Source organism: Amia ocellicauda, chromosome 3 (assembly GCF_036373705.1).
Source record: "Amia ocellicauda isolate fAmiCal2 chromosome 3, fAmiCal2.hap1, whole genome shotgun sequence".
In the NCBI taxonomy this organism is placed as follows: Eukaryota; Metazoa; Chordata; class Actinopteri; order Amiiformes; family Amiidae; genus Amia; species Amia ocellicauda.
Genome location: NC_089852.1, coordinates 57,264,711 through 57,334,736, shown reverse-complemented (window position 1 = coordinate 57,334,736; position 70,026 = coordinate 57,264,711). Strand labels below are relative to the sequence as shown.

The following is a 70,026-nucleotide window of genomic DNA, read 5'->3' as shown; positions in this document are numbered from 1 at the left end:
AATGAGATGCTGTAGAGTGAGTTAGTTATATTGCTTTCAGGAGCTCTAATCGTATTGATGAGTTCATGCAGCATTTGTAATTGAATTTCAAAAAGAAATCCTTGCTGTCTGGCCTGTGTGTATGAGATGTACTCTGTCAATCTTTGGCTAACAACTGAAACATTGGTAGAACAGAAATGGCAACATAAAAAAGAAAAGTACATTTTAAAAGAGCACATTAAATAGGATGAATATACAGTTTTTTACAATCACTTTGTCACTCATTTCAGAACCTTGATGTCATTTTTCAAAACTCTAGACACAAAACTCAAAACGGTCATCACTTGTAACACAGGCTGTCCAATGTTCAAAACATTGCATTGTGCATTCATATCTTTAAAGAAACCTAGCACTTGCAGACTTGTTGGTTCAAATAACTCATTTATCATGAAATACCATAGTAACATAGTAACACAGAAGATACCGATAGTTTCACTGTGTAGTTGTTCGTACAATCATTAAATATTGTAGTACAAAATATGTGATACATGTTTCATTATGGTACTACACATAAATACATCACTGTAAAAGGACTAGTAGAGAGAATACTACAGACACAGTGGAATCATTGAACAAAATCTGAAATGTATTGATGCAATACAATCAAATCACACCATAGGTTTCTTTGAATCCATGCAAAAATAATTAGCTACAAAAAAGAACAAAACTACAGTAAAATGTCAACTGCAGTGTTCCTCACCTGGCTTAGTGTAAAAAGCAAAACAAAGGATTGATTACTGTACTTCTAAATTTCCATCAGCCCTGTGTTCAGGTTCAGGTTCTCACAACCATTTTTCACAAGAGGCATCTTGAAACTGAACATACCTGAACATACTCAGTCATCAGCTGCTTCACTCTGTCTGCATTTCTTTCAAAAGGCACACTATACTCTGTGCTACACATTGGTATGCAGTATACAGTCATTTGACAATTGAGAGTAGCCTAATGTTTAGTGCATGCTGAAGACTTGCCGCTTCTCAGTACGGACATTTCTGATGATTGAGGCCACAGTTGATCCTGAGTTGATTCTGAGGTTTGATTGAATCATTGTAGCTGCCTCAGTCATGGTCATGCCATGATTTACAACATGTTCTACAACTATTTCTCGGATTTCACTGGACACTATTTGCTGTTGCTGCCGCTGTCTGGTCCGTGGCCTTGTCCTCTACCACGTTCCCCCAACACCTCTCAAATGAGGCCCATGGCTGCCTCTCTGGTGAGGCCTAAGCCCTCCTCTATGACGAGGCCCACGACCACCTCTCAGAAGGGGTGCATGTCCCCTTCCATTCCTTTGACCACCACGTCTTCCTCCTCCCACTGCTTGACCTCTATTGTGACCTGGATGACTTGCCGGCTCCATGTTATCACTGTGTTGCTGGGGTGGATAGCACTCATTTCACTCGATACTCGTACCACAATGTGAAATCAATCATCAATAACCAGTTGGCAGTATTGGAAAAGCAATTACAAGGGCCTGCATACATACAGTAATGTCAAATCTGATGTGGAAGAACAATCATCTTCAACCAGGTTGGAGCGTTAGTTGCAATGCCTTTAATACACGCAGCGTGGAGAGGAACAGTGACTCAAGAAGATCCCAAAGTCGCTCTGCCTTCATTTTAACAGTCAGAGCTTTTATACACAAAAATCAAAGAGCTGGTTATAATCAGAAAGTCATTACTATGTTATCTTAAAAGTTAGCTAAGCAGAATTTATATCATTATAGGACAGAGTTCATAGATCAACACATGGATTAGGGAGCAGGCACTTCAATCATACTGTTTGACATTGTCTCCAAGATTCTCATCGTAAATAACAAGCAGAAATCAAACTACCTTCTGGCCTGACCTTCTAGCTTGACCTTATCTTTCTTAAGTATACAAGAGAGAAAAACAGGTATTAGAGAAAGAATTTCTAACTTTCCTTCCACACTGAAAACATGGTGTGGAAAAGTGCTACATGATGATGAATGATGATGAAATATTACATCCATAGATAATGTAGTCCAACTGGTTCATGCTCCTCGGTTATTGGTGTCAATGGATCTCATTATCCTGAAACTTTCATGATCGAAACATGGAATACTGTTCGTCAGTTTCCATAAAACTATGAATTAAGAGTAATGCAACAGTCACTTATCATTTTGAGCAGCTGTATCAATTGATAGTTAGATCTTTGTAATGAAATGAATAGACAGTGATCTCAGATGTAATGTGTGAATTGCATTTTGAAATGGTAATACTTTGACGTTAAGTTGTATCATTTTAGTTCAATGAACAAATGATCTGAGGTTGATGTGTATTGTATCCAAGCAATTGAAAAATGTGCATTTTGATCATCGGGTGTGAGTTTTGTGTCTAGAGTTTTGAAAAATGACATCAAGGTTCTGAAATGAGTGCCAAAGTGATTGTAAAAAAGTGTAATATCAGGGGACAGTGGCTATTACTGATCTGGCCTTCCGTGGCCTCTGTATTAATGTAACAGGTCACATTGTATGTGTACACTGATACTTGATAGTATAATATAGTACAAGTAAAAAACATACATAGGTATCATAGAAGTATTTTGCAGAAATGATTATGGATACTTATCAAAATGGAGAGGAAATGCTAAATCCAGTCTCCCCAGGCTGAGCTTCTATTGCTACACCTGCTAAGTGGCTGCTGGCCCCACTATATGGATAGAGCCACACCAAGTACAAGAGTCTCCCCATTGCTATTTATATCTCCCTATCCAGTCTTCTATACGTGTCAGGTATACAAGTGTGTGTGTGTGTGTGTCTGTCTGTCTGTGAAAGTGTGTGTGTGTGTGTGTGTGTGAAAGTGTGTGTGAGTGTCTGTCTGTCTGTCTGTCATGTAACTTGCACATCTGTTAGGGCACCATTAATGCAGAGATGTACACATATTGTTTATTTTCCATATATATGTATGTATGTATGTATGCATGTCCAATTGCTTTGACAATACAAATGCACTGAATTGAGACAGAGAGAGAGAGAGAGAGAGAGAGAGAGAGGTGCTAAGGCACATTTGTAACATAAATTAGGGAACATTTGAAACATGCTTAGGGAACATTCATAAGAACATAAGAACATAAGAACATAAGAAAGTTTACAAACGAGAGGAGGCCATTCGACCCATCATGCTCGTTTGGTGTCCATTAATATCTAAGTGATCCATGGATCCTATCCAGTCTATTTTTAAATGTTCCCAAACTTTCAGCTTCTACCACTTTCCATCTTGAATGCCTTGAAGCCCAATTTCCATTTGTTGTCCCCTGGTGCGTGTGTCCCTGCTGATCTGGAAAAGCTCCTCTGGTTTGAGGAACCTTTCATGATTTTGAAGACTTGGATCAAGTCCCCACGTAATCTCCTCTGTTCCAGGGTGAAAAGGTTCAGTTCCCTCAGTCTCTCCGAGTAGGACTTTCCCTTCAGACCTGGAATAAGTCTGGTTGCTCTCCTCTGAACTGCCTCTAAAGCAGCAATATCCTTCTTGAAGTGTGGTGCCCAGAACTGTACACAGTATTCCAGATGAGGTCTAGCGCATTGTACAGTCTTAACATTACTTCCCTTGTTTTAAATTCTACACTTTTGACGATATACCCTAGCATTCTGTATGCCTTTTGTATTGCTTCCTCACATTGTTTGGATGGAGAAAGTGAATCCACATAGATTCCTAGGTCTTTCTCATGCATTACTTCATCTAGATCTGTACCTCCCATAGTGTAATTATAGTGGACATTTTTGTTTTACTGCATGTATCACCTTGCACTTGTCCACATTGAATTTCATTTGCCAGGTGTCAGCCCACAACTGAATTTATCTAAGTTCCTCTGAATAGCATGTGCTGCCAAGATTGTATCTGCTAAGCCACCTATTTTAGTATCATCTGCAAATTTGACAAGGTTGCTAAGTATCCCAGAGTCCAGATCATTAATATAGATTAGAAAAAGCAAAGGCCCTAGTACTGATCCCTGTGGAACTCCACTAACAACCTCACTCCAGTTAGAAGTGACTCCTCTAATCTGTTTCCTATACATCAACCAGTTCATAATCCATCTACTTACATGACCCTGAATGCCTACAGCTTCCAATTTGAGGATCAGTCTTTGGTGTGGAACCTTATCAAAAGCTTTTTGGAAATCTAAGTATATCATATCATATGCTTTCACGTGATCTACAGCTGCAGTTCCATGTTCAAAAAAATGTATTAAGTTAGTAAGACATGATCTGCCTCGTCTAAACCCATGTTGACTATCTCCAAGAATATGGTTTTCATTGAGATGCTCCTCTATTTTCTGTCTAATCATTTTTTCCAACATTTTACTGGTGATGCAGGTGAGACTGATTGGTCTGTAATTTCCTGGCTCAGTTTTGTCCCCTTTCTTGTGGATTGGTATGAAATTTGCTGTCTTCCAGTCAGTGGGAACATCCCCTGTTCTAAGTGTCATTTGGAATAATCGAGTTAGCGGCCTATACATAATTTCCCTCATTTCTTTAAGAACTGTTGGAAATATCCCATCTGGCCCAGGTGATTTGTTTGATTTTAATTCTGCTAGTCCCTTTAGTACCTCCTCCTTATTTATCCTCATCTCTCTTAGGGTTTGACTGGATTGATTGTCAACCTGTGGCATGTCATCTGTTTTTTCTTTTGTAAAAACCTCTGTGAAATACTCATTTAGAATATTTGCCACATCTTGTTCGTTTTCCAAGATACCTCAATTTTTGCCCTTTATCTGTTTCACCTCCTCCTTAATTGACCGCTTGCTGTTGTAATTTTGAAAAAAGCTCATTGCATTGGTTGTAGCTCCAAGAGCTATGTTTCTTTCTATTTCCCTCTTTGCTTTCCTGATCCCTTTCTTAAGATCTCTTTGCAGCTCAACATATTCTATGTATTTTGTTTCATCACCATCCCTTTTGTATGTGCTATACAACATTTTCTTCCTCTTTATATTTTTTTGCATGCCTCTGGTTTGTATGTATGTATGTATGTGTGGAAGGAAAGTTAGAAATTCTTTTCTCACAACTGTTTTTCTCTCTTGTATACTTAAGAAAGATAAGGTCAAGCTAGAAGGTCAGGAGGCCATAAGGTAGTTTGATTTCTCTTTGTTATTTACAATGAGAACCTTGGAGACAATGTCAAACAGAATGACCTACGTGCCTGTTCCCTAATACCATGTATAGACCTATGAACTCTGTTCGATAATGATATATGTTCTGCTTAGTTAGCCTTTAAGATAACATAGTAATGACTTTCTAGCATGTATGTATGTATGTATATATATATATATATATATATATATATATATATATATATATGTATGAATGTATGTATGTCCAATTGCTTTTGACAATACAAATGAATTGAGAGGGAGAGAGAGAGAGAGATAGACAGACAGACAGACTGACAAACAGAAAAACACACACACACAGAGCCAGCCAGCCCGCCAGCCAGCCAGCCAGCTCAGCGATGACATCACGAGCCTCTCTCAGCTGACTGCTATGACATCACAGAGCACGTACATTCCGTTGCTTGCCGTCTGTCAACCACTCAGTCACTGCCAGCCAGACTGGCTGGCTGGCTGGATGTGGGGGCTGCTTGCTGCTGCTGCGTACCTTAGCAAGCTTATTTGCTTGACCGGCCTTCCTACTCCTCTGCCCACATGCCCACCTATGCCTCTACTCCAAGATACTTATACAATAGAAAAACTATGGTAATAATAATATAGCCCAAGACAAAAAATATTAATCTTTCTAGACTGTATTAAAGTTCAGCACTTCGGAAAAATAGAATTATTTTGTATTTCAATAAAACACACACCCAACCAATGTAAATGTCACGGACGGTGTTAATTAGCTCCTTAATCACCATTACTTATTATATTTATATTTCACTTCACTTTATGCAATATGGCTTGTGTATTTTGTTTGGTTCTATATTGCCATTATTTTGTGTGTTGATTATCTTTCACTTTATTGTTTAATTTGTTATTCACTTAGTATTATTTTGATTGTTTGCACGCGTGCCTTATTATTTTTGTTTCTTCTTTCTTTCACAACTCACCTGGGTCCACCTGCACTCTTCACACGCATCCCCACTTAATCACCCTGCCCTGGGAGAGGAGAGGATTATCTGCTGTAGTCCACTTTCCAATGTGGGAGGTCTCTGCGGCTCATATCTCATTCAATTATTTATTCATTTATCCTACATCAAGTTTATTTATTTTCCCACGTTTCATTCAATCACCATCAGAAGCTCTCTGTGCTAAAAGTGGCAGCACATTTGTCTCACACACATCAAACTCACCTTTTCCTGCTTCCCAAGCCTTATCAACTTACTCAGACCCTCGTCAACTTACTCAAACCCTCTTCAACTTTGGTTAACATTGCTCTGCATTCTAACAGCTATTCTTTCTCCTATTCTTAATTTCTTACAAGAAATGTATTCAGGTTTTTTTATCAATATGTTTTATTTATATTTATACAGATGTCACTCCATTATTCGTTTATTGAAGTCATATATGTACCTAACAAAATATTAGCCAATAGGCCATTGATCTCAATAATGATTCCCATAATCCTAGGACACCTTCTCTTTTACTCTTCCTTTCCATTCTTACTTTTCTCCTGTAAAGCATTTTATATTACTTGAGCTTACTTATTCTATAGTTGTAATCTTATACTTCTGCGGTATCTTACCCTTTTCCTACATCACTCATCTTAAAACCATGGTCTACTTTGACTTTCATTTCAGGTATTATATGCTAGGCACCAATAACCAAACATTTTCTGAAAGACTGTAACATGTCACCAGACTGTTTACATTCTCCTGCTTTCACAGGCTGTCAGGGCTGCACCAGGCTCTCTTCTAGCCTTTCGTTTCCTTGAATTTGACTTTTGACAGAGCTTGTCCATAACATGATGTTTAACAAACAAATTCTGGTTCTTCTTGTGGAGACACCATGACTATTTATGTATTACTATTATTATCCATCTGTTTATTCAATGTATATTTTGGATTACTTTTCTTATAATAGTCTTTCTTTCTGATTTCTGATGCTTGAGACACTCTGTATAGAGCCAAAGATCCTCATGAATATGATAAATCTGTTGTTACATTTTTAAATATAATTCTAAAATGATTGCCAAAACATAGACATTTACCTTATATCACCTTCAAACTATACATATTCATAAACACACAAAGCACATACACATTGATATCTAAAGATAATTCAGATATCCGATCTGTGGCATGTTTTATTGACCCTGCAGTGTCTCAAACAGCCCTTATAACTTATTATTTAAGCTTATGATTATTTAGAATAAAATGTCAAATAATCCCACTCGATTATTTCATTATTTCACTATCTCAGTTTTCTTGATCCATTGTGAAAAAGTTCTGTTATTTCCTCCTCATCTGTAGAGGCTACATTAGCCCACTCCCCGGTCTGATATTCTCGTAGTAACTGTATCCAAATGTTGGGCGGACATTTAGCCTTCACGATGATGTGTACATCGTGCGGGTGAAGGAGGTGAATAACCATCTTTTCATCTAGAATATCCCAAAAAGTTGTGTTACCCTGGTTTGGTTTTAATTTTGGGAGGGACGCCCATATCATTTCTTTTTCTCCTGGGGAGAAGGGGACATGGGTTTTAGTCGTATAGACTATTGATTGACCTTCCTCTTTACTCTGTCTAGTTTTGACTTGCATGGGTGCAGCTGGGACCGTTTTCAGAGCGGTCATATCTGGATACAATGTATTATTATAACCAAAATCAGTGATTGATTTATATTCCGGATTATATGGGGGAGGAGCGCTAGCAAAACCTCCTTTTTCATATTCCCATGCTTTGCGATCTAAATCATCCCAATCGGGCCTGTCGTCCTCGGAGTGATCTGTGTCGCGACGCGCTCCTAACACGGCAGCACATCGCGCACCTACACCTTCACCTTTTCTGACCACTTTTCTTGCCCTTCTAATTTGCCTTGTAGTTCTATTAATTCTATCGTATTTTTCACAACTTCTTCTCTCAATTCACATTACTGTTTATGATGATCTTCCATTTCTGTTATTTTCTTTTCTTGATTCTCACCAACCTGACACAATATCACAATTCCTTTCTCTGTCTTATCTGGTTGTTGTTGCTTCCACCAGTCCCGGTGCTCCTTCGAAGACCAGTCTTTCTCCCAACTTCCTTCCAACATTTTCTTCTCTACATTCTGTTTTTTTATTTCTCAAAAAACCAATAATGCTGGTGTCACTCACTGTGACGATTTATCTGAAATATTACATTATTATATATTATATTATGTATATATATTATAATAAAAACAAACACTCCAGTAAGGTACGGACACCCGTACATGACACTGGCTAAGGTAAGGGAACCCATAAACAACCATAAGCACCCCCGGACCTAGGACAGACTGTAACTTGCTAACTTGCTAACTGTTTTGTTTGCTTCACATCGTTTGCTGCTAGTTGCATGCCAAACGAGTTCGTTCTGTCCAAAATATAAGCTTTTTTCTTCTAATAAACTCAATAAAAATACAGTGCACTAGCAACTATTTCCTTTCAAAAGTTGTAGTCCCGTTTCAGTTAAAACAAAATGTGTTCTTCAAACAAAGAAAATACTTGTGTTTCTTTTCCCTCTTTACCTGCTCTTATCACAAAGCTTCTCAACACAATCTCAGGTGCAGGTGCACTCTGCGCTATCCTTTGCCCGAGCTTTGTCCAGGAAAACTCACTGTAGCCATCTTAGTTCAACACGGGCTCTCCTTACCTGCGAGTCACACGGGTCCAGTTCACTTTGCAAGTGAACAGTCTCTTCTCAGAAACAATAAGGAAACTTGGAAAGAAACACAATCCCAGGTCGGTGTTAAAAAAAAGTTCTTTGTTTTCATATTAAAAGAAAACATTTGTATTTTCTCTGCACACTTCACAGCTCCAATTAGCACACTCAACTAATCCCTGCCCCTTTCAGAACCGTCACTAAAGAAAGGTACTCACAGTCATTTTAAAAATGACATCCTGTAGTGTTTGTTTTCAAAATATGATCTTATTATCACTTGAACCAAATAAATCCTTTGACCCACTAATACCAAATTACAGTTATGGGGGCCACAGATGTGATTTGAAAATACGATCTTCCATGTCTTTCTGTTGTGTTTTGACCTGGGGATCTGTAATTGTCCAAGTGGCTACTGCACATGTACTTATTTAATATTAAATGTGTTATTTAATTAGGCTTGGTTCTGGTGAGCATGTACAAGACGTCAGCTTTTTAAATAACTGTGTGTATTGGATCATACACATTTTAGAAATACTCTCTCAAACTTCCCGCATTGGTACCTCACCAGGGAGGTAGAAAACAGCAATAGCATTGAAAAAGTGTGATTGTAGTTCTGCTCTTCTGCAATATATTTCTACAATATCTTTAACATCTTCTTTAACATTGTTTTAAAGGCTGGGACCAATATGGTGGAATATCTCCAACACACGGACATTGAGAGACTCGACCCCTTTGTGCTGCTGCTCAGAGACCAACTCTCAGTTGTCTCTGAGTAGGCTATGGATCAACTTCCTTTCCTAATATGAAGGAGACCATGGATACAAAACCTATGAAAAACAGGTGATTATTGTTATTCTTCTCATTATAAACTACTTAATACATCTCTCCCATAAAGTACAACAGGATAGTGGTGACGTCATTCAGGATTGGATTGCCATTGGTCAAAAGCCCTCTGAGAGAAATTGTGTGGCGACACTCCACACTCTTAGAAGAAATTGTTCTGCACAGAACCATAAAGGGTTCCTCGAGTAATCGCTCTGGTGGATCCCTTTATGGTTCTATGTAGAACCCCTTCAAAGGGGTTACATGAAGAACCCCCAAACATAGCGTTCTACACAGAACCATTCGTTTTAAAATGTTATATATAGAACCCATTCAAAAGGGGGACACGTGCTATACCTGAATTTGTTTTCCAAATACAATCTTTAAAAAATGTATGAGTTCATATATACAAACACACATACACAACGAAAAAATCGCACTACTAGTGAAGTAACTTCATTTACATTATATGCCACAACTCCTCAATTTGGAAAGCAAAAACAAGACATCTGATGTAAAAGTGTAAACTAATTACGAACAGCACTTTTGATTTTTATCTTCAATTCAGGGGCTACTTATTCGAACAGTAAACTGTATTCTCTCTTCAGAGTGACTGGAATGTTTTTGCCTACATTCAACTTAAATATGAAAGTTTCCAAAAACGGCATAGTTTTCTTTAAGGCTATTCAATGCCAAACACAAAATTCTCTCTGCTTTCAGTGCTTGTCCTTCAGCACAATTACACAGGTTCATGATGTTCTCATTTCAATACATTGTTTTCTTATTTAAACTATTTGACTTTGAGCTTACATTGAGAATAAAATCACTTTTGCAAGTAAAACCTGGCCAAGAAAGGAAGCAGCACTACAATAAAACAATACACAGAATACAAAGCAGTTCCTTCAAAAGTGAAAGTGATAAAGAGTGATGTCTGTCAGTAAATTACGTTGAGATACATATTGGTTATTTTGAATTAGGAGTCCAACTTCAATAACTTCTATTAACAAGCCAAAATATAGATCAGAATTACGGGTAATTGAAAATAATATGTAGCGCCTAGGTAAGCTTGGATGTGTTCAGAGAAACACTAAAAACGGACCTTCCTCACACCCGTCTTGTTGAGGTGGACGTGGTCATACAGGTGATGTGGCTGGATGTCTCAGTGGTGTGCCAGGTGGACGTTGGGGAGGAGGGCACATCTTCGGGATACTTCTGCGTTGATGGCCTGGATGATGTGCAGGGGCACGTCTGTGCGGGGCAGCAGTGTGGAGATGGTGATTTTGGCAGTTTGGAATTCCTCTGTGGCTTTCTTTGCCACCTGTCTCAGGGCTGAGGCCACATCGCCCCTGCGGGCACTCAGGTCGTTAGTGCCGGTGTGGATGAGGATGTGTTTGACCTGGCACAGCCTCCTCTTGGAGAGCAGCTCCAGGGCTCTCTGTGCTGTCGGGCACCAAAGCTTTTTCACTTTTCGCCCAGGGAAGAGGCGCCTCTCATCCAGGAACTTCCCATTGGAGTCGCTCAGAATGACCACCTCTGTGTTGACCTGCCACTCCGGGTTTTGCGTCGGGAGTGGTGGGGGCAGCGGGTGTGTTTTAGGGGAGTGGCGTTTCAGGGGTTTGTGTATTAGTGGCAGGTCTGGTGATAGTGGGTGTGTCAGGAGTGGTGGGGAGTGTGGGTGCGTCAGTGGGTGCGTCAGGGGTTGTAGGTGTTGTGGGGTCAGTGCAGTGCAGTCTCTGTGCTCCTCTCTTAGCTTCTCCAGCTGGCTCTGCAGGCTCCTCAGCTGGCTGTGCTGGGGTGTCCTGGTCAGCTCCTCCCTCGCTCTGTGCAGCTCCGTCCTCAGGGTTTGGCTCTGCTCCTCCTGGTCTCTCACTGCTGCTCTCAGCTTATGGATCTCAGCCTTGTGGTGCATCTTTAGTCCCTGAACTCCGCAAACTTCAGCTCCAGCACTGATAGGCATTCCTTTAGTGTTTTAATGTTGCTGGAGAGTTTTGGGGAGACAGGGGGGCAGTCTGTGGGAGATGGGGCACTGTCTGGCTCCGTGTGGCTGGGGGCAGACTGCAGGGTGGCCGGCTATGGCTCGTGTTTCTCTACCTCAGTCTGCTGCTTTGAGGTGTGGAAGCCGAGAGATAATTGGTCCAGGCTGCTCTCGCTGTCCTGCACCATGATGGTCCCGTTGTGGTATACATTAAAAGTGAGCATCACACTGTCTGTGTCTTTCTCTACCAGCACTGAGATCTGCCTGCCTCTGCTAATGCCCCTCTTGTTGTTATTGGGGTATGTCTGGCACAGGGTTTTGTGAAAGGCGGTGGGGTACTGAGTGTAGAACAGTAGATTGTTCTTGACCCTGTTTTCTCCTTTACCGGTGTAGTCTAGGATGAGGGTCTCAGGAGATGCTCTCATCACAGCTTGTTTGTAGTCCTTATAGCCTGTGCAGAGCGAATGTCTTCAGGGTATCGGATTTCAAAAGGCAGCTCTGCAGTCAGACTGCTGTTCGATAGATTTGTATCAGTCTCAGTGGCAGTTGGGCTCTCTCCTACTGTCACTCTATTCAAATTGGAGCTCTGCATTTTCATTGGCTGAGTCAACTACTGAGAATGCTTATTTATTTTATTAATACATATTTTTTTGTTTAATTATTTGTCTCTATAGGTGAAAGGTCTTACCTCCAATTCTTGTCTTCAGCTTTTCTTTTCTGACTTTTCTTCCTGAACTGTCTCTCTGCTTTCTTCTTTTTGTGTTTCTCTTAAAATTATTATTTTTTGAATACTTTTTCTTCTGAATTTCTATTCCATGTCTTCTGTGTATGTTTATAGTGCTATATATTCATTTGTAAATGACAAATTAAATCCGCTTATGTATAAAAACAAATGTTTTTTAGGAGCTCATATTCCTCTCTCTCTCTCTCTCTCTCTCTCTCTCTTTCTCTCTCTCCCTCTCAATTCAATTCATTTGTATTGTCAAAGCAATTGGACATACATACATATACATACATACATACATACATACATACATACATCTACACGGAAAATAAATAATAGAATTATGAATCACAATAAGATGTAATGAAGTACAGAAAATGAAAATGTAAAAAAATGTGATCTTTAATACATACAAATAAAGAAAATAGGTTTACTATTTCCAGATTCCTTTTTTGAAATACAATGACATGCATAACAAACAAGTATTTACATTATATTTACAGCCGGTGCTCGTGTGTCACTGTGTCCCTCAGGCTGTGGTAGGCGCTGACATATTGGGCAGCCAGGGTGGCTGTGTGTCCCTCCCCCAGGAGGACTGGCGTTTTTCTTTTTTCTCAGTTTTGTCACAGGTTGGGTGGGCATCCATTATGTTGTTACAGAATTTGTCCCTTATTTTGGGCTAAAGCTTTCCGTGGAGGGGAACGTGGATCAGTTTGTACCATTTTTGGGAGAATCTGCCTTGTTGGGGCGGAGCTGTGACCAGGTGAACAGCAGATCGGGCATAGGTGGGCATGTGGGCAGAGGAGTTGGAAGGCCGGTCAAGCAAATAAGCTTGCTAAGGTACGCAGCAGCAGCAAGCATCCCCCACATCCAGCCAGCCAGCCAGTCTGCAACGGCAAGCAACGGAATGTACGTGCTCTGTGATGTCATAGCAGTCAGCTGAGAGAGGCTCGTGATGTCATCGCTGAGCTGGCTGGCTGGCTGGCTCTGTGTGTGTGTGTGTATGTCTGTGTGTGTGTGTGTGTGTCTGTTTGTCTGTTTTTCAGTCTGTCTGTCTCTCTCTCTCTCTCTCTCTCTCTCTCTCCATCTCAATTCAATTCATTTGTATTGTCAAAGCAATTGGACATACATACATGCATACATGCTAGAAAGTCATTACTATGTTATCTTAAAGGCTAACTAAGCAGAACATATATCATTATAGAACAGAGTCCATAGGTCTACACATGGTTTTAGGGAACAGGCACGTAGGTCATACCGTTTGACATTGTTTCCAAGGTTCTCATCGTAAATAACAAACAGAAATCAAACTAGCTTCTGGCCTGACCTTCTAGCTTGACTCTATCTTTCCGCCTTATATACTTGGTGAATAATTGAGGAAGTAGCACCAAGTGACCACATTAGGCTGCCTGAGGGTTTCTGGGGAGTGTAGTTGTCTAGGGTCGGTTTTCTTCCCTAGAGTGCAGACCTTGCAGCAGACCTGGCCTGACATGTCTGCCATGTATGACCCTGCCCCTTGGTTTGTCCCACATCCTCCCCCCCAGCTGCGACCCCATAGGTCGAGCGACAGCCGCAAAAAAGCATGCACCCGGGACAGCCCATCAACATTCCCCATGGCCTTCCCTGGCCTGTGCTGCAGGGTGAAATGAAAATGTTGGAGACTCAAAAACCACCTCATCACACGGGCATTCCTGTCTTTCGAACGATGCATCCAAGTGAGGGGGGCATGGTCAGTGATCAGGGTGAAGTGCCTGCCCAACAAATAGTATCGAAGACTGTCCAAAGCCCACTTCACTGCCAAACATTCTTCTTCAACTACCAAATAATTTATTTCATTGGATTCCAACTTTCTGCTAAGGAACAACACCGGGTGTTCGTGATCACCCATTCTTTGGGACAAAACCACTCCGATCCCCACCTCAGAGGCGTCCGTCCGGACTATAAATTCTTTCTGAAAGTCAGGTACCATTAAAACGGGGTTGCGGCAGAGCGCCTCCTGTAGGCTCCGGAAAGCCCGGTTTGCTGTATCACCCCATCTAACCATATTGGGTTCTGTAGCCTTAGTCATATCAGTCAGAGGGGCCGCTAAGGTAGCATAGTTGGGAATAAACCTCCGGTAATACCCAGTTAACCCTAAAAATGCCCTAACCTGCTTTTTATTGACAGGCCTAGGCCAAGAGTTTATGGCTTCAACCTTGGATATTTGGGGTTTCACCATACCCCTCCCTACTGTATAGCCCAAGTATTTGGCCTCTTCCAACCCCAAATTGCATTTGGTTGGATTAGCCATCAGGCCTGCTGCATGTATTGAATCCAATACCGCTTGGAGCTGAGACAAATGTGATTCCCAATCTGGACTGTGAATGACCACATCATCTAAATATGCTGCCGCATACGTCCTGTGTGGTCTAAGTATGTGGTCCATCAACCTTTGAAAGGTGGCAGGAGCACCATGCAGGCCAAAGGGCATCACTGTGTAGTGAAACAGACCATCTGGGGTTGCAAAGGCTGTTTTTTCTTTGGCACCCGGGGTCAAGGGAATCTGCCAGTAGCCCTTGGCTAAGTCAATAGTTGAAATATAGCGAGAATTCCCAATATTCTCTAACAATTCATCTACTCGGGGCATTGGGTATGCATCAAACTTTGAAATTTCATTAACCTTTCTAAAATCATTACAGAATCTCCAGGAGCCATCAGGTTTGGAAACCATGACTATAGGGCTGGACCACTCACTGTGGGATTCTTCAATAACCCCTGCCTCCAGCATTTCCTTAACCTCATTTCTAATAGTGTTCCTGCGAGCTTCTGGTACCCTGTAAGGCCTCATATTTACCTTCTTTCCTGGGAGAGACACAATGTTGTGAGAGACTAAATGGGTACGCCCCGGTATGCCTGAGAAAACTTCCCTATTATGTATTATCAAGTCGTTCACCTCCTTCAACTGGTCAGGTGACAAGGCAGCTGCAATATTCACCTTCGGTGTCCCTAGTGGCTGAGGGGGGTAAGTCAACATCAACACTTCCCTGTCCTTCCAGGCTTTTATTAAGTTGACATGATATATTTGTTCTGGGGGTCGGCGGCCGGGTTGCTGAACCTTATAGTTCACTTCCCGTATTCGCTCTATAATCTCATAAGGTCCAATCCACGTAGCCAGAAATTTACATTCTACAGTGGGAACCAACACCAACACCCTATCACCAGGCTGGAACACCCTCAGTGTAGCCTGACGATTATAGGCGAATTGTTGGTGTTCCTGTGCCTGCCTTAGGTGCTCTCTCACAATGGGAGTGGCTATTCTCTCTTGCATAGCATTGATGTGCTCGACTACACTCCGGAAAGGAGTGGACTCGTGTTCCCACGTTTCACGGGCTATGTCTAATATCCCCCTGGGGTGCCTCCCATATAACAGTTCAAAAGGCGAAAAGCCCAGGGAAGCCTGTGGGACTTCCCTAATGGCAGACATCAAGTAGGGCAGCATGAATTCCCAATTTTTCCCATCCTTATCGATTACCTTTCTTAGCATGGACTTCAGGGTCCTATTAAATCTCTCAACCAACCCATCTGTTTGTGGGTGGTAGACTGATGTTCTCAACTGCTTAACCTGCAACAATTTACACAGATCGGTCATAACCTTAGACATAAAGGGTGTGCCCTGATCTGTTAATATCTCCCTCGGTATCCCCACCCTACTACACATCAACATTAGCTCTTTTGCAATACCTTTTGAAGCCATGGTCCGCAGTGGAATGGCTTCTGGGTACCTGGTGGCATAATCCAAAATAACCAGTATATACTGATGCCCTCTGGCTGATTTCGGGAGAGGTCCCACCACATCCATAGCTATCCTAGCAAAGGGGGTCTCTATGATGGGCAAAGGGACCAGTGGGCTTCTGAAGGCTGGTTTAGGAGCATGTAGTTGACATTCAGGACATGAGCTACAATGTTCTGTCACGTCTGCATGTACGCCTGGCCAGTAAAACCTCCTCAGGAGTCTATCCTTGGTTTTGTCCATCCCCAGATGTCCCCCCAGGATATGCCCATGTGCCAGATTGAGAACTGTTCGTCTGAATGGGGTGGGAACTAGCAATTGCTCCACAATGTCCACCCCTATCTTATTTACACGGTACAATAGGTAATTTTTTACCATAAAATAAGGATAAGCTGTTGGCGGGTCTGCAGTAGTCATAGGGGTCCCATTTACTACCTTCACATTTTCTTTAGCATAGTGTAGAGTGAGATCTCGCACCTGTGCGCTGCCAAAATCAGTGGGGAGTCCCTCTAACACTGACACTTCTACATTGTCAGCTTCAGGGGTCTCTATGAATGGATTCTCACCCACCCTGCTAGTGCTGGGTTCCTCACCCTCCATAGGGTCATCTACGTCACTACATTCCACCCCTATGTTTTCAGTTTAATTTTCCCCAACCAAAACCTTCACTGTCGACTCAACTGGAACCAGGTCTACTTTTAGCTCTAGTTGTGGGATCGAGGCAACTTCTGGCTTACAGTTTTCAGTGTGCATTTCCAATTTACTATGTTTTCTATCTAGTTTTCCAAAATTAGGAAAATATCGTCCCAGTATCACATCATATGGCATGTTGGGTACCACACCGACTTCGTAATCTAGTTTCCCGGCCTCTGTCTGTATGTTTACAAGGGCTGTGGGATAGGGGCGTGTGTCACCATGTGTGCATGTGATACTGAGCTCCTGATGTCTATCCAGCTTGTTGGTCGCTACTAATTTTTCTGTGACCAGTGTAACCATACTGCCAGAGTCGAGTAGAGCAGCCACTTCTTTCTCATCGACTATCACTGTACACATGTGTTTTGGATTAGGTACTCCGCCTATGAAAACATCCGTCCCAACAGGGCAGGCATAAAATACCGGTTTCTCTTTCCCCATATCACACACATTACATTGCATTGGTTCCTCTCTACCTGGGCAGTGGGCCGCAATATGTCCTACTTTGTCACAATTGTAGCAGACAATTGGTTGTGATGGTGACCCCCTATAACCCTTAGTCTCGGCTTTAGGCCCCACCTTTGCCCCCCCCAGTCTTGCTCTTTTCTTCCAACCCAGCGCGTCATGTTTCCCAGAGTACTTTGGAACCATCTTACCCGGTCCGCTGGTTCGTCATGGCCTGGGGAACGAGTTTTTAACCTCCGGTACATGCTCTGCTGCTCCGGCTGTATAGAACCGCTCTACAATGGCCACCAAGGTGTCAGCGGACAGCACCTCATTCTGGCCAACCCAGCGTCGAACGTCCTTGGGCAAACAGCGTTGGTAGTTGTCAAGGACTATGGCCTCCACCACCTCGGCTGATGAATGGACCTCTGGCTGTAGCCATTTCCTGGCCAGATGGATCAGATCAAACATCTGCGTTCGGATTGGTTGTCCTGGTTGGTAGGCCCACTGCTGAAACCGATGTGCCCTCACTGCGGTGGTCACGCCCAATCGGGTCATTATCTCCGCTTTCAATTTATCATAGACCTGGGCGTCCTTCAGCTCCAGATCAAAGTACGCTTTCTGTGCATCCCCTGCCAGATAAGGTGCCACAAGCCCTGCCCAGGAATCTTTTGGCCATCTCTCTCTCTGCTGTCCTCTCAAAGGTCATAAGGAAGGCCTCAACATCGTCCTGTTTTGTCATTTTCTGCAGAAAGTGATTGGTGCGGGGAGTGGAATGGGTTGCAGCCCCCTGTGGCCCAATCCTGGTTGCAAGTGCTTCAACACTCTCTTTCAGCTCTTTAGTCACCTTTTCCTGCTCTTCTCTAAACATTTTATTTGTATCATGCTGGACCTGCAGTGCTTCCTGATGCATCCGCATAGCATCCTGGTGAGCCACCTGCTGCACCCTGGTCGCTTCCTGTTGGGCTATTACAGCCTGTAGTTTTTTTTTTTTTGGATAAAAAAATTCACTTAGCCAGTCTGGGTTTCATGAGGTGCTGCCCGCATTCTACACCAAATGTGACAAAACGCCTTGGCTGTACACATGTGCGGGTCTTCTCTGTGATCTTCTTAGGAGTAAAAACCAGTCATGACCCAGGGAGGAGGTTGCAAATACAGGGCTGTGCCTGTATGTTTACTTCAAACAAAACAAATCTGAAAACAAAACCTAACTCACACTGGAGTTGTAACTAATCTTACATAATCATTCTATTTTAAACAAAGTCTGGAATAAATAAGTCTTGGCTTTCTCCTTATGAGCTACCTCTGTTTTCCAGATAACTCACCCTATTGTCTCTCACTTCTCTCTCTCTCAGGCCCGCCTTATATACCTGGTGAATAATTGAGGAAGTAACACCAAGTGACCACATTAGGTGCTAGAATGGCTGCCTGAGGGTTTCTGGGGAGTGTAGTTGCCTAGGGTCGGTATTCTACCCTAGAGTACACACCTTGCAGCAGACCTGGCCTGACATATCTGCCATGTATGACCCTGCCCCTTGGTTTGTCACAATACATACATACATACATATACACGGAAAATAAATAATAGAATTATGAATCACAATAAGATGTAATGAAGTACAGAAAAAGAAAATGTAATAAAATGTGATCTTTAATACATACAAATAAAGAAAATAGGTATACCATTTCCAGATTCCTTTTTTGAAATACAATGACATGCATTACAAACGAGTATTTACATTATATTTACAGCCGGTGCTCGTGTGTCACTGTGTCCCTCAGGCTGTGGTTGGCGCTGACATATTGGGCAGAATGTGTCCCTTATTTTGGGCTAAAGCTTTCTGTGGAGGGGAACGTGGGTGAGTTTGTACCATTCTTGGGGGGCTCTGCCTTGTTGGGGCGGAGCTGTGATCCAGGTGAACAGCAGATCGGGCATAGGTGGGCATGTGGGCAGAGGAGTAGGAAGGCCGGTCAAGCAAATAAGCTTGCTAAGGTACGCAGCAGCAGCAAGCAGCCCCCCCATCCAGCCAGCCAGCCAGTCTGGCTGGCAGTGACTGAGTGGTTGACAGACGGCAAGCAACGGAATGTACGTGCTCTGTGATGTCATAGCAGTCAGCTGAGAGAGGCTCGTGATGTCATGGCTGAGCTGGCTGGCTGTCTGGCTGGCTGGCTCTGTGTGTGTGTGTGTGTGTGTGTGTGTGTGTGTGTGTGCGTGTGTCTGTCTGTCTGTCAATTCATTTCAATTCAATTCAAAGGTGCTTTATTGGCATGATCTATCACAATATTGCCAAAGCAGATACAAATGTTCTATCAATCAAGACAAAACATTGCAATACAAGATTCAGTGGAACAAATATAGTACACATTGAAATAAAATTAAGTAGGATATAAACCATATTTGTTGTTTGTATCAAAATTTGTGTCATGACATCAGAAAAATCACTGTTTTTATTTTGTTTTGCAAATGGAGTGCCACAGGCTGGTGTCTACACACTGTCTCGCAGGCTGTGGCAGGTGGATACATATTGCGCTGCTAAGAAGGCAGTGCGCTCCTCCTCTCCCAGCAGGACGGGGAGTTTGCAGCAATCGGGGATCATGCTGAACTCAGGGATATGCATTTTTAATATTTTAAAGTATGTCTCCCTGATTTTTGTGTATTTAGGGCAGGACAGCAGGAAATGCGCCTGTGTTTCGACCTCCCCTAGGTCACACTGGCTGCACAGCCGCTCTTCTCTGGCAACCCAGAATTTTCTGTAGCGGCCTTTTTCAATGGCGAGGCTGTGGTCACTGAGCCTGTATTTAGTTAGATTTTGTCTCTCTTTTATATTTTGGATTTTTAAGTATTCAGCCAATGTAATGTTTCTATTCAGGGCCTGGTAGCATTCCAATTTGTTTTGTAATTCTAATTCGTGTCTCTAATCTTTTGTGTATTTGCTTTTCAGGTACATGTCAATTTTCCCAATTGTTGTTGTTTTGGTCATTGTGTGTTCGGGCTCTGTGAGCCTCAGAGCCGTGGGGGCGTTTCTGTGTACGTGTAAGATGTTTTTATTAAATTCTAGGTGGAATATTTCCATGGGGCTTTTGTCCCAATTGTTGTTATTGAGGTTCATGAGGGGACCCCACACTTCGCTCCCATATAGCAGGATTGGTTGGATGATGGAGTTTAATATTTTAATCCAAATACTTATTGGTATTGTTGTTTTCCCAAATTGTGTCTTTATGGCATAAAATGCCCGGCGTGCCTTGTCTTTTAATGCGTTTATAGCCAGGCTGAAGCTCCCTGACGCACTGATGGTCAGGCCAAGGTAGTTGTATCTGGTGCAGTGCTCTAATCCAGTGCTGCCCAGAGTGAAGCGGTACCTGTTTCCCTGAGATGGGGCTTTTTTCTGGAAAACCATAACTCTGGTCTTGTCCAGATTGACTGCCAGGGCCCATTTCTGACAGTACTGCTCTAGCAGCGCCAGGTTCTGCTGAAGCCCCTGCTCTGTGGGCGACAGCAGCACCAGGTCGTCTGCATAGAGCAGGAACTTGATCTCTGTGTCATGGAGAGTTAGGCTGCGGGCGTCAGACTGCTCCAACACTGTGGCCAACTCGATGATGTAGATGTTGAACAGTGTTGGACTCAGACTGCAGCCCTGTCTCACTCCCCGCCCCTGAGTGAAGAACTCTGTTCTTGAGTTGCCAATTTGAACTCCGCATTTGTTTTCAGAATACATTGATTTAATGATGTCATAAACTTTACCCCCTACACCACTCTGTAGAAGTTTATAAAATAATCCCTTGTGCCAGATTGAGTCAAATGCCTTTCTAAAGTCTACAAAACAGGCAAATATTTTTCCTTTATTGTTTTGGGTATATTTATTTATGAGGGTGTGTAGAGTGTAAATATGATCGGTTGTGCGGTGTTTTGGTAGGAAGCCAATCTGACTCTTATTCAGGACACTGTGCTTGGTAAGGAAGGCCAGTATCTGGGCGTTCATGATACTGCAGAACACCTTCCCCAGGTTACTGCTCACACAGCTGCCCCAGTAGTTATTGGGGTCTAATTTGTCTCCACTTTTAAAAATCGGGGTGATCAATCCTTGATTCCCGACCTCAGGGAAACACCCGGCTCTCAGCACCAGGTTAAAGAGTTTGAGCAGAGCCTCCTGCAGCTGCGGGCTGCTGTGCTTCAGCATCTCAGGGCTGATGCTGTCGGGGCCGCTGGCTTTCCTGGGTTTGAAGATTTTGAGTTGATGTTTTAGTTCCTGTATTGTAAATGGGTTATCTAAGGGATTTTGGTTATTCTTAATGATTTCTTCCAATTTATTTAGGTTTTTTAATATTTTAACCTGTTCTGGCTTTGGATTGTTTTCAACATTTTGGTAAAATTTTTCAAAGTGTGTTTTCCAGATTTCTCCATTTTGAATTGGTATTTCATTTTTTGTTTTTGGGGTATTTATTCTGCCCATATAGTGGTCTTTTTTCTTACTGAGGAGTTGCTTGTAGTGCCGCAGGGCCTGGCAGTAGCTGAGGCGAGCCTCCTGGTTGTCGGGCTCTCTGTGTTTAGTGTTGGAGAGATGTCTCAGGTGTTTCCTAGAAGTTTCACACTCCTGGTCACACCACTGTTCTTTTTTTCTTTTAGACGATTTCATATTTTGGTTTTTAATTGTTTTAATGTTTGATTTTAAAGCCAGTCTCTCAAATATTTCATTCAGTGTTTTGGTGGCTGAGTTTATTCCGTTTTGGTTTATTTGATAGTGTGAGGATTGATATCTGTCTAACATGTTTTCAATCTCATCACTATTCAGGGCTCTTGTGTAGTTCTCTGTGCTGGGCTCTGACCATCTCTAACTGGGTGGCAGGGAGACCAGTTTTGTGGGAAGTTTGGCTCTGACTTGTGGCTGCGCTGATCTTTTTAGGTAAAGTGTTATTTGGCTGAGGTCTGATAGTGGAGATTGTTGTCTGACTATAAACGCATTGTTGGCTTGTGGGTCCAGGTCAGTTATGGCGTAGTCCACCACACTGCTGCCCAGAGCCGAGCAGTATGTGAATCTCCCCAGAGAGTACCCCCTGGTCCTGCCATTGATGATATATAGACCCAGGCTTTTACATAGGCGCACTACCTGCTTCCTGCTCTTGTTTACCACGCTGTCGTGGCTGTGTCAGTGTGGAGGTGTGTGTGTGGCACAGCGGGGAGTCTCCGAACAGGTGTGTGTTCCCCTCTGTATTGATGTAGTCCATCTCTCTGCCAGTCCTGGCATTGAGATCGCCACACAGCAGTACAGAGCCCAGGGTCTGGAAGTGGCAGATTTCGTTTTGAAGCTCATGAAAGCCTTCCTCATTATAGTAGGGGGAGTCTGCGGGTGGCATATAAATTGCACATAGGTATATATCTGTGTTATTTTGTAGGGTGTCTTTTCTGATTTTCATCCACAGGTGTGTGTCTCCTCTCTGTACTGGGCATAGGGCTGCTCGGAGCTCCTCCCTGTACCACACGATAATCCCCCACGAGGCCCTGCCACACCTGACTTTGGGTTTTTTATAGGAGGGCACAATCAGCTCCCTGTATCCATTGTATCCATCCAGTGTATAGACATATCTGCACAGCACCAAGTCTCTACAAGAATGAAAACATCTGAACTATTTACAGTGTTGATCAGTTCAGGGCCTGTGCTCTTCATTCCAAAAGTTGAGGAGTGTAAACCCTGCATATTCCAACTGCTTATTTTAAAGGACATGTTAATATATTTTATTATACTTGTCTCTTCTACATAAGAAAGTTTAATTTGTGGTCTACAACTGATATTATATTACTATTAATAATTATATATGGATATACATAATAATCACTCAAAGATTTTATCTTTGCATCAAAATATCAGAATAATTAAATCACATTTTTTCTTACTCTCCATCTCCACAACCATATATATGTGTGTTGAGGCTCAGTTAACTCAGCAGTGTGGTACAGATGACACTGAGGAGTTGCCTTATCTGGGCCAGCTGGGCAGCATCGGGCCTCCAGGCTCTGGAAGCCGCTGCTGCGTGGCTGTGTGGCTGTGCTGGTCCCCGGCTGTCCGCTCTGCTGTGCTGGATGGGCCCTCTGGGGATGGGGGGGTGGGGAATGGGGCCGCGGGGTCTCAGGGGCTGGGGCTGGGGTGGAGCTGGTGGCTGGGGATGTGGCCGGGGGCTGGGGGGTTTGCTCCTGGTCTCGAGGTGGGGGTGTGTGGGGTTTCGGCCCAGGGTTGTGTCCTTGAGGACCTTTGAGATGATCCTCACACCCGTCTTGTTGAGGTGGACGTGGTCATACAGGTGATGTGGCTGGATGTCTCAGTGGTGTGCCAGGTGGACGTTGGGGAGGAGGGCACATCTTCGGGACACTTCTGCGTTGATGGCCTGGATGATGTGCAGGGGCACGTCTGTGCGGGGCAGCAGTGTGGAGATGGAAATTTTGGCAGTTGGGAATTCCTCTGTGGCTTTCGTTGCTACCTGTCTCAGGGCTGAGGCCACATCGCCCCTGCGGGCACTCAGGTCGTTAGTGCCGGTGTGGATGAGGATGTGTTTGACTTGGCAAAGCCTCCTCTTGGAGAGCAGCTCCAGGGCTCTCTGTGCTGTGGAGCACCAAAGCTTTTTCACTTTTCGGCCAGGGAAGAGTCGCCTCTCAACCAGGAACTTCCCATTGGATTCGCTCAGAATGACCACCTCTGCGTTGACCTGCTACTCCGGGTTTGCGTCGGGAGTGGTGGGGGCAGCGGGTGTGTTTTGGGGGAGTGGCGTTTCAGGGGGTTGTGTATTAGTGGCAGGTCTGGTGATAGTGGGTGTGTCAGGAGTGGTGGGGAGTGTGGGTGGATCAGTGGGTGCGTCAGGGGTTGGAGGTGTTGTGGGGTCAGTGCAGTGCAGTCTCTGTGCTCCAGTGATGTGTAGCTCCTCTCTTAGCTCCTCCAGCTGGCTCTGCAGGCTCCTTAGCTGGCTGTGCTGGGGTGTCCTGGTCAGCTCCTCCCTCGCTCTGCGCAGCTCCGTCCTCAGGGTTTGGCTCTGCTCCTCCAGGTCTCTCACTGCTGCTCTCAGCTCATGGATCTCAGCCTTGTGCTGCATCTTTAGTCTGTGCATCTCATCCCGGAGCTGATCGCACAAGGAGGTCTGGGCCAGGGTGCTCAAGGTCTGCTCCCTGAACTCCGCAAACTCCAGCTCCAGCACTGATAGGCATTCCTTTAGTGTTTTAATGTTGCTGGAGAGTTTTGGGGAGACAGGGGGGCAGTCTGTGGGAGATGGGGCACTGTCTGGCTCCGTGTGGCTGGGGGCAGACTGCAGGGTGGCCGGCTCTGGCTCTTGTTTCTCTACCTCAGTCTGCTGCTTTGAGGTGTGGAAGCCGAGAGCTAATTGGTCCAGGCTGCTCTCGCTGCCCTGCACCATGATGGTCCCGTTGTGGTATACATTAAAAGTGAGCATCACACTGTCTGTGTCTTTCTCTACCAGCACTGAGATCTGCCTGCCTCTGCTAATGCCCCTCTTGTTGTTATTGGGGTATGTCTGGCACAGGGTTTTGTGAAAGGCGGTGTAGAACAGTAGATTGTTCTTGACCCTGTTTTCTCCTTTACCGGTGTAGTCTAGGATGAGGGTCTCAGGAGATGCTCTCATCACAGCTTGTTTGTAGTCCTTCTTAGCCTGTGCAGAGCGAATGTCTTCATGGTATCGGATTTCAAAAGGCAGCTCTGCAGTCAGACTGCTGTTCGATAGATTTCTATCAGTCTCAGTGGCAGTTGGGCTCTCTCCTACTGTCACTCTATTCAAATCGGAGCTCTGCATTTTCATTGGCTGAGTCAACTACTGAGAATGCTTATTTATTTTATTAATACATATTTTTTTGTTTAATTATTTGACTCTTACCTCCAATTCTTGTCTTCAGCTTTTCTTTTCTGACTTTTCTTCCTGAACTGTCTCTCTGCTTTCTTCTTTTTGTGTTTCTCTTAAAATTATTATTTTTTGAATACTTTTTCTTCTGAATTTCTATTCCATGTCTTCTGTGTATGTTTATAGTGCTATATATTCATTTGTAAATGACAAATTAAATCCGCTTATGTATAAAAACAAATGTTTTTTAGGAGCTCATATTCCTCCCTCTCTCTCTCTCTCTCTCTCTCTCTCTCTCAATTAATTTCATTTGTATTGTCAAAGCAATTGGACATACATACACATACATACATATACGCTCACCTAAAGGATTATTAGGAACACCTGTTCAATTTCTCATTAATGCAATTATCTAATCAACCAATCACATGGCAGTTGCTTCAATGCATTTAGGGGTGTGGTCCTGGTCAAGACAATCTCCTGAACTCCAAACTGAATGTCTGAATGGGAATGAAAGGTGATTTAAGCAATTTTGAGCGTGGCATGGTTGTTGGTGCCAGACGGGCCGGTCTGAGTATTTCACAATCTGCTCAGTTACTGGGATTTTCACGCACAACCATTTCTAGGGTTTACAAAGAATGGTGTGAAAAGGGAAAAACATCCAGTATGCGGCAGTCCTGTGGGCGAAAATGCCTTGTTGATGCTAGAGCTCAGAGGAGAATGGGCCGACTCGATTCAAGCTGATAGAAGAGCAACTTTGACTGAAATAACCACTCGCTACAACCGAGGTATGCAGCAAAGCATTTGTGATGCCACAACACGTACAACCTTGAGGCGGATGGGCTACAACAGCAGAAGACCCCACTGGGTACCACTCATCTCCACTACAAATAGGAAAAAGAGGTGAGACATTCAGATGGTAGAGTCAGAATTTGGCGTAAACAGAATGAGAACATGGATCCATCATGTCTTGTTACCACTGTGCAGGCTGGTGGTGGTGGTGTAATGGTGTGGGGGGATGTCTTCTTGGCACACTTTAGGCCCCTTAGTGCCAATTGGGCATCGTTTAAATGCTACGGCCAACCTGAGCATTGTTTCTGACCACGTCCATCCCTTTTTGACCACCATGTACCCATCCTCTGATGGCTACTTCCAGCAGGATAATGCACCATGTCACAAAGGTGGAATCATTTCAAATTGGTTTCTTGAACATGAAAATGAGTTCACTGTACTAAACTGGCCCCCACAGTCACCAGATCTCAACCCAATAGAGCATCTTTGGGATGTGGTGGAACGGGAGCTTCGTGCCCTGGATGTGCATCCCACAAATCTCCATCAACTGCAAGATGCTATCCTATCAATATGGGCCAACATTTCTAAAGAATGCTTTCAGCACCTTGTTGAATCAATGCCACGTAGAATTAAAGCAGTTCTGAAGGCGAAAGGGGGTAAAACACAGTATTAGTATGGTGTTCCTAATAATCCTTTAGGTGAGTTCATCGTAGCTCTTAATACTCTCTTTCTGTCTGGAGGAGATATAATTGAAGTATTGTACACGTACCCGGCTACTTTCAACACCCATTGCTGCACTGATATTTTTCCCTCCATTTTTCTTTATCCATTTTTTTTTTGCTGGAAGTTCCGTCAATACCCGTCAGCCTTTAAGAGACATCATGCAGCCAGGGCTCTTGGCTTGCGGCCACACCGTCCTGAACGCGCCCGATCTCGTCTGATCTCGGAAGCTAAACGGGGCAGGGCCTGGTCAGTACTTTGATGGGAGACCTCCTAGAAATACCAGGTGCTGCAAGCTTTTTCGTCTCCTGGGTAACTTCATCATAGCTCTTAGTACTCTCTTTCAGTCTGGAGGAGATATTATTGAAGAATTCTACACGTACCCGGCTACTTTCAACACCCTTTGCTGCACTGATATTTTTCCCTCCATTTTTCTTTTTTCTTTTTTCTTTTTTATTTTTTGCTGGAAGTACCGTCAATACCCGCCAACCTTTAAGAGACATCATGCAGCCAGGCCTCTCGGCTTGTGGCCACACTGTCCTGAATGCGCCCGATCTCGTCTGATCTCGGAAGCTAAATGGGGCAGGGCCTGGTCAGTACTTTGATGGGAGACCTCCTAGAAATACCAGGTGCTGCAAGCTTTTTCGTCTCCTGGGTAACTTCATCGTAGCTCTTAATACTCTCTTTCTGTCTGAAGGAGATATAATTGAAGTATTGTACACGTACCCAGCTACTGTCAACACCCTTTGCTGCACTGATATTATTCCATCCATTTTTTTTTTTTTTTTTTTGCTGGAAGTACCGTCAATACCCGCCAACCTTTAAGAGACATCATGCAGCCAGGCCTCTCGGCTTGTGGCCACACTGTCCTGAATGCGCCCGATCTCGTCTGATCTCGGAAGCTAAACGGGGCAGGGCCTGGTCAGTACTTTGATGGGAGACCTCCTAGAAATACCAGGTGCTGCAAGCTTTTTACGTCTCCTGGGTAACTTCATCGTAGCTCTTAATACTCTCTTTCAGTCTGCAGGAGATATAATTGAAGAATTGTACATGTACCCGGCTACTTTCAACACCCTTTGCTGCACTGATATTTTTCCATCCATTTTTCTTTTTTTTTTTTTTGCTGGAAGTTCCGTCAATACCCGCCAACCTTTAAGAGACATCATGCAGCCAGACATCTCGGCTTGCGGCCACACCGTCCTGAACGCGCCCGATCTCGTCAGATCTCGGAAGCTAAACGGGGCAGGACCTGGTCAGTACTTGAATGTGAGACCTCCTGGAAATACCTGGTGCTGCAAGCTTTTACGTCTCCTGGGTAACTTTATCGTAGCTCTTAATACTCTCTATCTGTCTGGAGGAGACATAATTGAAGGATTGTACACGTACCCGGCTACCTTCAACACGCTTTGCTGCACTGATATTTTTCCCTCCATTTTTCTTTTTTCTTTTGTTTTTTGCTGGAAGTTCCATCAATACCCTCCAGCCTTTAAGAGACATCATGCAGCCAGGCCTCTTGGCTTGAGGCCACACCGTCCTGAAGACGCAAGATCTCGTCAGATCTCGGAAGAAAAACTGGGCAGGGCCTGGTCAGAAATTGGATGGGTGACCTCCTGGAAATACCAGGTGCTGCAAGCCTTTTACATCTCCTGGGTAACTTCAGCGTAGCTCTTAATACTCTCATTCAGTCTGGAGGAGACATAATTGAAGTATTGTACACGTACCCGGCTACTTTCAACAGCCTTTGCTGCACTGATATTTTTCCCTCCATTTTCCATTTTTTTTTTTTTTTTTTTTTGCTGGAAGTTCCGTCAATACCCGCCAGCCTTTAAGAGACATCATGCAGCCAGGCCTCTTGGCTTGCGGCCACACCGTCCTGAACGCGCCCGATCTCGTCAGATCTCGGAAGCTAATGGGGCAGGGCCTGGTCAGTACTTGGATGGGTGAGCTCCTGAAAATACCAGGTGCTGCAAGCTTTTTACGTCTCCTGGGTAACTTCATCATAGCTCTTAATACTCTCTTTCAGTCTGTAGGAGATATTATTGAAGAATTGTACACGTACCCGGCTACTTTCAAAACCCTTTGCTGCACTGATATTTTTCCCTCCATTTTTCTTTATTCTTTTTTTTTTTGCTGGAAGTTCCGTCAATACCCGCCAGCCTTAAAGAGACATCATGCAGCCGGGCCTCTTGGCTTTCGGCCACACCGTCCTGAACGCGCATGATATCGTCAGATCTCGGAAGCTAAACGGGGCAGGACCTGGTCAGTACTTGAATGTGAGACCTCCTGGAAATACCAGGTGCTGCAAGCTTTTACGTCTCCTGGGTAACTTTATCGTAGCTCTTAATACTCTCTTTCAGTCTGCAGGAGATATAATTGAAGAATTGTACACGTACCCGGCTACTTTCAACACCCTTTCCTGCACTGATATTTTTCCCTCCATTTTTCTATTTTTTTTTTTTTTTTTTTTTGCTGGAAGTTCCGTCAATACCCGCCAACCTTTAAGAGACATCATGCAGCCTGGCCTTTCGGCTTGTGGCCACACCGTCCTGAATGCGCCCGATCTCGTCAGATCTCGGAAGCTAAACGGCGCAGGACCTGGTCAGTACTTGGATGGGAGACCTCCTGGAAATACCTGGTGCTGCAAGCTTTTATGTCTCCTGGGTAACTTTATCGTAGCTCTTAATACTCTCTATCTGTCTGGAGGAGATATAATTGAAGTATTGTACACGTACCCAGCTACTGTCAACACTATTTGCTGCACTGATATTTTTCCATCCATTTTTCTTTTTTTTTTTTTTTTTTTGCAGGAAGTTCCGTCAATACCCGCCAGCCTTTAAGAGACATCATGCAGCCAGGCATCTTGGCTTGCGGCCACACCGTCCTGAATGCGCCCGATCTCGTCAGATCTCGGAAGCTAAACGGGGCAGGGCCTTGTCAGTACTTGGATGGGAGACCTCCTAGAAATACCAGGTGCTGCAAGCTTTTTACGTCTCCTGGGTAACTTCATCATAGCTCTTAATACTCTCTTTCTGTCTCCAGGAGATATAATTGAAGAATTGTACACGTACCCGGCTACTTTCAACACCCTTTGCTGCACTGGTATATTTCCCTCTATTTTTCTTTTTTTTTTTTGCTGGCAGTTCCGTCAATACCCGCCAGCCTTTAAGAGACGTCATGCAGCCAGGCATCTCGGCTTGCGGCCACACCATCCTGAACGCGCCCGATCTCGTCAGATCTCGGAAGCTAACGGGGCAGGGCCTGGTCAGTACTTGGATGGGAGACCTCCTGGAAATACCTGGTGCTGCAAGCTTTTTACGTCTCCTGGGAAACTTCATCGTAGCTCTTAATACTCTCTATCTGTCTGGAGGAGATATAATTGATGTATTGTACACGTACCTGGCTATTTTCAACAGCCTTTGCTGCACTGATATTTTTCCCTCCATTTTCCATTTTTATTTTTATTTTTTTTTGCTGGAAGTTCCGTCAATACCCGCCAGCCTTTAAGACACATCATGCAGCCAGGCTTATTGGCTTGCGGCCACACCGTCCTGAACGCGCCCGATCTCGTCAGATCTCGGAAGCTAACGGGGCAGGGCCTGGTCAGTACTTGGATGGGTGACCTCCTGGAAATACCAGGTGCTGCAAGCTTTTTACGTCTCCTGGGTAACTTCATCATAGCTCTTAATACTCTCTTTCAGTCTGTAGGAGATATTATTGAAGAATTGTACACGTACCCGGCTACTTTCAAAACCCTTTGCTGCACTGATATTTTTCCCTCCATTTTTCTTTTTTCTTTTTTTTTTTGCTGGAAGTTCCGTCAATACCCGCCAGCCTTAAAGAGACATCATGCAGCCGGGCCTCTCGGCTTTCGGCCACACCGTCCTGAACGCGCATGATATCGTCAGATCTCGGAAGCTAAACGGGGCAGGACCTGGTCAGTACTTGAATGTGAGACCTCCTAGAAATACCAGGTGCTGCAAGCTTTTACGTCTCCTGGGTAACTTCATCGTAGCTCTTAATACTCTCTCTCTGTCTGGAGGAGATATAATTGAAGTATTGTACACGTATCCAGCTACTGTCAACACCCTTTGCTGCACTGATATTTTTCCATCCATTTTTCTTTTTTCTTTTTTTCTTTTTTTTTTTTGCTGGAAGTTCCGTCAATACCCGCTAACCTTTAAGAGACATCATGCAGCCAGGCCTTTCGGATTGTGGCCACACCGTCCTGAATGCGCCCGATCTCGTCAGATCTCGGAAGCTAAACGGGGCAGGGCCTGGTCAGTACTTGGATGGGAGACCTCCTAGAAATACCAGGTGCTGCAAGCTTTTTACGTCTCCTGGGTAACTTCATCGTAGCTCTTAATACTCTCTTTCTGTCTCCAGGAGATATAATTGAAGAATTGTACACGTACCCGGCTACTTTCAACACCCTTTCCTGCACTGATATTTTTCCCTCCATTTTTCTATTTTTTTTTTTTTTTTTTTTTGCTGGAAATTCCGTCAATACCCGCCAGCCTTTAAGAGACATCATGCAGCCATGCATGTCAGCTTGCGGCCACACCATCCTGAACGCGCCCGATCTCGTCAGATCTCGGAAGCTAAACGGGGCAGGACCTGGTCAGTACATGAATGTGAGACCTCCTGGAAATACCTGGTGCTGCAAGCTTTTACGTCTTCTGGGTAACTTTATCGTAGCTCTTAATACTCTCTATCTGTCTGGAGGAGATATAATTGAAGTATTGTACACGTACCCAGCTACTGTCAACACCATTTGCTGCACTGATATTTTTCCATTCATTTTTCTTTTTTTTTTTTTTTTTGCTGGAACTTCCGTCAATACCCGCCAACCTTTAAGAGACATCATGCAGCCAGGCCTCTCGGCTTGCGGCCACACCGTCCTGAATGCGCCCGATCTCGTCAGATCTCGGAAGCTAAACGGGGCAGGACCTGGTCAGTACTTGGATGGGAGACCTCCTAGAAATACCAGGTGCTGTAAGCTTTTTACGTCTCCTGGGTAACTTCATCGTAGCTCTTAATACTCTCTCTCTGTCTGGAGGAGATATAATTGAAGTATTGTACACGTATCCAGCTACTGTCAACACCCTTTGCTGCACTGATATTTTTCCATCCATTTTTCTTTATTCTTTTTTTCTTTTTTTTTTTTGCTGGAAGTTCCGTCAATACCCGCCAACCTTTAAGAGACATCATGCAGCCAGGCCTTTCGGCTTGTGGCCACACCGTCCTGAATGCGCCCGATCTCGTCAGATCTCGGAAGCTAAACGGGGCAGGGCCTGGTCAGTACTTGGATGGGAGACCTCCTTGAAATACCAGGTGCTGCAAGCTTTTTACGTCTCCTGGGTAACTTCATCGTAGCTCTTAATACTCTCTTTCTGTCTCCAGGAGATATAATTGAAGAATTGTACACGTACCCGGCTACTTTCAACACCCTTTGCTGCACTGGTATATTTCCCTCTATTTTTTTTTTTTTTTCTGCTGGCAGTTCCGTCAATACCCGCCAGCCTTTAAGAGACATCATGCAGCCAGGCATCTCGGCTTGCGGCCACACCATCCTGAACGCGCCCGATCTCGTCAGATCTCGGAAGCTAAACGGGGCAGGGCCTGGTCAGTACTTGGATGGGAGACCTCCTAGAAATACCAGTTGCTGCAAGCTTTTTACGTCTCCAGGGTAACTTCATCGTAGCTCTTAATACTCTCTTTCTGTCTCCAGGAGATATAATTGAAGAATTGTACACGTACCCGGCTACTTTCAACACCCTTTGCTGCACTGGTATATTTCCCTCTATTTTTCTTTTTTTTTTTTTGCTGGCAGTTCCGTCAATACCCGCCAACCTTTAAGAGACATCATGCAGCCAGGCCTTTCGGCTTGTGGCCACACCGTCCTGAATGCGCCCGATCTCGTCAGATCTCGGAAGCTAAACGGGGCAGGGCCTCGTCAGTACTTGGATGGGAGACCTCCTGGAAATACCTGGTGCTGCAAGCCTTTTACGTCTCCTGGGAAACTTCATCGTAGCTCTTAATACTCTCTATCTGTCTGGAGGAGATATAATTGAAGTATTGTACACGTACCCGGCTACTTTCAACAGCCTTTGCTGCACTGATATTTTTCCCTCCATTTTCCATTTTTTTTTTTTTTTTTTTTTGCTGGAAGTTCCGTCAATACCCGCCAACCTTTAAGAGACATCATGCAGCCAGGCCTTTCGGCTTGTGGCCACACCGTCCTGAATGCGCCCGATCTCGTCAGATCTCGGAAGCTAAATGGGGCAGGACCTGGTCAGTACTTAAATGTGAGACCCTCTGGAAATACCAGGTGCTGCCAGCTTTTTACGTCTCCTGGGAAACTTCATCGTAGCTCTTAATACTCTCTTTCTGTCTCCAGGAGATATAATTGAAGAATTGTACACGTACCCGGCTACTTTCAACACCCTTTCCTGCACTGATATTTTTCCCTCCATTTTTCTTTTTTTTTTTTTTTTTTTTTTGCTGGAAATTCCGTCAATACCCGCCAGCCTTTAAGAGACATCATGCAGCCAGACATCTCGGCTTGCGGCCACACCGTCCTGAACGCGCCCGATCTTGCCCGATCTTGTCAGATCTCGGAAGCTAAACGGGGCAGGACCTGGTCAGTACTTAAATGTGAGACCTCCTGGAAATACCAGGTGCTGCCAGCTTTTTACGTCTCCTGGGGAACTTCATCGTAGCTCTTAATACTCTCTTTCTGTCTGGAGAAGATATAATTGAAGAATTGTACATGTACCCGGCTACTTTCAACACCCTTTGCTGCTTTGGTATTTTTCCCTCTATTTTTCTTTTTTTTTTTCGCTGGCATTTCCGTCAATACCCGCCAGCCTTTAAGAGACATCATGCAGCCAGGCATCTCGGCTTGCGGCCACACCATCCTGAACGCGCCCGATCTCGTCAGATCTCGGAAGCTAAACGGGGCAGGGCCTGGTCAGTACTTGAATGGGAGACCTCCTAGAATTACCAGGTGCTGCAAGCTTTTTACGTCTCCTGGGTAACTTCATCGTAGCTCTTAATACTCTCTTTCTGTCTCCAGGAGATATAATTGAAGAATTGTACACGTACCCGGCTACTTTCAACACCCTTTCCTGCACTGATATTTTTCCCTCCATTTTTCTTTTTATTTTATTTTTTTGCTGGAAGTTCCGTCAATATCCGCCAGCCTTTAAGAGACATCATGCAGCCAGGCCTCTTGGCTTGTAGTCACACTGTCCTGAACGCGCCCGATCATATCAGATTTCGGAAGCTAAATGGGGCATGGCCTGGTCAGTACTTGGATGTGTGACCTCCTGGAAATACCAGGTGCTGCAAGCTTTTTACGTCTCCTGGGTAACTTCATCGTAGCTCTTAATACTCTCTTTCTGTCTCCAGGAGATATAATTGAAGAATTGTACACGTACCCGGCTACTTTCAACACCCTTTGCTGCACTGGTATATTTCCCTCTATTTTTCTTTTTTTTTTTGCTGGCAGTTCCGTCAATACCCGCCAGCCTTTAAGAGACATCATGCAGCCAGGCATCTCGGCTTGCGGCCACACCGTCCTGAACGCGCCCGATCTCGTCAGATCTCGGAAGATAAACGGGGCAGGACCTGGTCAGTACTTGAATGTGAGACCTCCTGGAAATACCTGGTGCTGCAAGCTTTTACGTCTCCTGGGTAACTTTATCGTAGCTCTTAATACTCTCTATCTGTCTGGAGGAGATATAATTGAAGAATTGTACACGTACCCGGCTACCTTCAACACGCTTTGCTGCACTGATATTTGTCCCTCCATTTTTCTTTTTTCTTTTGTTTTTTGCTGGAAGTTCCATCAATACCCTCCAGCCTTTAAGAGACATCATGCAGCCAGGCCTCTTGGCTTGAGGCCACACCGTCCTGAAGACGCAAGATCTCGTCAGATCTCGGAAGAAAAACTGGGCAGGGCCTGGTCAGTAATTGGATGGGTGACCTCCTGGAAATACCAGGTGCTGAATGCTTTTTACATCTCCTGGGTAACTTCATCGTAGCTCTTAATACTCTCATTCAGTCTGGAGGAGATATAATTGAAGAATTGTACATGTACCCGGCTACTTTCAACACCCTGTCCTGCACTGATATTTTTCGCTCCATTTTTCTATTTATTTATTTTTTATTTTTTGCTGGAAGTTCCGTCAATACCCGCCAGCCTTTAAGAGACATCATGCAGCCCGGCCTCTTGGCTTGCGGCCACACCGTCCTGAACACGTCCGATCTCATCAGATCTCGGAAGCTAAACGGGGCAGGGCCTCGTCAGTACTTGGATGGGAGACCTCCTGGAAATACCTGGTGCTGCAAGCCTTTTACGTCTCCTGGGAAACTTCATCGTAGCTCTTAATACTCTCTATCTGTCTGGAGGAGATATAATTGAAGTATTGTACACGTACCCGGCTACTTTCAACAGCCTTTGCTGCACTGATATTTTTCCCTCCATTTTCCATTTTTTTTTTTTTTTTTTTTGCTGGAAGTTCCGTCAATACCCGCCAGCCTTTAAGAGACATCAAGCAGCCAGGCTTCTTGGCTTGCGGCCACACCGTCCTGAACGCGCCCGATCTCATCAGATCTCGGAAGCTAAACGGGGCAGGACCTGGTCAGTACTTAAATGTGAGACCTCCTGGAAATACCAGGTGCTGCCAGCTTTTTACGTCTCCTGGGGAACTTCATCGTAGCTCTTAATACTCTCTTTCAGTCTGGAGAAGATATAATTGAAGAATTGTACACGTACCCGGCTACTTTCAACAGCCTTTGCTGCACTGATATTTTTCCTTCAATTTTTCTTTTTTTTTTTTTTTTCTTTGCTGGAAGTTCCGTCAATACCCACCAGCCTAAAGAGACATCATGCAGCCGGCCCTCTTGGCTTTCGGCCACACCGTCCTGAACGCGCACGATCTCGTCAGATCTCTGAAGCTAAACGGGTAGGGCCTGGTCAGTACTTGGATGGGTGACCTCCTGGAAATACCTGGTGCTGCAAGCTTTTTACGTCTCCTGGGTAACTTCATCGTAGCTCTTAATACTCTCTTTCTGTCTGCAGGAGATATAATTGAAGAATTGTACACGTACCCGGCTACTTTCAACACCCTTTCTGCACTGGTATTTCTCCCTCTATTTCTCTTTTTTTTTTTCTGGATGTTCCGTCAAAACCCGCCAACCATTAAGAGACATCATGCAGCCCGGCCTCTTGGCTTGCAGCCACACCGTCCTGAACGCCCCCGATCTCATCAGATCTTGGAATTTAAACGGGGCAGGGCCTGGTCAGTACTTGGATGGGTGACCTCCTGGAAATGCCAGGTGCTGCAAGCTTTTTACGTCTCCTGGGTAACTTCATCGTAGCTCTTAATACTCTCTTTCTGTCTGCAGGAGATATAATTGAAGAATTGTACACGTACCCGGCTACTTTCAACACCCTTTGCTGCACTGGTATTTCTCCCTCCATTTCTCTTTTTTTTTTTTGCTGGAAGTTCCGTCAATACCCGCCAGCCATTAAGAGACATCATGCAGCCAGGCCTCTCGGCTTGAGGCCACACCGTCCTGAACGCGCCCGATCTCGTCAGATCTCGGAATTTAAACGGGGCAGGGCCTGGTCAGTACTTTTATGGGTGACCTTCTGGAAATACGAGGTGCTGCAAACTTTTTACGTCTCCTGGGTAACTTCATCGTAGCTCTTAATTCTCTCTTTCTGTCTGGAGGAGATATAATTGAAGAATTGTACACGTACCCGGCTACTTTCAACAGCCTTTGCTGCACTTATATTTTTCCCTCCTTTTTTTTTTTTTTTTTTTTTTTTTGCTGGAAGTTCCGTCAATACCCGCCAGCCTTTAAGAGACATCATGCAGCCAGGCCTCTTGGCTTGCGGCCACATTGTCCTGAACGCGCCTGATCTCGTTAGATCTCGGAAGCTAAACGGGGCAGGGCCTGATCAGTACTTGGATGGGAGACCTCCAGGAAATACCTGGTGCTGCAAGCTTTTTACGTCTCCTGGGAAACTTCATCGTAGCTCTTAATACTCTCTATCTGTCTGGAGGTGTTATAATTGAGGAATTGTACACGTACCCGGCTACTTTCATCAGCCTTTGCTGCACTGGTATTTTTCCCTCTATTTTTTTTTTTTTTTTTTGCTGGCAGTTCCGTCAATACCCGCCAGCCTTTAAGAGACATCATGCAGCCAGGCGTCTTGGCTTGCGGCCACACCATCCTGAACGCGCCCGATCTCGTCAGATCTCGGAAGCTAATCAGGGCAGGGCCTGGTCAGTATTTGGATGGGAGACCTCCTGGAAATACCAGGTGCTGCAAGCTTTTTACGTCTGCTGGGTAAGTTTATCGTAGCTCTTAATACTCTCTTTCTGTCTGGAGGAGATATAATTGAAGTAATGTACACGTACCCGGCTACTTTCAACACCCATTGCTGCACTGATATTTTTCCCTCCATTTTTCTTTTTTTTTTTTTTTTTGCTGGAAGTTCCGTCAATACCTGCCAACCATTAAGACACATCATGCAGCCAGGCCTCTCGGCTTGCGGCCACACCGCCCTGAACACCCCCAATCTCGTCAGACCTCGGAAGCTGAACGGGGCAGGGCCTGTTCAGTACTTGCATGGGAGACCTGCAGGAAATAAAAGGTGCTGCAAGCATCTTACGTCTCCTGAGTAACTTCACCGTAGCTCTTAATACTCTCTTTCTGTCTGGAAGAGATATAATTGAAGAATTGTACACGTACCCGGCTACTTTCAACACCCTTTGCTGCACTGATATTTTTCCCTCCATTTTTCTTTTTTCTTTTTTTTTTGCTGGAAGTTCCGTCAATATCCGCCAGCCTTTAAGAGACATCATGCAGCCAGGCCTCTCGGCTTGCGGCCACACCATCCTGAACGCGCCCGATCTCGTCAGATCTCGGAAGCTAAACGGGGCAGGACCTGGTCAGTACTTGAATGTTTGACCTCCTGGAAATACCTGGTGCTGCAAGCTTTTACGTCTCCTGGGTAACTTCATTGTAGCTCTTAATACTCTCTTTCTGTCTGGAGGTGTTATAATTGAGGATTTGTACACGTACCTGGCTACTTTCAACACCATTTGCTCCACTGGTATTTTTCCCTCCATTCTTCTTTTTTTTGCTGGAAGGTCCGTCAAAACCCGCCCGCCTTTAAGAGACATCATGCTGCCAGGCCTCTCGGCTTGCGGCCACGCCGTCCTGAACGCGACCGATCTCATCAGATCTCGGAAGCTAAACAGGGCAGGGCCTGGTCAGTACTTGGATGGGTGACCTCCTGGAAATACCAGGTGCTGCAAGCTTTATACGTCTCCTGGGTAACTTCATCGTAGATCTTAATACTCTCTTTCTGTCTGGAGGAGATATAATTGAAGAAATGTACACGTACCCGGCTACTTTCAACACCCTTTGCTGAACTGATATTTTTCCCTCCATTTCTCTTTTTATCTTTGCTGGAAGTTCCCTCAACACCCGTCAGCCTTTAAGAGACATCATGCAGCCAGGCCTCTCGGCTTGTGGCTACACCGTCCTGGACGCACCCCGTCTCGTCAGATCTCGGAAGCTAAACGGGGCATGGCCTAGTCAGTACTTGGATGGGAGATCTCCTAGAAATACCAGGTGCTGCAAGCTTCTTACGTCTCCTGGGTAACTTCATCGTAGCTCTTAATACTCTCTTTCTGTCTGGAGGAGATATAATTGAAGAATTGTACACGTTCCCGGCTACTTTCAACACCCTTTCCTGCACTGTTATTTTTCCCTCCATTTTTTATTTTTTTTATTTTTTATTTTTTGCTGGAAATTCCGTCAATACCCGCCAGCCTTTAAGAGACATCATGCAGCCAGGCATCTCGGCTTGCGGCCACACCGTCCTGAACGTGCCCGATCTCGTCAGACCTTGGAAACTAAACGGGCCAGGGCCTGGTTAGTACTTGGATGGGTGACCTCCAGGAAATACCAGGTGATGCAAGCTTTTTACGTCTCCTGGGTAACTTCATCGTAGCTCTTAATACTCTTTATCTGTCTGGAGGAGATATAATTGAAGTATTGTACACTTTGTCTTAGGGACAGTCTGGCTAGCAGTGACTGAGTGGTTGACAGACGACAAGCAATGGAATGTACGTGCTCTGTGATGTCATAGCAGTCAGCTGAGAGAGGCTCGTGATGTCATCGCTGAGCTGTCTGTCTGTCTGTCTGTCTGTCTGTCTGTCTCTCTCTCTCTCTTTCTCTCTCTCTCTCTCTCTCTCTCTTCCTCTCAATTCAATTCATTTGTATTGTCAAAGCAATTGGACATACATACATACATATATATATATATATATATATATACATACATACATACATACATCCATACATGCTAGAAAGTCATTACAATGTTATCTTAAAGGCTAACTAAGCAGAACATATATCATTATAGAACAGAGTTCATAGGTCAACACATGGTTTTAGGGAACAGGCACGTAGGTCATACCGTTTGACAATGTCTCCAAGGTTCTCATCGTAAATAACAAACAGAAATCAAACTATCTTCTGGGCTGACCTTCTAGCTTGACCGTATCTTTCTTAAGTATACAAGAGAGAAAAACAGGTGTAAGAAAATAATTTCTAATTTTCCTTCTACACATATATACATACATACATACATATGTAGCGTTATGTTGGGTGTATTTGGATAAGAGCATTTGGGCTCTGAGCTGAAGCACTGATCTAAAGAAGACCTCTCCCCCCCCAAAGTTATCAGATTTCCTTAGCTCATCAGCTTGGAACTGGTTTGCATCAAAGTGACAGTTTTGGGGAGGATGGCACCGAGAAGAGGCCAAATAGTTTGGAATTCTGCTATGAGATGTCTGGAGAAAGGGGCCTGTAGGTGATAAAAACTCTTTGAAGTGGATGAGAGCCGAAATCCCGACATAGAGCTACGAACCCAGGCCAACCGGCATTTCCAAAAGATGGCATGGATTGACATCAGTCATAAATAAAGCCTCCCTCCAATAGGACACTGGGGGCTGAAACCGAAATCCAATCTCAAGAACTCAGGGACCAATCACCTACTGATCTGACAGACTATAAGGAACAGCGGACAGTCTTTCTCTCTCTCTCTCTCTCACCTGAACCAGAAACTCGCTGCCACAGTTCAACCTGTAGCTCTGTTGCCAGAACCGGAATCAGAAACCAACCAAGTCTTTGCCGGCAACAGAACAGTTAAACTGGGAGAAGGAGATTGAGCGAAGAATTATTTTAAAGGACTTTATTAAATAAATAACTTCACAGACCCACCTGATCAGTGGAGTTTTACAGCTGGACAAATGACTAAGTCGACTGAATACGAAAGTGTCAGTCATTTAAATAGCTATTTGAGTTTTAAGAAACTTGACCCTTGGAACAAACAGGGCCCTGCTTTCCTCAAAGACTTCGTCTTCAAGTAACTACGGTGGAACCATGCTTACAAAGAAGATTTTGTGCACAACCTTGGAGCCTTCAAACCAATGGAAAATCTGTTTGGAAAAGACTCTACATTCGCGAAACCCCAACTTCCAGGTGCATCGACTGAGTGGAAGTTCTTGGACAAAGCCGAACCGGACTGCCTTTGTTCCAAACCACACGGACCTCGTGCCGTGTGCTGTTATCTGAGCCCGAAGCCAGAGAGGCCTCTCTGCGACGAAGTTCACATAAGTTTAACAGTTTGGAGTTTGTGATTCATGACATTTGAGAAATCAATTAGAAATGTTAATCTGTGATTCATAACTCTAGAATGTGTAATATCATTTAGTTTTCTTAAATATAAATGTGAGTTGCATTAAACTGTTTTGTTGATAATTTTAGAAATAAAATCTGTCAACGCCGAGAAATATCTTCTCATTCCTGTTTAACTGTTTAGTCTGAAATTGACACAAGTTAATAGACATTAGATTATTGGTGGCCCTGCCTATCCTTAATCATTGAATAATAATCAGTTAAGGGAAATTGTGGTAACAAATAGGATCTTTCTCGGCACCTAAACGTAAATGAGACTGATATATATATAACCAGAAGTTACCTGACATAAATACTAACCTGCGTAGTTATTTAATGTCTGACTAATAATACTAACGAGAGACTCACCTTCGTCTTACTAACCGGTATTGTAGTCAATGTGTTTATAACCTTTTTTGTTTAACGATTTGTTAAACGGAATGTACGTGCTCTGTGATGTCATAGCAGTAAGCTGAGAGAGGCTCGTCATGTCATCGCTGAGCTGGCTGGCTGGCTCTCTGTGTGTGTGTGTGTGTGTGTGTGTGTGTGTCTCTCTGTCTGTCTGTCTGTCTGTCTGTCTCTCTCTCTCTTACTCTCTCTCTCTCCCTCTCAATTCAATTCATTTGTATTGTCAAAGCAATTGGACATGCATACATACATACATACATATATATGGAAAATAAACAATATGTGTACATCTCTTTCTGCATTAGTGGTGCCCTCACAGATGTGCAAGTTACATGACAGACAGACAGACAGACACACACACACTTTCACACACAGACAGACAGACACAGACACACACAGACACACACACACATACTTTGACAGACAGACAGACAGACACACGCATATTATGGGTCTTTGTTGGGTAGTGAAATGGGTAGCATCAGTCGCAGTGTGGGTAATGTCAGGGAGCCAATCATAGTCCCCGTTATTTGCATATCGTGGCGCAAAGCATTCTGGGAAAAGCAACTAAACACGTTTAGTCATGTATTTGTCCATAGTTTACACATGAGATGAAAGAGACAGTATGACGTGTTGAGCACCTAGGATTCCTCATGTGTATGTGAGGGGCAGAGGAACCGGATCCCAAGTGTGCGTCCCAGGTGCTATAGGTTTCAAAGCATGCAGGGGAATAGGCACCCCACCCTGACACGTATATAAGATTGGATAGGGAGATATAAATAGCAATGGGGAGACTCTTGTACTTGGTGTGGCTCTATCCATATAGTGGGGCCAGCAGGTGCAGCAATAGAAGCTCAGCCTGGGGAGACTGGATTTAGCATTTCCTCTCCATTTTGATAACTATCCATAATCATTTCTGCAAAATACTTCTATGATACCTATGTATGTTTTTTACTTGTACTATATTATACTATCAAGTATCAGTGTACACATACAATGTGACCTGTTACATTAATACAGAGGCCACGGAAGGCCAGATCACTAATAGCCACTGTCCCCTGATATTACACTTTTTTACAATCACTTTGGCACTCATTTCAGAACCTTGATGTCATTTTTCAAAACTCTAGACACTAAACTCACACCCGATGATCAAAATGCACATTTTTCAAAACTCTAACACTTTTTTACAATTGCTTGGATACAATACACATCAACCTCAGATCATTTGTTCATTGAACTAAAATGACACAACTTAACATCAAAGTATTACCATTTCAAAATGCAATTCACACATTACATCTGAGATCACTGTCTATTCATTTCATTACAAAGATTTAACTATCAATTGATACAGCTGCTCAAAATGATAAGTGACTTTGCATTACTCTTAATGCATAATTTTATGGAAACTGACAAACAATATTCCATGTTTCGATCATGAAAGTTTCAGGATAATGAGATCCATTGACATCAATAAACGAGGAGCATGAACCAGTTGGACTACATTATCTATGGATGTAATATTTCATCATCATTCATCATCATGTAGCACTTTTCCACACCATGTTTGCAGTGTGGAAGGAAAGTTAGAATTTTTTTCTCTAATACCTGTTTTTCTCTCTTGTATACTTAAGAAAGATAAGGTCAAGCTAGAAGGTCAGGCCAGAAGGTAGTTTGATTTCTGTTTGTTATTTACGATGAGAATCTTGGAGACAATGTCAAACAGTATGATTGAAGTGCCTGCTCCCTAATCCATGTGTTGATCTATGAACTCTGTCCTATAATGATATAAATTCTGCTTAGCTAACTTTTAAGATAACATAGTAATGACTTTCTGATTATAACCAGCTCTTTGATTTTTGTGTATAAAAGCTCTGACTGTTAAAATGAAGGCAGAGCGACTTTGGGATCTACTTGAGTCACTGTTCCTCTCCACGCTGCGTGTATTAAAGGCATTGCAACTAACGCTCCAACCTGGTTGAAGATGATTGTTCTTCCACATCAGATTTGACATTACTGTATGTATGCAGGCCCTTGTAATTGCTTTTCCAATACTGCCAACTGGTTATTGATGATTGATTTCACATTGTGGTACGAGTATCGAGTGAAATGAGTGCTATCCACCCCAGCAACACAGTGATAACATGGAGCCGGCAAGTCATCCAGGTCACAATAGAGGTCAAGCAGTGGGAGGAGGAAGACGTGGTGGTCAAAGGAATGGAAGGGGACATGCACCCCTTCTGAGAGGTGGTCGTGGGCCTCGTCATAGAGGAGGGCTTAGGCCTCACCAGAGAGGCAGCCATGGGCCTCATTTGAGAGGTGTTGGGGGAACGTGGTAGAGGACAAGGCCACGGACCAGACAGCGGCAGCAACAGCAAATAGTGTCCAGTGAAATCCGAGAAATAGTTGTAGAGCATGTTGTAAATCATGGCATGACCATGACTGAGGCAGCTACAATGATTCAATCAAACCTCAGAATCAACTCAGGATCAACTGTGGCCTCAATCATCAGAAATGTCCGTACTGAGAAGCGGCAAGTCTTCAGCATGCACTAAACATTAGGCTACTCTCAATTGTCAAATGACTGTATACTGCATACCAATGTGTAGCACAGAGTATAGTGTGCCTTTTGAAAGAAATGCAGACAGAGTGAAGCAGCTGATGACTGAGTATGTTCAGGTATGTTCAGTTTCAAGATGCCTCTTGTGAAAAATGGTTGTGAGAACCTGAACCTGAACACAGGGCTGATGGAAATTCAGAAGTACAGTAATCAATCCTTTGTTTTACACTAAGCCAGGTGAGAAACACTGCAGTTGACATTTTACTGTAGTTTTGTTCTTTTTTGTAGCTAATTATTGTTGCATGGCTTCAAAGAAACCTATGGTGTGATTTGATTGTATTGCATCAATACATTTCAGATTTTGTTCAATGATTCCACTGTGTCTGTAGTATTCTCTCTACTAGTCCTTTTACAGTGATGTATTTATGTGTAGTACCATAATGAAACATGTATCACATATTTTGTACTACAATATTTAATGATTGTACGAACAACTACACAGTGAAACTATCGGTATCTTCTGTGTGGGTGATCTAAATAAATGTTACTATGGTATTTCATGATAAATGAATTATTTGAACCAACAAGTCTACAAGTGCAAGGTTTCTTTAAAGATATGAATGCACAATGCAATGTTTTGAACATTGGACAGCCTGTGTTACAAGTGATGACCGTTTTGAGTTTTGTGTCTAGAGTTTTGAAAAATGACATCAAGGTTCTGAAATGAGTGACAAAGTGATTGTAAAAAACTGTATATTCATCCTATTTAATGTGCTCTTTTAAAATGTACTTTTCTTTTTTATGTTGCCATTTCTGTTCTACCAATGTTTCAGTTGTTAGCCAAAGATTGACAGAGTACATCTCATACACACAGGCCAGACAGCAAGGATTACTTTTTGAAATTCAATTACAAATGCTGCATGAACTCATCAATACGATTAGAGCTCCTGAAAGCAATATAACTAACTCACTCTACAGCATCTCATTAGCAGTGAAAAGAAACCAAGAAAGTTGGGACAGTCGACTGTTTACCACTATGTAACATCACCTTTTCTTTTAATAACACTTATTAAGCACTTGGGCACTGAAGACACCACTTGGTTAAGTTTAGCAAGCGGGATTTTCCCCCATTCATCCATTATGCATTTCCTCAGCTGCGCAACTGCACAGGGCCTTCGTTGTCTTAATTTGCACTTCATAGTGCGCCACACATTCTCAATTCGGAGACAGGTCAGGACTGCAGGCAGGCCATGCTAGCACCCGCACTCTCTGCCTACGCAACCATGCGCTTGTAATCTGGGCAGAATGTGGTTTGGCGTTATCCTGCTGAAAAATGCAGGGACGTCCCTGGAAAAGACGATGTCTGGATGGCAGCATATGTTGCTCCAAAATGTGTACATCTCTTTCTGCAAAAATGGTGCCCTCACAGATGTGCGAGTTACATGACAGACAGACACTCATACACACTGTCACACCCACACACACACACACACTTTCACAGACAGACACACGCACACACACTCACTTTCACACAGAGACAGACACAAACACAGAGACAGACACACACACACTCACTTTCACACAGAGACACACAAACACATACACTTTCACACAGACACACACACACATACATACATACATACATATATAAGGAAAAGAAACAATACATTTAAAAATCACAAAAAGATGTAATAAAGTACAGAAAATCTAAATGTAATAAAATGTGATCTTTAATACACACAAATATGTATGGCTGGTCGGATGCGTCTTGGACTCGGGTTCCTCTTCATTACGTATAATGCTTTTGCCTTTTGCTATAGCTTTCCGTGGAGGGGATCGTGGGTGAGTTTGTACCATTCTTGGGAGGCTCTGCCTTGTTGGGGCGGAGCTGTGATCCAGGTGAACAGCAGATCGGACATAGGTGGGCATGTGGGCGGAGGAGGAAGGCCGGTCAAGCAAATAAGCTTGCTAAGGTACGCAGCAGCAGCAAGCAGCCCCACCATCCAGTCAGCCAGCCAGTCTGGCTGGCAGTGACTGAGTGGTTGACAGACGGCAAGCAACGGAATGTACGTGCTCTGTGATGTCATAGGAGTCACCTGAGAGAGATGTTTGTGATGTCATCGCTGAGCTGGCTGGCTCTGTGTGTCTTGCTGGCTGTGTGTGTGTGTGTGAGAGAGAGAGAGACTTTTTGACTTTTATCAGACTTCATTGCCTGTTTGCAACACGCAATAATTCATACAAAAGAAAATAAATAAATAAATAAAAAATAGTGTTCCCCTTTGTTTGTCTCCCCCCAACAAGCATTAACTCCGCCACTGATCTGTACACTTTTAAAGAAAGCAACCCAATACACACAACAAAACAACCATCAAATACTAAACCCTATAAATGAATTACATAATAAAAACCAACTCCCCGTCATACAATTCACAAAGGGCATCATTAATACACCAGACCTGTTCAAAACTCTCCAAATCATTCATCAGCCTGTAATAGTTAAACTCTAGTCTGACTCTGCACTTGACCAGCATGGCAAACACTCTCACTGCATCCTCACTGCCCTCCCCACACACTCTGTTCTTCCTAGTCTTATAGACGGCCATTTTAGCCTGGCCCAGCAAGAAGTTTACCAGCTGGTCCACATGTTTGGTCCTTCTGGTGTATCGCGCCCCTAAAATAAAAACCTTTGTGTTAAAAATCAGGTTAAGATCAGTAAAAAGACGAGTTAAAAGACTAAAAATGGGTGACAACCGAGAGCAAGTGCTGAAACAGTGAAACACGGTCTCTCTCTGAGCACAGAATGGGCAGGCGTCGGACACAGCAGGGTTAAGAACAGTAATAAAAGAATTGACAGCAATAATGGTGTGTAACACCCTCCACTGCAGATTGCCAGCTCTCTTATTGAGGGGGGCTTGTACAGGCTTCTCCAGGCGGGCGCAGTGTCTTCCCCCAGCCCCAGCCTGTAAAGTAATTTTAGGAATCACAAAGAAACAGTTGAAAGTGCTAAATAAGTATTTTGATGCACCATATTAATTTAGGAAATTTACATGTTGTTTTTCATCAGCTTCTGTAACTGATGGCTCCACATCACTGGCTGGATTGACAGCAACGACACTCTAAAAAAAGAAGTGTTAAGTTTGAGCATTCAGGACTTGTTTTGAAGATCCTGAATATCACTGGTCCACAATTTATCTGTGAAACTATGGGTTAATCTCCATATACAAAATACTTTTCACACACACTTTAAATTTACAACTAAATTTACATGTTGATGTCTTTCGTCAGCTTCTGTATTTGATGGCTCAATATAACTGGTTGCATTAACAGCAACGGCACACTACAAGAAAATAACATTATATTTAAACATTCAGGACTGGTTTAGCATCACCTCGAATATCCCTAGCCCTTGAGGTCGATTGTTATTGTGGTCTTCAAGACCAGTGCTTCTCAACCTTAGTCCTGGAGGAGGCCCACTGTCTGCTGATTTTCATTACAACAACATTGTAGGTTATATCAGTGACTGTGGTCCTAAAGTACCCCTATGCCTGCTGTTTTTTTTCCAGTTGAGCTCTTAATTACCTAATTGGCTTAACTGAAGCCATTTAACCCTTTTCCCAGGTCTTTGGTTGTTGATGAGTTACAAAGAGCTGGATTGTGGCCCGCCATGACTGGAAGTGAAGAACACTCACTCTAGGCCTTTAACTTAATGTTCATATGTAGGGGCCTATCCATCTGATTTGTTTTTGCACATTTATTAACAGAAAAATTGATGGTACGTGAAATCATCTGAGCTGAAAAATATAATGTTCCACCAATAATAAAATAAATGTATTAATTAAAATTATAGAGATAATAGAATGTTCACAGATTATTAGTTCAGAAAACAAAATATTTTTTTATATCTTAAATAGAATTAACACTCAAATCAGTTGTAGGGTAAACAAGGTCTATTTTTTGGATTGATTTTATAATTATACATGTATGGCTGCATGAAGCTTACCTGAGAATCTGATATTTTAGTAACTTTGTTGCTTCTTGTTGGGTAGTCCACGTTTGCCGCCGTTCTTTTTCTGTAAATGTAAATCAAAAGGCAATAATTACATACTGTAATTAAAATACAAAAAGTATAAACATTGTATTATTATTTTTGTATCCTGTTTCTCCATCTCGATGCTGTTCTTTTTGGAATTGCATATCTAGGTTTACTTAAATACTGTTTATAAGATTGTAAATTTATCATCCAAATTTCTTCATTTGCCAAACTTTATGTAGTGCGCTTGCAGTTTCAGAAGAAGAAAAAAAACTGTAACAGATGGGATATGTAGTACTTTATACTCGAGTGGTCTATGCGATTACACCCTGTTGGTGTTATTAAGAACGCCAAGTACCAGAATGCAGAGCGGGACTGTTTTTTGTGCCGTGACTTGTCGGGGGAAAAACGCGCAGAAAAAACGGACGAGAAGGTGAAGGTAGTATGGCGGTGATGCACGCGTTGGTGAAGTGGGAAAGCGGGGTCGACAAAGACTCTTACAGCGTGATTCCCACTGCTTGCTTTCGCAATTTTGATTTATTCAGCATTGCTGATGATGACGAAGAGACGACTCGAAACTTCAGAGCAGAGTGGAGAGACACGAACAAACCTCCAAAAGGTGGATGGCCTGTCCATGAAGCGCAGATCATTATGACTGGTAACAATGTTTATTTAAAAAAAAAAAACATTAAAGTCTTTACATGCTATTTGATATATACAATCACAGTATATTTGAAATGAATGTTTAAGTTATTAATGTGTTGTACTTCTAACATACTCTTATAACATGGTAGGTGGTGGTGAGGGCGCTAAAAACTCGTCATACTTGACTGGCATTTGTAAGAACGATTTATTGTGTGTTGTGCTTTACAATAAAATCCCCCAAATCACAAAATAAATTAAACCAGATATAATTTAATAATAATAATAATTTAATAATAATAATAATAATAATAATTTAATTTAATTTAACTTCAGTTTTGATTCAGTGTTGGCTGTTCATCTTAATTTGTATGGTCAAAGCACAGTATTTAATAAATAATTCCTTACCTTGATAAATGTTATTCTTCAGTAATTTAGATTCCAGAGTAATGTATTATAGTTGATCATACTGAAGTAATCTAGAACCACAATACAGACTCTTAATGTGCACTGTCTAATAGTTTAATAATACTGATTATTAAATAAAGTTTTTCAACATAACTTCATAATCCTACATTAATGACTATATGCATTACATTAGACCTGGTAATTGTTGTATTTTATCTCTTTTATTTTTTTCGTAGCTAATGTTAATGACCCACAAAAAGGTCAGTTTGCCAATAACATAGAGCAAGTCTCTCAAGTATAATTGCAGGCATTGATGGTTTTGTTTTCACTTTGTATTAAATATATTACTAGAAATGATTATCATTTAATACTAAGGTTTTTTTCTCCAGAGATTCCAGACCTTTTGGACAATCTGAAAAAAATTGTAACAAAAGCCACATTTATCAGCAATGAAGACAAAAGTGTGTCACCATCAAGTGGTTCTGACAGCCCCACAGCAAATTGTTCTGAATCTGACAAAGAATCACCAAAACAGGTATAACACTCTTAGTCTACAATATTACAAAGACAAGGTAAAAATATATATATTGAAAACAAATATTGGTTGTAAACAATCTAATGATGCTACATTATCAGTTATATTCATAGTTAAAGTTGATAATAAGAATGTAATTGAATTATGGGTGTCACAGATTCACTGACTTTATTATGTCTGTAAATTAATAAACTTAGAATTGAGACATACTGTGGTCTTTAATAACACATTTCTGTAACAAAATCACAGCCTTACTGATAATGTATTCCACTTAACATAATATAAGAATAGTTTGGGGATAAACTTGTTTTTTATTTACCATTGTCTTTTAGGTGGAAATATTCCCAGGCACTGGAGTTTACATTGACAAACTGTCCTGGATCCTTGCAGAGAGGTGCAGCACGAATACGTCATATGCAAGAACCCTGACGGTTGCTGTCTTTGACTTTCCAACATTACTAAAGAGCAATCTTCGTGGTGGTGGCAGCAAGAGAGATCCAACTTCGGAGACATTAAGATCCTCATTGATGTTATTGAGGATCATATACAGCTGCCTTCGGAAGGACACGACGTGTTTCAGTTGCGGGGCTTTGCAGCCCAGCGGGACCCTCTTAATGCCGGACATCAGCTGCCCGAGCCGGTGCGGATGAACGGAGGGACGTTAGACAGCGTTACCTTCCGGGCAGGAGCAGCGAGCGGCAACACCGGGGTGAAAGTGTCGTCTAACACTGTGCCATTAGCCACTAGCTGATTGAGCAGATCAGTGGTTTTTAAGAAGATAACAATGGCAGCAGACTTGATATTTTCACACCCTGCTACCTCCCCAACCGCTAACACACACTGCTCTAGGGGGCAGAACTGCACCGGAGCGATCTTGACTCCATGGCGTCGGGTCAGTTTTTCAAAAGACGCATTCAGGGGGTCCGACCCCCCGACCCGGGAAGAACTACCGGTACTCCCCCCTCCCCTCCCCTGTTCCCCCACAATAAGAAAAGCACTGAAAACAGAAGACAAAATAAACAAACTGAAAAAAGTAAAGCAACAAAAAAACGCAGCCAAAGGACAGAGCTCTCAGCAGCACTCCCGCTCACTGCAGACCCCTCCCACACACTCCCAGCTGAGAGAGAGAGAGAGAGAGAGAGAGAGAGAGAGAGAGAGAGAGAGAGAGAGAGAGAGAGAGTTAGTGTCTGTCTGTCTCTCTCTCTCTGTAGATGCATCATAGGGAACATATGTAACAATCTCTCTTTTTGTTTACCAAAAATGAGAATGAACGTATTTCAAGTGGGTGTTGCCTTGGTTGGAAACGTTTTAAGATTATTTATGAAGTGTAAAGTGGATTTGTCTCAGTTCTCCGTAGTTTTCAATGTATGTGCCATTCAGTAGCGTTCATGTTACAGATGTGCCCTATGCAGTGGTAGGGTCAATAAAATGTCAGTAAAACTTTATTTTAGCAATTATGGAGGGGAAGAACTGCAAATAGAGGGTCCCCACTAATTATCTAACTTACCAACAACGTTTCAAATTAGGTCTTGCGAAGCTGCCAAATAATGCTGTATAATCGTATGTGTCTTCATACACCGGCTGCTATAGTCTGATAGCTTTGATTATATATACATATTTTCTCGTGAACCACAAATGCTATTTGCTTGATTTTTACAGAGTATGTTATAAATACCATTGTTATGAAGCCTGACAAATTGTATGCTGTAATTATGAATATTTTCAAATCATTTGTTTGTTTTTCCTAACATGTTACAAATGTTCCCTATGTGAAAGATGCATTATATCTTAATAACGTCTAAACAATTAAAGATATACAGATTATTATTTTCGGTAAAGTTATAACACATTGCTATTAACTATGTGTGTCAGTAAAAGTTTAAAAAATCCTAATAATTTTTTATTGATCCTGCAAAATAGGTGTTTAGGGAACATTTGTAACATTAGGGTTACGATTTGCCATAGATGCGGAATGAGTTTGATTGTGATGTTAAATGGGGTTTAAAGAGAGTCGCCTCGGTGCTGATTACTATTGCTGTGTTTCTCCACTTCTACTCCATGCTTGGGAACGCCCACATCCAGTGACGTCAAAACCGGTGGAAAAGCGGGCCGGTTCAAAAAAGATCAGCTGGATCCCAGGCCGAGCAGCAGCTCCGGCTCCAGCACCGGCACCATGTCGCTGGAAAAGCGCTAAGTGAGCTCACAGTGAGCTCAGTGTAATGTCTGCTCTGGTGAGCTCACAGTGTGACCTAGTCGTGAGTTCACGTCTTCACTGGGTAGTCCATGACAACTTAATTGACTCAATTCTTGGGCTTAATTGGTCAAAATGACCATTGGTTGAAGGTACTCAGGGACTGATGTGTAGAGAGACTTATTAAACCTGCAGGATTGTGGTTTTCCCAGAACAGAATTAACCAGTGTAGCGTTATGTTGGGTGTATTCTGATAAGAGCATTTTAGCTCTGAGCTGAAGCACTGATCTAAAGAAGACCTCTCCCCCCCAAATTTATCAGATTTCCTTAACTCATCAGCATGTGAACTGGTTTACATCAAAGTGACAGTCTTGGGAGGATGGCACCAAGAATGGGCCAAATAGCTTGGAATCCCTGCTGTGAGATGTCTGGGGAAGGGGGCCTGTAGGAAATAAAAACTCTTTGAAATGGACGAGAGCCGAAATCCCGACACAGAGCTACGAACCCGTGCCAATCGGCATTTCCAAAAGATGGCATGGATTGACATCAGTCATAAATCAAGCCCCCCTCCAATAGGACACTGGGGGCTGAAGCCGAAATCCAATCTCACAAACTAAAGAACCAATCACCTATTGATCTGACAGGCGTATAAAGGGTAACGCACGGCATCTCTCTCTCTCTCTCACCTAAACCAGTAACTCGCTGCCACAGCTCAACTTGTATCTCTGTTGCCAGAACCGGAACCAGAAACCAACTAAGTCTTTACCAGCAACAGAAGGGTTAAACTGGGAGAAGGAGATTGAGCCGTACAAAGAATTCTTTTAAAGGACTTTATTAAATAAAGAACTTTACAGACTGCGCTGCCCGCCTGTGCCCAGCCATCCAGCTGGACAATTGACTAAGTCGACTGAATACGAAAGTCATTTAAATAGCTATTTGAGTCTTAAGAAACTTGACCCTTGGAACGAACAGGGCCCTGCTTTCCTCAAAGACTTCGTCTTCAAGTAACTACGGTGGAACCCTGCTTACAAAGAAGATTTTGTGCACAACCTTGGAGCCTTCAAACCAGTGGAAAATCTGTTTGGAAAAGACCATACATTCGCGAAACCCCAACTTCCAGGTGCATCGACTGAGTGGAAGTTCTTGGACAAAGCCGAACCGGACTGCCTTTGTTCCAAACCACACGGACCTCGTGCCGTGTGCTGTTATCTGAGCCCGAAGCCAGAGAGGCCTCTCTGCGACGAAGTTCACATAAGTTTAACAGTTTGGAGTTTGTGATTCATGACATTTGAGAAATCAATTAGAAATGTTAATCTGTGATTCATAACTCTAGAATGTGTAATATCATTTAGTTTTCTTAAATATAAATGTGTGTTGCATTCAACTGTTTTGTTGATAATTTTAGAAATAAAATCTGTCAACGCCGAGAAATATCTTCTCATTCCTGTTTAACTGTTTAGTCTGAAATTGACACAAGTTAATAGACACCAGATTATAGGTGGCCCTGCCTATCCTTAATCATTGAATAATAATCAGTTAAGGGAAATTGTGGTAACAAGTAATGATAGGATCTTTCTCTCCACCTAAACGTTAATGAGACTGATATATATATAACGAGAAGTTACCTGACATAAATACTAACCTGCATAGTTATTGAATGTCTGACTAACAATACTAATGAGAGACTCACCTTCGTCTTACTAACCGGTATTGTAGTCAATGTGTTTATAACCTTTTTTGTTTAATGATTTGTGTGTTATCATATGCGATCCCATGGTCTTTGATTTGGTCACGGAAGTGATTTGTCTTTGATTTGTTGATCTAGAGTTGAATTTTAATTAGTTTTTCCCTTTTGTATAATTAGTGTAGTGCTACATTTAGTCTTTGTTTTTGAATAAATTTGACAATTTATATCTTTGGAATTGGTGTCTGCATCCAATTATTACAGAAAATGAGTTCTACAAGATTCCAGGATTCGTGATAAGGTGATACTATAAATTCACTTCTTTAATTGAATTTTATAAGTGTACCTTACGCTACACCTTTGACCACCACGTCTTCCTCCTCCCACTGCTTGACCTCTATTGTGACCTGGATCACCTGCCGGCTCCATGTTATCGCTGTGTTGTTGAGGTGGATAGCACGCATTTCACTCGATACTCGTACCACAATGTGAAATCAATCATCAATAACCAGTTGGCAGTATTGGAAAAGCAATTACAAGGGCCTGCATACATACAGTAATGTCAAATCTGATGTGGAAGAACAATTCCTTTATCCCTCTGTTCTCCACCAGGGTTGTGCTGATCGCCTCGATTGGCAAGTTTGCAGTGTGAGGAGTGGATCCATGTCGTCGTTCCTAGGCACTTCACAGCTGTGTGGGTGGTCAGGAGCACCTGGTAGGGCCCTGTCCACCTGGGCTGTTGGGAGGACTTTCTCTTGTGTGCTTTGATATACACAGTCATCTTGCTGGAAGGGGTGGTAAACCTGCTGGGATGGTTCAGTCTGGGCGGCTTTCATCTGTGAATGGACAGCTTCGAAAGCACGTGTTAGTCCCATACAAAAAGACAACATAGCATCATCCATCAAGTGGATGTCCATTTCCCTTACAGACAATGGAGGAGTGATGGAGAGTCTCATAAGTCATCCCATAATAATCTCACACGGAGAAAGACCTGTTTTTCTCAATTTGCTGACGATTTCATTGTCATTAGGACTATAGGAAGGGGATCTGGACGTTTGAGTCCTGTTTGTTTGCATATATTAGACAGCTTATTCTTTAATATCCCATTTTGTTTCTCCACTGCTCCAGCTGACTGAGCCTGATGGGGCAGTGAAAATGTTGTTTACCTCGCAGGGCTTTGCATAGTTCCTGCACTATTGTCCCAGTGAAGTGAGTGTTCCTATCACTGGAAATTTCCCTGGAATGCGAAATCTACATATAACATCCCTTAACTGTATTTTTGCTACTTTTACTACTTCAGCCTTCCTACGGGATAGGCTTCAACCCATTTAGAACACCTATATATTATTACAAGTATATATTCATATCCACAACATTTAAGCTTTTGAACACAATCTATTTGCATATTGCAGGATTATGAGCTTGACAAATGTGGCAAGTTCTACAATATTGCTAAGCTGTTACTATAAAACCTGGGGCAAACCAATTTAAAAGACTGATGCACACATCCCCCCTTTGCCCGTGTGGCCAACACCATGCGCCACATGGGCAAACCAGGGAAAGAGTGCCTGTGAGGCAACCAATGCATTAGCAAATGTTTGAGCTCTCTTATGGAAGGTGCAGTGGCCAGTTGCAATTTCCTGGAGCTTTTACAGTGCATCTCAAATTAAATTTCATCCAGCCCCAGGTCATAAAAGTCAAACCCTAGTTACGACATACATAACACATACATTTTGTTGCTTCAAAGAGAATACAAAAGTCAGCAAAACATTCTTTTTTACAAATTCAGTTTGTAAACTGTATTGTACATATATTTGTTGCGTTTTGATTTATAAACATTATACATTGTACAAATCTTAAGTGAAGGGCAATGGACTGATTCTGACTTCATGGCTGTCATTCTATTCATTTGAATAATGTGACATCTCCACTAATAGTACATTATAAATTAAACTATCAATAGAAGAATATGTGCTACTGCGGACGTCATCTGAGCAGTTTCACAATATATTGTAGATTCCTATAATCTGGAAAACCTTTAATTATAGTATTTTAACTTATTTCTCCACTGAGTCAAGCATCACTTCAGCGTAGTGGACCTCAGCATTGGTCTGTTCAAGTTGCTGTGAGGCTGTCTTTAAAGCTGCGCCCTCGGCCTACTGTGTCTCAACAAGAACACCAGCATCTTCTCCATATGGGTCAGACATCGGTTCCTTCAGGACACGATTCATAATATGCATATCTGCCATGTGGAATAAATCAGTCTGAAGACACAATGTGTGGTTCACACAACATCAGAGATCGTCCTTATAAAAGGCATCTCTATCACATTAGTTGACATTCGCACAATCTATAAGGTTTCTAGTAAAGGGACAATTCAAAATAATAATAATCTTGATTCCAATTTATCTCATTTATCAAATTATTTCAGTACAGCACTCAGCTGTCGTCAGCAGCATCATATCTCCTGTGTTTATTGAATCAGCTTTACTTCCTAGTGTAGATACTCTTTTTGTGTGGAGTTGTCAAAGTTTCAAAACAATGTGCTTATCTTTGTTCTTTTATCTAACTTAAATACCTGAGAACATTACAATAACTATTACAGCAGCTCCTTCAACACCATAGTTAATAGTAGTTGGGTAAATGATGGCAGTTATTAATCTTTGTTTCTCAATTCATTTTTTACCAATAAACCATAATTTGAAATTATTTCCATACTCCTATTATTCCTATTTTCATTATTATTAGTTTTATGCGGTTGTCATCTAGTATGTGATGTATTCGTCTGTATCAACATCAATATTATTATCATTATTAATACAAGCAGTGTAAATTACCATTCATTACACTCTTGCTCTGTTTGTAATAAGTTATGAACCCTTACACGTACTTACAGTCTCTGCCTTGTCTCTGACTTCTCTCTCTCTCTCTCTCTCTCTCTCTCTCTCTCTCTCTCTCTCTCTCTCTCTCTCTCTCTCTCTCTCTCTCTCATCTCAGGCTGCTTGTCTGCTCAGGCGAACAGGGGGAGCAGAGGAGCACATACGGCCCTTGCCCCCTGCCCCCCTCTTCCTAATTGATAGGGTATTTCTGTTTGTGAAAGGACTATTTCCAAACAGTTTTATAACTTGCCATGACTATGTTTCATTAAATTAGTTATGTTACACCTTTAGTTATACCTGTAGTAACTTCATTATTTTCCCTCATATTCCAGTCAATCACCATCAGAGTCTCTCGTGGCAGTACATTTGTCTCACACAGAACAAACTCTCCTTTCTCAACCGCTTTCAATTTTGGATAACATCGCACTGCATCCCAACAGCTGTTCTTTCTCCTATTCCTAATTTCTTACAAGAAAATGCAAGTTATATTTGATCGATTTGTATTATTACTATTTATATACATTTCACTACATTATTGTAGTTAATGAATGTATTTAATCTTTGGAAAATAAGCCTTTTCATTGATCTCAATAATGATGTCCAGGTACTTCAGGAAAGCACATTTTCAAAAAATGTGTCCAGTCAATGATTTCCCCAACTAAGAACCTGCGTGGGCACTAAGACTGTCCTCCTGCGCGGCTCATGTCTTTATTGTGTCACTTCCTCCTATTGAAGTCCAATCTACACCAGTACAGGTTCAGAAGAACTGTTCCCGAATCCAGATTGAACTGATCAATAGTTAATTTCTTACCTACACATTGTATTTAGGGATCTATTACTAGGGATTTAAAAACTCTTCATTGTGGAACTCATAGCTTCCAAATGAGCACATCGTTAATTTCCTGGAGTATCTGGTTATCTATTTATCAATATGTAAGAAACCTTCACCGAATGTTTGTGGTTGCCTCGGATTCCTATTTCTAAATTTGGCTCTAATTCCATTTCTAACATGTTACTTTTAACTTCTGTATTCGTAAGACCTATTTAAATAACTTAATTTTGTGTTATTATTTCTGTTTGCAATAGCATTCTGTGTACAGTTAAATGCTGACTTTCTTGTAGGTCTGTTATTACAACATATTTAACTGGTGTTTTTTAGCTATCATTCTGTAACTATTTGTGACTTATGACTCTCTTAGTCATATTCTGGACTATACAGTACATGAGAAAGTCAAAATATGGACATTTACCTTGCGCAAACTGAAAACGTACAAACATACAAAGAGACACATATTAATTTATATCCATAGTAAATTCAGATACCATGGTTTTGGTTGGCATGTTATATTGACCTGCAGTGTCTCAAACTACCCTTATTTATTACTTATCTAGTAATTTTCCTTCAGTATCTTGAGGACTGTCATTTATACTGAAAAACATATATATATATTTTTAATTTGTCTTCGGGGCATTCAGATTGAATTATGCCTGTTGTCTTTTCTTTCTTTTCTCTAACAAATGTTTTAAGATAGCTAGCTTTGGTTTCTCATTTCTTAATGCTTTGTATTCCTATTTTGCAAAACCGTTTTTAGGTGCTCAAGTCTATCTGAATCAAAAGTCCCATCTTCTGGAAACCTTAATTTTCTGTCACCTATTGTCCAGTCAAACGCACCGCTTCACTCCATAGTTATCATACATGTACCTTACATGTGTACCTTTAAGTGGCGGGTCGCCCGTCTTACTAGAGCTGTTCCCACACAGTAACACGTTTTCCCATTTTCTATGTATCGTTTTGTACACAACAACCAAGGCGTGCAAGCCCGCAAAATAACAATAAACGACAGGGGAGAAAACATAGCAAAAAACAAGAAAACACAAATAATACTAAATCCTATATAGGAATAACAACAAACATGCTTTTCAATGTTTGCATTTATAGAACTTGTATATAACTTAATGACTTTTCTTCATTTACCATAAACACTATAAACTTCTATAAACTATAAACACGTTATTTTATATTATCACCGGCGTATCAGATATTTAACAATTAATTAGCGCTCCTTTTTTTTTTTTTTTCTAATAGTAGGTCAAACCCACTTAAGCCTGCGGGAACCCAGACAGGAAAACACAGTCCTGTTCCTTCACAAACAAGAAGACACAGTCAAGTCTATGGTAACCCTAAGAAACCATGCTCCTCGGTTATTGGTGTCAATGGATCTCATTATCCTGAAACTTTCATGATCGAAACATGGAATACTGTTTGTCAGTTTCCATAAAACTATGCATTAAGAGTAATGCAACAGTCACTTATCATTTTGAGCAGCTGTATCAATTGATAGTTAGATCTTTGTAATGAAATGAATAGACAGTGATCTCAGATGTAATGTGTGAATTGCATTTTGAAATGGTAATACTTTGATGTTAAGTTGTGTCATTTTAGTTCAATGAACAAATGATCTGAGGTTGATGTGTATTGTATCCAAGCAATTGTAAAAAAGTGTTAGAGTTTTGAAAAATGTGCATTTTGATCATCGGGTGTGAGTTTAGTGTCTAGAGTTTTGAAAAATGACATCAAGGTTCTGAAATGAGTGCCAAAGTGATTGTAAAAAAGTGTAATATCAGGGGACAGTGGCTATTAGTGATCTGGCCTTCCGTGGCCTCTGTATTAATGTAACAGGTCACATTGTATGTGTACACTGATACTTGATAGTATAATATAGTACAAGTAAAAAACATACATAGGTATCATAGAAGTATTTTGCAGAAATGATTATGGATAGTTATCAAAATGGAGAGGAAATGCTAAATCCAGTCTCCCCAGGCTGAGCTTCTATTGCTGCACCTGCTGGCTCCACTATATGGATAGAGCCACACCAAGTACAAGAGTCTCCCCATTGCTATTTATATCTCCCTATCCAATCTTATATACGTGTCAGGGTGGGGTGCCTATTCCCCTGCATGCTTTGAAACCTATAGCACCTGGGACGCACACTTGGGATCCGGTTCCTCTGCCCCTCACATACACATGAGGAATCCCAGGTGCTCAATACGTCATACTGTCTCTTTCATCTCATGTGTAAACTATGGACAAATACATGACTAAACGTGTTTAGTTGCTTTTCCCAGAATGCTTTGCGCCACGATATGCAAATAAGGGGGACTATGATTGGCTCCCTGACATTACCCACACTGCGACTGATGCTACCCATTTCACTACCCAACAAAGACCCATAATATGCATGTGTCTGTCTGTCTGTCTGTCTGTCTGTCAAAGTATGTGTCTGTGTCTGTTTATGTGTGTTTGTGTGTCTGTCTCTGTGTGAAAATGTGCCTGTCTCTGTGTGAAAGTGAGTGTGTCTGTGTCTGTGTCTGTCTGTCTGTGAAAGTGAGTGTGTGAAAGTGTGTGTGAGTGTCTGTCTGTCTGTCTGTCTTTGAAAGTGTGTGTGAGTGTCTGTCTGTCATGTAACTTGCACATCTGTTAGGGCACCATATGCAGAGATGTACACATATTGTTCCTTTTCCATATACACTCACCTAAAGGATTATTAGGAACACCATACTAATACTGTGTTTGACCCCCTTTCGCCTTCAGAACTGCCTTAATTCTACGTGGCATTGATTCAACAAGGTGCTGAAAGCATTCTTTAGAAATGTTGGCCCATATTGATAGGATAGCATCTTGCAGTTGATGGAGATTTGTGGGATGCACATCCAGGGCACGAAGCTCCCGTTCCACCTGTAGCGTAAGGTACACTTATAAATTTCAATTAAAGAAGTGAATTTATAGTATCACCTTATCACGAATCCTGGAATCTTGTAGAACTCAATTTCTGTAATAATTGGACACAGACACCAATTCCAAAGATATAAATTGTCAAATTTATTCAAAACAAAGACTAAATGTAGCACTACACTAATTATACAAAAGGGAAAAACTAATTAAAATTCAACTCTAGATCAACAAATCAAAGACAAATCACTTCCGTGACCAAATCAAAGACCATGGGATCGCATATGATAACACAAATCGTTAAACAAAAGAGGTTATAAACACATTGACTACAATACCAGTTAGTAAGATGAAGGTGAGTCTCTTGTTAGTATTATTAGTCAGACATTAAATAACTACGCAGGTTAGTATTTATGTCAGGTAACTTCTCGTTATATATATATCAGTCTCATTAACGTTTAGGTGGAGAGAAAGATCCTATCATTACTTGTTACCACAATTTCCCTTAACTGATTATTATTCAATGATTAAGGATAGGCAGGGCCACCTATAATCTGGTGTCTATTAACTTGTGTCAATTTCAGACTAAACAGTTAAACAGGAATGAGAAGATATTTCTCGGCGTTGACAGATTTTATTTCTAAAATTATCAACAAAACAGTTGAATGCAACACACATTTATATTTAAGAAAACTAAATGATATTACACATTCTAGAGTTATGAATCACAGATTAACATTTCTAATTGATTTCTCAAATGTCATGAATCATGAACTCCAAACTGTTAAACTTATCTGAACTTCGTCGCAGAGAGGCCTCTCTGCCTTCGGGCTCAGATAACAGCACACGGCACGAGGTCCGTGTGGTTTGGAACAAAGGCAGTCCGGTTCGGCTTTGTCCAAGAACTTCCACTCAGTCGATGCACCTGGAAGTTGGGGTTTCGCGAAAGTAGAGTCGTTTCCAAACAGATTTTCCACTGGTTTGAAGGCTCCAAGGTTGTGCACAAAATCTTCTTTGTAAGCAGGTTTCCACCGTAGTTACTTGAAGACAAAGTCTTTGAGGAAAGCAGGGCCCTGTTTGTTCCAAGGGTCAAGTTTCTTAAAACTCAAATAGCTATTTAAATGACTGACACTTTCGTATTCAGTCGACTTAGTCATTTGTCCAGCTGTAAAACTCCACTGATCAGGTGGGCACAGGCGGGCAGCGCAGTCTGTAAAGTTCTTTATTTAATAAAGTCCTTTAAAAGAATTCTTTGTACGGCTCAATCTCCTTCTCCCAGTTTAACTCTTCTGTTGCCGGCAAAGACTTGGTTGGTTTCTGGTTCCGGTTCGGGCAACAGAGCTACAGGTTGAGCTGTGGCAGCGAGTTACTGGTTCAGGTGAGAGAGAGAGAGAAAGAAAGGCCGTGTTTGTCCTTTATAGTCTATCAGATCAATAGGTGATTGGTTCCTGAGTTCTTGAGATTGGATTTCGGTTTCAGCCCCCAGTGTCCTATTGGAGGGGGGCTTGATTTATGACTGATGTCAATCCATGCCATCTTTTGGAAATGCCGGTTGGCCTGGGTTCGTAGCTCTATGTCGGGATTTCGGCTCTCATCCACTTCAAAGAGTTTTTATCACCTACAGGCCCCTTTCTCCAGACATCTCATAGCAGAATAACAAACTATTTGGACTCTTCTCGGTGCCATCCTCCCCAAAACTGTCACTTTGATGCAAACCAGTTCCAAGCTGATGAGCTAAGGAAATCTGATAACTTTGGGGGGGAGAGGTCTTCTTTAGATCCGTGCTTCAGCTCAGAGCCCAAATACTCTTATCCAAATACACCCAACATAACGCTACATACCCCCTTTCTTGAATGGGACTGAGGTCGACTAGGGCGTTATCCCCTTCAAGACAAAATAAGACGTTAAGCATTTATCTCAAAGTTATGTAACAGAATTCAACAGTGGACTTCACCATTCATGACCCCGAGAAATCAAAGAAAACAAACTAATAGTTCATTATTTAAGCAGAATGTATTCCAATCAAATTGACAATCCTATACTAGCACATATACAGGTTACATATTATAACACAAGTACATTAAAACAAAAAAACAATTGGTATTACTCAGTATTGAGTATGGTTACTGACGGTAACCAATAGGTGGAAGTTGATTAACAGAGGGAGGTGACTGGGAATTCAGGTGTTATTCAGGCACCTGACCTTCACTATGTCTATAATAGTTGGTAGGGACCTGGGTTCGAATGGTTGGCTTACATGGTAAGCCGGTGCCCCCTTTAGGGACATGCACAAAAAATGGTCTCATTGGGAAGTTGTACCTTGGTGGCTGTATCATATCTGTCATTCAATTCCACAGGCTTTGGTGATTCAACTTGAGCCCACAACCTGTTCAATAGGTCCTGACCAATGATCAACTTCTCTGTTTCAAATTTGGAAATATAAACTGGATGAACCAACTTAATCTTCCCAAAGGTGAACTCTAACAATGCCTTTTGAGTGAGCTGTGCCTTAGTCTCTGTGTAACTTGTAATGTTCACACTACAAGCTTCCACTTTCAGTCGTTGGTCTGAGGTTTCCATAATTTGTTTCAGGTTGCCCATTGTGGTGGCAGACATTAAACAAATTTCAGCCCCAGTGTCCAACAAGGCTCCTCACTCCCACACATTCTCAATGGTCACTTCTATGTAAACTTGCTTGGCTCTGCCTCTCTGTGTCAGATCACCCAGTAACATCACCCAAGGTTCAGCTTGCCTGCAGGCAACTTCCCCCACTGGGAGGTCCCAGTGGGCTGATGTGTCAGAGAAACCCCCCTGCTGTTCCTCACATCCAATCAAAAACACAGAGGCGGGGACAGGGGGTGGTTCCAGAGCTAGTCATTCCTTAGGTGGCGAGTCCGGCCCTTTACCCTGGCTACTAACTTCCAGTTTGGGAAGAGGGGGCAAAGGGAGCAGAGCTAAGCGTAGCAGTAGCTCAGAAACTGCAACATTGCTCAGAGACTGAGTTAACCCACCTAGGCTAGGAGCAGATTTCTTTTTTTTATTGTAAGCCTGGGTGTCTTGGATTCCATCCTTGGGAGGTTCTTTCCTTCTTTGAATCTCTGTCCCCTCTAACTCCAGTGGAGAAATAGGGCTCTCAGAGCGCCTTGCCAGTACTTGGGTGCTTGAATCTTTACGATCAGAAGTGCTATTGTACTTGCTTTCCCAAGCTTTCTGTGCCATTTTTTCGAATTTCAGCTATGTTCATATACGTTGCGTCTGCATGTAATATGATCATTTCCTTAATCGTTGGGAACAAATTAGCAACAAACAACCCTTTAAAGCTCACCTCTTCCTCGGCCCCGGGTCGATCTTGACCCGCAAAATAGGTTTTCCTAAGCTTTTCATAGTAATCACAGGGGGACTCATGCTTACCCTGTTTGATCTGGTGTGCGGCAGTCACTGCTGCCACTGGATCAATGAACCTGGAATAGTCCCTAACTAATGCTCTGCACAAGCGTTGAAACCTATCGCAGACCATGGACCCTTGCCTCTCCATCCAAGAATGGACTTGGCGAGAGGTAGTTTTGCGGATTAGGAGAACCTTTTCCTTCTCCGTAGCCTCAGGATAGAAACTCAAAGCATACTTAATGTCCTTAATATACGCTTCCACATTTCCTTCCTTGTCTGCTGGGTTAAAGGTTTCACAATCTTTAGCCAGTTCTCTCAACTGGCGCATGTTAACCTTTCGGTCTGGACTCTCGGGAGAGGAAGTTCGTCTGTGCGACGAGCTTCTTACCCTGGATGGAGAAAGACTACAGGGAGGGGTACGATCAGGACGAGGCAACCCGGGGCCTAAATGTGGAGACGGTGTGCGACTCCGTGCATTGGCCGGTTCCGGCTGTTCCTTTATGCTGTCAGGTGTCAGCTTTGCAGCCCACCAAGAGGCAGCTTTCAGGGCCCCTATTTGTTGCTTGAGACGCTCATTTTCAACTTCAGTTGATTTGAGTTCTCCCCTAAGCACCTGATTTACTCTCCTCATTTCTTCACTGTCCCTTTTTAAATGTATGACCTCGCCTTCGAGTATCTCCATTTTTACAGTGCCCAAATCTTTCTCCCTGACTGTTTTGCAAAGACGCATTTCCAAAACATCCCGGTCCTTCAAAACTATCCTTTCATTTTCAACCGCTTTACATCTGTCATTTTGCAGACCTTTTACTTGGATCAGAGTTGTTTCCAATTCAACTTGACATTGTCTTAAATCATTTCCTAATTGCTCTCTCTGTTCAATTAAGTCCTCTTTTTCAGCATTCAACACAATGACTTGTTTTCCACAAGTATCTAGCTTTCCTTCAAATTCTAAAACCATTCCATGCCGTTTGGCTCTTTCTTCTTTCGCTTTAGCATACTTTTCTCCTAGCTTTTTCAGTTTTTCAAACTTGCTTATGATCCAGTTCACTACCCTTGAGCTCGCAAGTGCTAAGCTAGCCATAACTTTCATCACCTCTATCGACTCTTTTTCGAGTTGCGTCGTAGTGTCGTTTACCAACTGAGTTCGACGCGACTCTACTTCAAAGTCCAAACTGCCTAGGCGTCCAAGGAATTCAGGAATCTCTGTTCCTGGTACCTTAACAATCAATGCTTCACATGGGGACATTTGGGTAATCATTGTTTTGGCTATTCAGTAACAACCCAACAGAACAGTACTCGATTAATCACCTAATGACTCTAATGCCAACGCTTAGGATATCAACAATTTATCACAAGTAACTAAAACAGACTTAATCTTTTGTGACTTTGGATTTATGACTGATGTCAATCCATGCCATCTTTTGGAAATGCCGGTTGGCCTGGGTTCGTAGCTCTATGTCGGGATTTCGGCTCTCATCCACTTCAAAGAGTTTTTATCACCTACAGGCCCCTTTCTCCAGACATCTCATAGCAGAATTCCAAACTATTTGGCCTCTTCTCGGTGCCATCCTCCCCAAAACTGTCACTTTGATGCAAACCAGTTCCAAGCTGATGAGCTAAGGAAATCTGATAACTTTGGGGGGGAGAGGTCTTCTTTAGATCCGTGCTTCAGCTCAGAGCCCAAATACTCTTATCCAAATACACCCAACATAACGCTACACACCACATCCCAAAGATGCTCTATTGGGTTGAGATCTGGTGACTGTGGGGGCCAGTTTAGTACAGTGAACTCATTGTCATGTTCAAGAAACCAATTTGAAATGATTCGACCTTTGTGACATGGTACATTATCCTGCTGGAAGTAGCCATCAGAGGATGGGTACATGGTGGTCATAAAGGGATGGACATGGTCAGAAACAACGGGCCGTGGCATTTAAACGATGCCCAATTGGCACTAAGGGGCCTAAAGTGTGCCAAGAAAACATCCCCCACACCATTACATCCACCACCACCAGCCTGCACAGTGGTAACAAGGCATGATGGATCCATGTTCTCATTCTGTTTACGCCAAATTCTGACTCTGAAATCGAGACTCATCAGACCAGGCAACATTTTTCCAGTCTTCAACTGTCCAATTTTGGTGAGCTTGTGCAAATTGTAGCCTCTTTTTCCTATTTGTAGTGGAGATGAGTGGTACCCAGTGGGGTCTTCTGCTGTTGTAGCCCATCCGCCTCAAGGTTGTACGTGTTGTGGCATCACAAATGCTTTGCTGCATACCTCGGTTGTAACGAGTGGTTATTTCAGTCAAAGTTGCTCTTCTATCAGCTTGAATCGAGTCGGCCCATTCTCCTCTGAGCTCTAGCATCAACAAGGCATTTTCGCCCACAGGACTGCCGCATACTGGATGTTTTTCCCTTTTCACACCATTCTTTGTAAACCCTAGAAATGGTTGTGCGTGAAAATCCCAGTAACTGAGCAGATTGTGAAATACTCAGACCGGCCCGTCTGGCACCAACAACCATGCTACGCTCAAAATTGCTTAAATCACCTTTCATTCCCATTCAGACATTCAGTTTGGAGTTCAGGAGATTGTCTTGACCAGGACCACACCCCTAAATGCATTGAAGCAACTGCCATGTGATTGGTTGGTTAGATAATTGCATTAATGAGAAATTGAACAGGTGTTCCTAATAATCCTTTAGGTGAGTGTATATGTATGTATGTATGTATGCATGTCCAATTGCTTTGACAATTCAAATGCACTGAATTGAGAGAGAGAGAGAGAGAGAGAGAGAGAGTTGTAGTCCAGACCACTGCAAAATTCCTGCTGAAGTGATCTGGATCACCACCCAATGGCCCAAGGACCACTGCAAACTTGGATTTCAATGTATTTGTGTAATCTGTGTTGCAATAGCACCTACCATGTTCCTTTGTGGTGATCTGGTTAATTCTGATCTGGGAAAACCACAATCCTGCAGGTTTAATAAGTCTCTCTACACATCAGTCCCTGAGTACCTTCAACCAATGGTCATTTTGACCAATTAAGCCCAAGAATTGAGTCAATTAAGTTGTCAAGGACTACCCAGTGAAGACGTGAACTCACGACTAGGTCACACTGTGAGCTCACCAGAGCAGACATTACACTGAGCTCACTGTGAGCTCACTTAGCGCTTTTCCAGCGACATGGTGACGGTGCTGGAGCCGGAGCCGCTGCCCTTAGCTGGTGGCTAACCCACCTCTATGTTACAAATGTGCCCTAAACACTTATTTTGCAAGATCAATAAAAATCCTTTAGGAAATTTAAACTTTTACTGACACACATAGTTAATAGCAATGTATTATAACTTTACCAAAAATAATAATCTGTATATCTTTAATTGTTTAGACGTTATTAAGATATAATGCATCTTTCACATAGGGAACATTTGTAACATGTTAGGAAAAACAAACAAATGATTTGAAAATATTCATAATTACAGCATACAATTTGTCAGGCTTCATAACAATGGTATTTATAACATACTCTGTAAAAATCAAGCAAATAGCATTTGTGGTTCACGAGAAAATATGTATATATAATCAAAGCTATCAGACTATAGCAGCCGGTGTATGAAGACACATACGATTATACAGCATTATTTGGCAGCTTCGCAAGACCTAATTTGAAACGTTGTTGGTAAGTTAGATAATTAGTGGGGACCCTCTATTTGCAGTTCTTCCCCTCCATAATTGCTAAAATAAAGTTTTACTGACATTTTATTGACCCTACCACTGCATAGGGCACATCTGTAACATGAACGCTACTGAATGGCACATACATTGAAAACTACGGAGAACTGAGACAAATCCACTTTACACTTCATAAATAATCTTAAAACGTTTCCAACCAAGGCAACACCCACTTGAAATACGTTCATTCTCATTTTTGGTAAACAAAAAGAGAGATTGTTACATATGTTCCCTATGATGCATCTACAGAGAGAGAGAGACAGACAGACACTAACTCTCTCTCTCTCTCTCTCTCTCTCTCTCTCTCTCTCTCTCTCTCTCTCTCTCTCTCTCTCTCTCTCTCAGCTGGGAGTGTGTGGGAGGGGTCTGCAGTGAGCGGGAGTGCTGCTGAGAGCTCTGTCCTTTGGCTGCGTTTTTTTGTTGCTTTACTTTTTTCAGTTTGTTTATTTTGTCTTCTGTTTTCAGTGCTTTTCTTATTGTGGGGGAACAGGGGAGGGGAGGGGGGAGTACCGGTAGTTCTTCCCGGGTCGGGGGGTCGGACCCCCTGAATGCGTCTTTTGAAAAACTGACCCGACGCCATGGAGTCAAGATCGCTCCGGTGCAGTTCTGCCCCCTAGAGCAGTGTGTGTTAGCGGTTGGGGAGGTAGCAGGGTGTGAAAATATCAAGTCTGCTGCCATTGTTATCTTCTTAAAAACCACTGATCTGCTCAATCAGCTAGTGGCTAATGGCACAGTGTTAGACGACACTTTCACCCCGGTGTTGCCGCTCGCTGCTCCTGCCCGGAAGGTAACGCTGTCTAACGTCCCTCCGTTCATCCGCACCGGCTCGGGCAGCTGATGTCCGGCATTAAGAGGGTCCCGCTGGGCTGCAAAGCCCCGCAACTGAAACACGTCGTGTCCTTCCGAAGGCAGCTGTATATGATCCTCAATAACATCAATGAGGATCTTAATGTCTCCGAAGTTGGATCTCTCTTGCTGCCACCACCACGAAGATTGCTCTTTAGTAATGTTGGAAAGTCAAAGACAGCAACCGTCAGGGTTCTTGCATATGACGTATTCGTGCTGCACCTCTCTGCAAGGATCCAGGACAGTTTGTCAATGTAAACTCCAGTGCCTGGGAATATTTCCACCTAAAAGACAATGGTAAATAAAAAACAAGTTTATCCCCAAACTATTCTTATATTATGTTAAGTGGAATACATTATCAGTAAGGCTGTGATTTTGTTACAGAAATGTGTTATTAAAGACCACAGTATGTCTCAATTCTAAGTTTATTAATTTACAGACATAATTAAGTCAGTGAATCTGTGTCACCCATAATTCAATTACATTCTTATTATCAACTATAACTATGAATATAACTGATAATGTAGCATCATTAGATTGTTTACAACCAATATTTGTTTTCAATATATATATTTTTACCTTGTCTTTGTAATATTGTAGACCAAGAGTGTTATACCTGTTTTGGTGATTCTTTGTCAGATTCAGAACAATTTGCTGTGGGGCTGTCAGAACCACTTGATGGTGACACACTTTTGTCTTCATCGCTGATAAATGTGGCTTTTGTTACAATTTTTTTCAGATCGTCCAAAAGGTCTGGAATCTCTGGAGAAAAAAACCTTAGTATTAAATGATAATCATTTCTAGTAATATATTTAATACAAAGTGAAAACAAAACCATCAATGCCTGCAATTATACTTGAGAGACTTGCTCTATGTTATTGGCAAACTGACCTTTTTGTGGGTCATTAACATTAGCTACGAAAAAAATAAAAGAGATAAAATACAAGAATTACCAGGTCTAATGTAATGCATATAGTCATTAATGTAGGATTATGAAGTTATGTTGAAAAACTTTATTTAATAATCAGTATTATTAAACTATTAGACAGTGCACATTAAGAGTCTGTATTGTGGTTCTAGATTACTTCAGTATGATCAACTATAATACATTACTCTGGAATCTAAATTACTGAAGAATAACATTTATCAAGGTAAGGAATTATTTGCTATAAATAAAAAACTTACCATCAACCATACGGTTTCGAAGACATTGGTTTTCAATTTTAAGTCTTGTGTTTTCCTTTTCGAGCTGCTTAACGTTTTGCTGTAGCTCAACTTCACTGGACTCTTTAAATGTCTGTAGAATATGACGGGATCTAATTCTTGAAGCTCCATCGGTTTTCTTTCTTATTTTGTGCTGTATTCAGAGAGAAAAAGAGTTTAAAATGAATATATATATATATATATATATATATATATATATATATATATATATATATATATATATATGAAAATGATTTAAAAAACACAATCCTGCAATACATTTATTTAATATTTGCAGTAATTATCTCACCGGTAACTGTGGTTCATCAAGGTCACTATCATCTGAAATTTGAAGTTTTTTGTTTGGTTTAGGTACTGTCTTCATTTTAGGACAGGGCATTTTTGTTAGGTCATTAAGTTTTCTTCTTAGTTCGCCTTCTTTTCCTAAAATAAAAATAAAATAAATAAAACACTGCATTATGTCCACAGATATTTGGGGATTATATTTATTTGTCATAAAAATACTGTGCTTTGACCATACAAATTAAGATGAACAGCCAACACTGAATCAAAACTGAAGTTAAATTATATCTGGTTTAATTTATTTTGTGATTTGGGGGATTTTATTGTAAAGCACAACACACAATAAATCGTTCTTACAAATGCCAGTCATGTATGACGAGTTTTTAGTGCCCTCACCACCACCTACCATGTTATAAGAGTATGTTAGAAGTACAACACATTAATAACTTAAACATTCATTTCAAATATACTGTGATTGTATACACTCACCTAAAGGATTATTAGGAACACCATACTAATACTGTGTTTGAGCCCCTTTCGCCTTCAGAACTGCCTTAATTCTACGTGGCATTGATTCAACAAGGTGCTGAAAGCATTCTTTAGAAATGTTGGCCCATATTGATAGGATAGCATCTTGCAGTTGATGGAGATTTGTGGGATGCACATCCAGGGCACGAAGCTCCCGTTCCACCACATCCCAAAGATGCTCTATTGGGTTGAGATCTGGTGACTGTGGGGGCCAGTTTAGTACAGTGAACTCATTGTCATGTTCAAGAAACCAATTTGAAATGATTCGACCTTTGTGACATGGTGCATTATCCTGCTGGAAGTAGCCATCAGAGGATGGGTACATGGTGGTCATAAAGAGATGGACATGGTCAGAAACAATGCTCAGGTAGGCCGTGGCATTTAAACGATGCCCAATTGGCACTAAGGGGCCTAAAGTGTGCCAAGAAAACATCCCCCACACCATTACACCACCACCACCAGCCTGCACAGTGGTAACAAGGCATGATGGATGCATGTTCTCATTCTGTTTACGCCAAATTCTGACTCTACCATCTGAATGTCTCAACAGAAATCGAGACTCATCAGACCAGGCAACATTTTTCC

General features: G+C 42.4%; 14 non-coding genes and 23 pseudogenes across 14 annotated transcripts; all 37 read left to right on the top strand.

Annotated features, from left to right (window-relative positions):
* The first annotated feature begins 26,784 nt into the window (after positions 1–26,784).
* LOC136747449 (5S ribosomal RNA) lies at positions 26,785–26,903 on the top strand. The gene has a single exon (XR_010816520.1). It is a non-coding gene; the product is annotated as a 5S ribosomal RNA (ribosomal RNA).
* A 224-nt stretch (positions 26,904–27,127) lies between these two features.
* LOC136747430 (uncharacterized) lies at positions 27,128–27,246 on the top strand (annotated as a pseudogene).
* Positions 27,247–27,456: 210 nt separating this feature from the next.
* LOC136747410 (5S ribosomal RNA) lies at positions 27,457–27,575 on the top strand. Its single transcript, XR_010816510.1, has one exon. It is a non-coding gene; the product is annotated as a 5S ribosomal RNA (ribosomal RNA).
* Positions 27,576–27,787: 212 nt separating this feature from the next.
* On the top strand, positions 27,788–27,906 carry LOC136747429 (uncharacterized; annotated as a pseudogene).
* A 215-nt stretch (positions 27,907–28,121) lies between these two features.
* LOC136747377 (uncharacterized) lies at positions 28,122–28,240 on the top strand (annotated as a pseudogene).
* A 220-nt stretch (positions 28,241–28,460) lies between these two features.
* On the top strand, positions 28,461–28,578 carry LOC136747443 (uncharacterized; annotated as a pseudogene).
* Positions 28,579–28,794: 216 nt separating this feature from the next.
* On the top strand, positions 28,795–28,913 carry LOC136747382 (uncharacterized; annotated as a pseudogene).
* A 220-nt stretch (positions 28,914–29,133) lies between these two features.
* LOC136747417 (5S ribosomal RNA) lies at positions 29,134–29,252 on the top strand. The gene has a single exon (XR_010816517.1). It is a non-coding gene; the product is annotated as a 5S ribosomal RNA (ribosomal RNA).
* A 216-nt stretch (positions 29,253–29,468) lies between these two features.
* Positions 29,469–29,587, top strand: LOC136747413 (5S ribosomal RNA). The gene has a single exon (XR_010816513.1). It is a non-coding gene; the product is annotated as a 5S ribosomal RNA (ribosomal RNA).
* A 210-nt stretch (positions 29,588–29,797) lies between these two features.
* Positions 29,798–29,915, top strand: LOC136747396 (5S ribosomal RNA). The gene has a single exon (XR_010816496.1). It is a non-coding gene; the product is annotated as a 5S ribosomal RNA (ribosomal RNA).
* A 220-nt stretch (positions 29,916–30,135) lies between these two features.
* Positions 30,136–30,253, top strand: LOC136747385 (5S ribosomal RNA). The gene has a single exon (XR_010816486.1). It is a non-coding gene; the product is annotated as a 5S ribosomal RNA (ribosomal RNA).
* Positions 30,254–30,469: 216 nt separating this feature from the next.
* Positions 30,470–30,588, top strand: LOC136747384 (uncharacterized; annotated as a pseudogene).
* Positions 30,589–30,812: 224 nt separating this feature from the next.
* On the top strand, positions 30,813–30,931 carry LOC136747409 (5S ribosomal RNA). The gene has a single exon (XR_010816509.1). It is a non-coding gene; the product is annotated as a 5S ribosomal RNA (ribosomal RNA).
* A 221-nt stretch (positions 30,932–31,152) lies between these two features.
* On the top strand, positions 31,153–31,271 carry LOC136747440 (uncharacterized; annotated as a pseudogene).
* A 214-nt stretch (positions 31,272–31,485) lies between these two features.
* On the top strand, positions 31,486–31,604 carry LOC136747412 (5S ribosomal RNA). The gene has a single exon (XR_010816512.1). It is a non-coding gene; the product is annotated as a 5S ribosomal RNA (ribosomal RNA).
* A 225-nt stretch (positions 31,605–31,829) lies between these two features.
* Positions 31,830–31,948, top strand: LOC136747373 (5S ribosomal RNA). Its single transcript, XR_010816485.1, has one exon. It is a non-coding gene; the product is annotated as a 5S ribosomal RNA (ribosomal RNA).
* A 209-nt stretch (positions 31,949–32,157) lies between these two features.
* On the top strand, positions 32,158–32,276 carry LOC136747416 (5S ribosomal RNA). Its single transcript, XR_010816516.1, has one exon. It is a non-coding gene; the product is annotated as a 5S ribosomal RNA (ribosomal RNA).
* Positions 32,277–32,487: 211 nt separating this feature from the next.
* On the top strand, positions 32,488–32,606 carry LOC136747411 (5S ribosomal RNA). Its single transcript, XR_010816511.1, has one exon. It is a non-coding gene; the product is annotated as a 5S ribosomal RNA (ribosomal RNA).
* A 220-nt stretch (positions 32,607–32,826) lies between these two features.
* LOC136747448 (uncharacterized) lies at positions 32,827–32,945 on the top strand (annotated as a pseudogene).
* A 220-nt stretch (positions 32,946–33,165) lies between these two features.
* Positions 33,166–33,294, top strand: LOC136747372 (uncharacterized; annotated as a pseudogene).
* Positions 33,295–33,504: 210 nt separating this feature from the next.
* LOC136747421 (uncharacterized) lies at positions 33,505–33,623 on the top strand (annotated as a pseudogene).
* A 216-nt stretch (positions 33,624–33,839) lies between these two features.
* On the top strand, positions 33,840–33,958 carry LOC136747454 (uncharacterized; annotated as a pseudogene).
* Positions 33,959–34,167: 209 nt separating this feature from the next.
* On the top strand, positions 34,168–34,286 carry LOC136747432 (uncharacterized; annotated as a pseudogene).
* A 215-nt stretch (positions 34,287–34,501) lies between these two features.
* On the top strand, positions 34,502–34,620 carry LOC136747383 (uncharacterized; annotated as a pseudogene).
* A 221-nt stretch (positions 34,621–34,841) lies between these two features.
* Positions 34,842–34,960, top strand: LOC136747422 (uncharacterized; annotated as a pseudogene).
* Positions 34,961–35,179: 219 nt separating this feature from the next.
* On the top strand, positions 35,180–35,298 carry LOC136747437 (uncharacterized; annotated as a pseudogene).
* A 217-nt stretch (positions 35,299–35,515) lies between these two features.
* LOC136747450 (uncharacterized) lies at positions 35,516–35,633 on the top strand (annotated as a pseudogene).
* Positions 35,634–35,840: 207 nt separating this feature from the next.
* On the top strand, positions 35,841–35,959 carry LOC136747420 (uncharacterized; annotated as a pseudogene).
* Positions 35,960–36,169: 210 nt separating this feature from the next.
* On the top strand, positions 36,170–36,288 carry LOC136747453 (uncharacterized; annotated as a pseudogene).
* Positions 36,289–36,504: 216 nt separating this feature from the next.
* LOC136747433 (uncharacterized) lies at positions 36,505–36,623 on the top strand (annotated as a pseudogene).
* A 210-nt stretch (positions 36,624–36,833) lies between these two features.
* Positions 36,834–36,952, top strand: LOC136747366 (5S ribosomal RNA). The gene has a single exon (XR_010816484.1). It is a non-coding gene; the product is annotated as a 5S ribosomal RNA (ribosomal RNA).
* Positions 36,953–37,167: 215 nt separating this feature from the next.
* LOC136747369 (uncharacterized) lies at positions 37,168–37,286 on the top strand (annotated as a pseudogene).
* Positions 37,287–37,501: 215 nt separating this feature from the next.
* LOC136747431 (uncharacterized) lies at positions 37,502–37,620 on the top strand (annotated as a pseudogene).
* Positions 37,621–37,825: 205 nt separating this feature from the next.
* LOC136747438 (5S ribosomal RNA) lies at positions 37,826–37,944 on the top strand. Its single transcript, XR_010816519.1, has one exon. It is a non-coding gene; the product is annotated as a 5S ribosomal RNA (ribosomal RNA).
* Positions 37,945–38,153: 209 nt separating this feature from the next.
* Positions 38,154–38,272, top strand: LOC136747371 (uncharacterized; annotated as a pseudogene).
* A 221-nt stretch (positions 38,273–38,493) lies between these two features.
* LOC136747435 (uncharacterized) lies at positions 38,494–38,612 on the top strand (annotated as a pseudogene).
* A 6,501-nt stretch (positions 38,613–45,113) lies between these two features.
* On the top strand, positions 45,114–45,228 carry LOC136747390 (U5 spliceosomal RNA). Its single transcript, XR_010816491.1, has one exon. It is a non-coding gene; the product is annotated as a U5 spliceosomal RNA (small nuclear RNA).
* The last annotated feature ends 24,798 nt before the right edge of the window (positions 45,229–70,026 follow it).